Source organism: Salvelinus sp. IW2-2015, linkage group LG13, assembly GCF_002910315.2.
Source record: "Salvelinus sp. IW2-2015 linkage group LG13, ASM291031v2, whole genome shotgun sequence".
Classification (NCBI taxonomy): Eukaryota; Metazoa; Chordata; class Actinopteri; order Salmoniformes; family Salmonidae; genus Salvelinus; species Salvelinus sp. IW2-2015.
Genome location: NC_036853.1, coordinates 39,219,951 through 39,289,072, shown reverse-complemented (window position 1 = coordinate 39,289,072; position 69,122 = coordinate 39,219,951). Strand labels below are relative to the sequence as shown.

The following is a 69,122-nucleotide window of genomic DNA, read 5'->3' as shown; positions in this document are numbered from 1 at the left end:
ATTGTGTCAAGTTCTGTACCTGATCACATCCATGATCATGATTAGTTTATAATTGCACAACAATATTCACCTGAATGACCCCTGATTTCCTAGTAACCACAGAACAATCATGAGCTGTTAGTCTGTTAGAATGGATGGCCGGCCGACTGCCTGATTGGTTATATGGGTAGCTGTTTACTCCCAGAGGGTTTGGAAGATGCTCCTTTTCAGTCTGAAGTGCATTTTGAAGTCATCAATCGAATAGGTACACTTTTTTTCGCCATAGTCTGGAATCCGTGTGCGTGTACATTTCGGATTGGGTGTTAACATGTTAATATTCATGTCAGTGTTGGCATTGTCATACTCTTTAAAAAACCATGAGACTACTGTAGCAAGTTAGTTACTGTATCTGTCTAGAATAGCCTGCTATGTTAATAGTTAAGTAAGTTCCGTTATACTACTCTAGCTATTGCCATTCCAGCTGACAATCAGCTGATTGCACTTGCTAACGTTAGCTAGCTGGCTAGTTAGTTAGCTTGATGTTACTGTAGCTAAACAAGGTTAGTGACAGACGGTCACGCCAAATGCAAGTTGCAAGGCCAATGTGTTGATCTTACATTGGTTGACAGCGACAGTGATGAAGACAGTCTAAAAAATAGATGAAACTACATTGTTTATTACCCAAAAGAGAGCAGTCACGCGTTCTCTGTTTTCAGCAATCTTTATTTGGGAACCTTTCATCGTTCGTAAATCCGTCCTTATCAAGCTCTAGATGCTCGAACCAGAGCGCTCGCATTTCTGAGCAGAGCGTCCAGAGTGAATTTACGAAGGCGCCCAATATCATGCTGAAACACTCCACCCTTAGGATTGGATTGTTCAGCAACCACTTCAACAGTAACATCTGTTACCCCCAATATTTATTTTGCCATCTCCACAATAACCTTCAACCTGGCATTTCTGCTTTCCACAACCCGAGTCATATTGATAACCTTACCAATAAAAGCTATGAAGTCAACTTGATTAATTATCAAAGTGTCCTTTAACACCACACTTTCACGAGCACAAGATTTCTTAACAGTTATTGAAACCATGCCAGGACCATCAGAAGCACCAGCCCCAACAGTAGGTCCACTTACTACAGATACATCCATGTAAGCTATATCAGTCCGCACTGTTGTTCCACGGCCTCTGCATATGATGCATCATGACTGATCAAATCAAATGTATTAGTCACGTGTGCTGAATACAACAGATGTAGACCTTACAGTGAAATGTTTACTTACGAGCCCCTAACCAACAGTGCAGTTTTAAAAAAGATGGATAAGAATAAGAGATAAAAGTAACAAGTAATTAATGTGACTCAGCAAATAGTTGTGGTGCTCTCTCAACGCACGCACGCACACACACACACACACACCCCACTCACTTACTCACTCAGCAACAACCTGAAAGACAGTTGATTTGAAAACCAATAGAACATGATGGAAATAGGCTCCTGGTTTGAATGGCATATGGAATTTTGGCTAGGTTACTTTGAAGCTAGGTAAAACATGCCTTGATTTAAATTACACTGAACAAAAATATCAATGCAAAATGTAAAGTGTTGGTTTTATGTTTCATGAGATGAAATAAAAGATCCCAGAGATTTTCCATAAGGACAAAAAGCAAATTTCTTAAATATGTTGTGTAGAGATTTGTTTACATCCCTGTTAGTGAGCATTTCTCTGTTGTAAGATAATTCATCCACCTGTCAGGTGTGGCATATCAAGAAGCTGATTAAACAGCATGATCATTACACAGGTGCACCTTGTGCTGGGGGCAATAAAAGGCCACTCTAAAATGTGCAGTTTTGTCACACAACACAATTCCACAGATGTCTCAAGTTTTGAAGGAGTGTGCAATTGACATGCTGACTGCAGGAATGTCCACCAGAGCCAGTTAATTGAATGTTAATTTCTCTACCATACGGCGCCTCCAACGTCGTTTTGGAGAATTTGGCAGTACGTCCAACCAGCCTCCCAACCGCAGATCACCACGCCAGCCCAGGAAATCCACATCCAGCTTCTTCACCTGCGGAATCGTCAGAGACATCCACCCTGACAGCTGATGAAACTGAGGAGTATTTCTGTCTGTAATAAAGCCCTTTTCTGGGGGAAAAAACGAATTCTGATTGGCTGGGCCTGGCTCCCAAGTGGGTGGGCCTATGCCCCCCAGGCCCACCCATGACTGCACGCCTGCCCAATCATGTGAAATCTATAGATTAGGGCCCAATGAATTTATTTTAATTGACTGATTTCCTTATATGAACTGTAACTCATTGAAATTGTTGCATGTGGCGTTTTATATTTTTGTTCAGTATATTTAACAGTCTTATGGCTTGGGGGTAGAAGCTGTTCAGGGTCCTGTTGGTTCCATACTTGGTACATTGCTACCACTTGCTGTGCGGTAGCAGAGAGAACAGTCTATGACTTGGGTGGCTGGAGTCTTTGACAATTGTTAGGGCCTTCCTCTGACACCGCCTGACACCGCCTATAGACGTCCTGGATGWCAGGGAGCTCGGCTCCAGTGATGTAATGGGCCGTACGCACTACTTTCGGTAGCACCTTGTGGTCGGATTCCAAGCAGTTGCCATACCAAGCAGTGATGCATCCAGTCAAGATGCTCTCAAAGGTGCAGCTGTATAACTTGTTGAGGATCTGAGGGGCTATGCCAAATCCTTTCAGCCTCCTGAAGGGGGAAGAGGCATTGTCGTGCATTATTCACAACTGTGTTGATGTGTGTTCATCATGTTAATTCCTTAGTGATGTGGACACTGACGAACTTGAAGCTCTCAACCCGCTCCACTACAGATGTGGATGGGAGCGTGCTCGGCCCTCCGTTTCCTGTACTCCACGATCAGCTCCTTTCTTGCTGACGTTGAGGGAAACGTTGTTGCCCTGGCACCACACTGCAAGGCCACTGACCTCCCTATAGGCGGTCTCCTCGTCGGTGATCAGGCCTACTACCGTCGTCAGCAAACTTAATGATGGTGTTGTAGTTGAACACGGCCACAGAGTCGTGGGTGAAAGGGAGGGGACTAAGCATGCATCTCTGAGGGGCCCCCGTGTTGAGGGTCAGTGTGGCTGATGTGCCTACCCTCACCACCTGGGGGTGGCCCGTCAGGAAGTGCAGGATCCAGTTGCAGAGGGAGGTGTCAGTCCCAGGGTCCTGAGCTTGGTGATGAGCTTGGATGGTGACATTTGGACACATTTTTGCGTGACGACCGACGAGGCCTGGCCTAGGGTGACAAAGTATTGTGTGAAGGTTATTTCACTAGGCTTAGGAGCCAGTTTTATTTTCCTTCGTTTATCTTGTCTTCTTCCACCTCCTCTCCTGTCCTGGGCTAGGCAGAGAGAGAGCTCCTCTATGCGGGCCGGCACCAGTGTCTCACAGGGCCATGGCACTGGCTGACCTGCTCTCACTTGGGGCCAAAGCCAGACCACTAGTAATTTCCAGCCTGCATTTACATAACAATGGCTAAATATGAACCTTTACACCTCACAAAGTGACTGTTTTGATTATGCAGATTCTGCTCTTCACAAGTCCTCCCTGTCACCCCTAGCTATGGAAACACAATTTCCCTAGTATAACATAAGGGTGTATACACTGGTGTTATAGTCAAATAGCAGCATATATGATGTGAACATGAATGAAACTGCAGCATGAGTAGGGCCCAGAGTTTTCCTGGTGTGGTCATGTAGTCATGTAAAACCTGTGCACTTGAGCATGACTGGGCCAAGTTCAGTAGCCAAACGATGTTGAGCGTTGTAGATAGAAATGGCTGAAATAAACCTGACGTGATTCCTTATTCTAAATGTCAGAGAGGCATGTTCGTTCTACATAGCATGCTGAATGCACGCCAGGTGTTTGCAGCATGTCAACATGAACATAAACCCTACTTTTCTGTGAGCACGTCCACTAACCTGAAGAATAACGCAAACAACCATTTGGTGTGTGCTGCGTGCTGCTTAATATATAGTGCGTGACACACACGCACATTTGCTACCTAGTCTAATGCACAGGAAGAGCTCACTAGTGTTGAGAGCTCCCACAGGGTGCAGACAAAGCCTGTGCCTCACTAATGGCTGCATTAAGCTTGGTTGTTTACCTCTATCTATCTAGGCCTCTCTCTTCTCTAATCACTCTCTTTATTAATCTTGTTTATTCACCACCAGCCTTCCTCTCCAATCGGCTGCTTAGATTGACATCAGGTGATGAGTCTTGTTTTTTTCCCTATCCATAAGCCTAGGCTCCAAAATGTGAACCCTTGTATTTGGTCTAAACCCATGGGGTTCGCCATAATGAAGGGTTATTTAAAAACGATAGATCAGGGGCCCAGCCGAGTCTGCCTTAGTTGTTAATTTGATTTCCAGCCTACTTGTTTAGGTGGGCTTGCTAGCTTTATAAAAGGAACTTTTAAGTGAAGAGAATGCCAAGATTAACATGGTTGGTTTGGTTACCTGTCTCAATCAGGGGGCCAAGGTTCAGTTTTGGAAGCACGCTTTCCACTGTGCCCAGAGGGCACTTTCAGTATGATATATAGGACGGCCACCCTCTGCTTTTAACCACTGGTCGGCATGGTGTCTTTTGTCCCCAAGACTGCCCATAGGTTACTTCAGTGTTACTCCAGTGCTGTCCAGTAGATGTTCAATTTTCTTTTTAGATTGTTTGGTAACACTTTACATTAAGTTTCCCCTATTACTATGTAACTACACAGTAATAACTGTAGTAACAGGCATTACTGTAATTACATGGTAATAGGGTTTAGTAGTATCAGTTATTACACATTTGGAATAAGGACGGAAATTATACATCAATTTTCTGAAGTTTATTCCACATGTGTAATTACTCATGTTATTACATTTTGTTGTTCCACTATAACTTAATTATGTTTGAAAGTCACCTGTGAATTACCACATTAATAACGGGAAGCAAGATGTGACCTTGTTACATGTAACTGCATGGTACCACTACCGTCAAATCCACAGGTAATCCCAGGGTTGATACCATCTCAATCTAATTATGTAAATAGGCTAGGATCTGGTAACAACAATTGTAACAAGGCACACCTTGCTATTAACTACAGGTTGTTTTCAGTAGTTTATTTACATGTTATAACCCGGCCCAAAGAGTGTATATTGAATCAAATGTTATGGAACTACAATGTTCTGTATAATTTTAACATGGAAATAGTTGTTCGATCATTCAGCCTACAGTAGCAGCCAGTGTGTGGTGTTCAATGTAGGCCTACATTCCATGATACTTTTGAAAAAAAACATACAGGGCTTGACATTAACCTCCTTCAGACAAGGAGGTGGCTGAAAATGTTGTTGCGTTGTTTGATGCAAAAAAACATTATACAAAATAAAATGCATTATTATTCACATACCATTTATTGCAGAGAATCAGACAATTATGCTACCCTCTGCCTATTGTCTTCTTAGCTTATTCAAGCCTGTCTCAAAAAACACTGCCCCTTTAAGACAACAAAAACTCTTTACCTGACTCGCTATTCAAAGATGCCTAGAAATGTACACATTTTGTGCTCTTGTAGGAAGCAATCACTCCCCTATTGCTGACTACACATGATCTTTAACTGGGCTAATAACTCACTAACTAGCAAAGGATATGAACAAAATGTGCACGTGGCTACATGCAGCTCTCGCTTTGATCTCAAAACAAACGCATCTACTTACGACCGCTCATGCTGTAAATACAGTCCAGTTCAAAGTAAATGGCACAAATGCAATAGAATCCTACTTCGATGCGTTCTGCCTACAACAAAGTTTGTTTTGTTTCGGTATGTTGCATTGAAAGTGGCTAATATTGTGTTCACAATTGCCACAGTAGAAGGAAACGTTGATTGTGTTAACAGGAAAAACTCTACACATTCTGAGTCAAGATCACTTTTTCACATAAAAAAATGCAAGCCTATGCAACATTAACCAATTAAAAACAGTACTGTAGCAATGAGGTTTGTGTAGTTAGCTAAAGGCCCAATATATTATCACTGCGTATTGGCTTTGCTTGAAATGCCCTGCCAATGCATTGTTGTTCGGGCCATTTCAAAAAATTATATTTCAACATTTGTGAGGCACAGCTGAATGAGCATACATTTAAATAATTCACTTTTTATTTTATTTTTCTGGGCTGATGGTGCCTGCATCTGATGGTCAGTCTCAGCGGAGGGAGGAGGCAGCAGACTGGGGGTCCGCCTCTCAACATCCCTACTCTCTCCCTTTCCGCCACTGACATTGACCAAAAAGATGTTGTACATTCAGACAAATTAAATGGTTCAAAATGGCAACAGTTTGCCTACCCGGCGCGCAAGGCATCTGAATTGGATGCACCTACTGTCAACTGCCCGAGACTAAAAATTAGGAACACAAGGCATAATTCGTTGGGTTTTTTACAGAAATGTTTGGTGATCGACTAGTAATGCCGACTGGTTGGCATTAAAAACCTCAGTCTAAGCGGTTGTGGGTTCTTCTAAGCTAACATATGGAATTGTTTTAAGCTGGTCATACCATGGATGTAACGGCTGTTGGTGGAAGAAGGAGTGGACCAAAATGTATTTTAACTCAGACCACTAAAACAAAATAACAAACATAGACCAACAGGAAACAGTTCTGTCTGGTGCAGAGACAGAAAACAACTACCCACAAACACAGGTGGGAAAAGGATACCTAAGTATGGTTATCAATCAGAGACAACGATAGACAGCTGCCTCTGAATGGGAACCATACCAGGCCAAACACATAGAAATACAAAACAAGGACAACATAGAACACCAGACATAGAATGCCCCCCCAAACTCACGCCCTGACCAACCACAATAGAGACATAAAAAGGATCTCTAAGGTCAGGGCGTGATAATGGATCATTTAGCTATTTGATTTAGAATTTTAAGAACCCTTTAGGTATATATATAAAAAATTAAAACATTATTTGATAAAATATAGAATTTGGCCTTTACTACTATCGTCCATAGAAACGCATTGAGTAATATATTCATAAATGGCAAATAAGACAGTAAAAAAATGAATCACAAGGAATAAGGTTTTTAAGTGTCTGTCATATATCTAGGAGATATAAGCAAGCTCAGGACACATATTTAACCCCTGATTTTTGTTAGCACAAAACTACCTCCATACAGTACTTCCATTCATCTGTGTGGGTTACCTTCAGACGAGTCCCATGACACTTGTGGGGGTCGTAGAGCCAAACGGAGGACACAACTGTATAGGCCAAACCATTCAGATGCTAAGACGTTCTCGTGAGAAGACCGATTTTCGGGACGTCTGATGGTCTGACAAACACTGCTGTACCTCGACCACCTTCCACCGCAGATGCGAAGGCCGACATAGGCGGATGCTTAAATGTACAACTTTTGATGTGGATTTTTTTATTATGTAACTTAGATTGACACACAGGTGTATCAATAGACTCCCACGGATTTAAATAGCTTGCTCCTGAGTAGGWACATTATAGTTACAAGAAGTGATGCACCGATATGACATTTTTGGCCGATACCGATATCCAATATTTTCCTTGCCAAAACACCGATACCGATAACCGATATCGACATTTTTTGTGGCCTTTTAACATTCTAGTACAGTTAAATAGTTAAAACACACACACAGACGCAGCGGTCTTAGGCACTGCATCTCAGGGCAAGAGGCGTCACTACAGTCCCTGGTTCGAATCCAGGCTGTATCACATCCGGCCGTGATTGGGAGTCTCATAGAGCGGCACACAATTGGCCCAGCGTCGTCCGGACTGTCATTGTAAATAAGAATTTGTTCTTAACTGACTTGCCTAGTTAAATAAAGGTTACACACACACACACAAACACACACACACCACATTGACCAAAAAGTAATTTTGTTGGCATTTATGTATATCCCCATTACCAGCAAAACATCATCCAAACCTATTTCTTTCACTTACTTGCTGTGCTGTTTCATTGTTCATTTGTTCAGTCATTTCATTCTCAACCAGGATTTCTATGGAACGCCGTTTGGGTCTTTGAGTGTCAACAAAGATACACGTCAAATAACACTATTTGAAGGGTCAAATAACACAACATAATCTGTTTCAGTAGCTATAGTTAGTGTCATCTAAAATAACCCTAAAATAACCCATTTATAAGACAGTTCTTATTTAAACTGGTCAGAACCATCTATGTGACGCTAGCCACAATAAGGATTAGCCACAAAAGTGGACTTTGTGGTTAGCCTTCAAAATAAAAGTATGGCATAGTTCTACTATTTGTATTCATTTGCATCACTGTCAATGACATACTTTTATTTTGAAGGCAAACTGCAAATTCCACTATTGTGCCTAATCTTTATTGTGGCTAGCTTCACAACACATAACCAGGTCCGGTCGAGCCTCACTAGCCAGAGGAAGCTAGCTAGCTGCTTATAGCGTTAGCTTTGGGCAACAGGGTTACGTAGCTGGCTAGCTATTTATTTTCATGAACTGATGTTCAATTTCAATAGGCAAACAACAAGTGGCAACCTAGCTAATAATTACTCACAGAATATGAATAATTGCTAAGAAAAATGAAAATAACCAACGTTTCTACTGGTCATTGTTTTCAGGCTGGTTGTATTGGTACTAGCTAGGTACCAAGCTAAAGCTAGCTACCCCAGAAGTTGGGGTCGAACAAATTATGCTTTATTACCAACGCAGTATTGTAAACACATAGCCGTTCGTAGCCGGTGTTTGCTTGTTTGCAGCCTTTTGTACAGCTTTGACAGTGCTACTGTATCTTTTTTGACACGCAAAGACCCAAATGGCGTTCCATAGTATGTAACGTAAACTCACCCCATTCCGTACAAATGTGCGCAACCGCAACATTCAAACGAGGCTACAAAGAAAACTAATGGGACTGTGTGTTGACTTCAAAATCGGGGGTGTGAACTAGGTTTCTATTCAAGCGTTGATCGACATGGTAATGGCTCTATAGTATTGGAGATAAGTTGAAAAAACGGACCCTCCGTTACATCGTGACGTGTCATGTCGTATCGTACAGCACGCATAAAGCAACTATTTCTGTCTTACAATCTCTCTCCACCAGGTGTAGCACTTCTCTCATCGTTTAAAAACAAGAAATGGACAGTGACGGGGGTAAGGGGGGGATATCTAGTCATTTTCTCGTCATCATTGCATTGCATCGTCATCATTGCATTCTCAAAGCCGCTGTTTACTTCTAAGATCACTTTAGCACCGCCCTTATAAACCCGATTCAAATTCGACACAAACCTTCAAATAGGTATGTAATGACACATTATATAAACTCTTTATAGTGTTTTATTTATATTTTAGAGGCGATAAGGTGATAAGTTGGATAGATCGAGTGAAAAAAAGCAATTTCCCCACACAACCTCTCTCCTTCTCACTATCACGCATTAGTTTCGCTTCCCCACCCGCCATTTTTAAAAAGACCCGACGGGGCTCATTACCTGCTTGAATTATGCAGAAACGGGCAGCGTTTAGGTCATGTAATTGATAATGTTGGAAAGGGGAGAAATTGTGCTTTACAATGGTATTGACATTACAGTTGATCTGGAAGTATTACGTTTTTGGGGCGCTAAAATAAGGGCAATTGTACGGACCAAGGCGATGTACGGGTTTACGTTACATTAAGCTGACATTGACTAAAACCAACTAGGCTAGAGCTAACTGCTATAGCTAGCAAACTGTTAAACGCTATTTTTGTACAAATATTAACACTAACACATTGTTTTGTGACGTCACATATTTACATATATTACCTAAAGTAAACTGAGCCTTTGTTCATGGAAAATAAAACCAATTGAATCTAAAACGTTGAAAAAAAAGTACAGAAAGTTTGGACGCCATGTTAATCCCTTCTCGTTCATGTAAACCATTAGCAATCTAGGCTAACTCCATCAATTTACCTACAATGGGGAAAATACCAACCAGTTTTTCACTCAGTTAAAACTGTCTTCAAACATCTCCAAACTCAGGGCCTATGTAATTAACCATGTTGCCTCAATATTTTGAGTCATATTGCATTTTTGCACGTTACATACCTGAATTAGTAGGGTAAAATAATGAGACGGAGAAACGTTCGTTTTCATTACTAGTCATTCTCCATAATGAATAAGAAATGTTAAATACCTCACTAACTCACTTCATTGACTGCACAGCTCCCCTAGCGGCAATAATTATATATATACATTAAATGCAAATACCTGGGAGGCAAAATATAACATAAAAAATATGACCATACATATGTGTGTCACATACACATGGCATATGCTTGAATACCACCTTGACATCTCTGATCTGCTTGCCTCAATAAATTAATACTAGAACATTGGTAGCCAGGATTAGCTATTTCAAATCAAATCAAACTTTATTTGTCACACGCGCCGAATACAACAAGTATTACTGTGAAATGCTTACTTACAAGCCCTTAACCAACAGTGCAGTTCAAGAAGAGTTTAAGAAAATATTTACCAAATAAACTAAAGTAAAAACGAATAATAATAACAATAAAAAGTAACACAATAACAATAACGAGGCTATATACAGGGGGTACCGGTACCGAGTCAGTGTGGCGGGGTACAGTTTAGTTGAGGTAATTTGTCCATGTAAGTAGGGGTGAAGTGACTATGCATAGATAAACAGCGAGTAGCAGCAGTGTACAAAACAAATAGGGGGGTCAATATAGCAGCAATAGCAGCAGTGTATCTAGTCTCCTAATAATTGCAAGTTAGACACGTCATCTTTTGTTTGCATGCTTTTTTTATTTAACTTTTATTAACTAGGCAAGTCAGTTAAGAACAAATTCTTATTTACAATGACGACGTACCCCGGCCAAACCCTAACCTGGACGACGCTGGGCCAATTGTGCGCTGCGCTATGGGACTCCCAATCACGGCCAGTTGTGCTACCACCTGGAAACGAACCAGGGTCTGTAGTGATGCCTCTACCACTGAGATGCAGTGCCTTAGACCGCTGCGCCACTCTGGGAGTACCAAGCATGTCTTTTGTGTTGGTCCTGTCAATGTTGAGTGATCACACATGCCTCAGCACACATAGGTTCCTTTGCCTGCTTGCAAATTTGCGCTAAAACTGGGGATGAATGTCTGTGAATGTCTGTGTCGGCCGAGCTCTCAAATATCGTGCCAGTCTCTCACTCTATGAACGGTCACTGCAATCCGGGTTCCTTGTGACGTCCTTACCCTAAACCCTAAACTAACACAACATTTAACCAATTTACATGTATACTTGATAGAGGTAGGGACATCCCAAGGATTCCGAATGGCACCTATGAACTCCTCTGAAAGCCGTGGACACAACTCTTATTGGTTGTCTGGTGTGGAACTGGTAACAACACAGTCTGTGATTGGCTAACAACATTTAGATCTGTATACAGGTGCAGGAGAGCAGAGAGTTGTGATCAGGCGCACTCTTTATTTGGGCAGAAGCACAACAAACGGACGCAACAGCGTCAAACCTCCAGCCAAAAAGCAAAAGAGAAATGCGCAAAATAGCGTCACAAAACAACGTAATAATCCAACCTCCCATGGGTTACACAAGAATACCCATGGGGGGAAATAACCAGCCTGGCGCGGCACATTGAACATGTAACTAAAACAATTCCACACAAGGACATGGGGGGGAACAGAGGAATATATTAATACAATGTGATTAGGAAATTTAAACCAGGTGTGCGGGGAACAAGACAAAACAAATGGAACAATGACAAATGGAGCGGTGATGGCTAGAAGGCCGGTGACGTCGAATGCCGCCCGAACAAGGAGAGGAGCCGACTTCGGTGGATGTCGTGACACATACCATGCCATGAGGTGTTGAGGGAAAGACAGATTATCTATAGATTGGGCATCATCTTTTCTTGGCCATTTTCGATAAAAGGAAATATACAAGCCGTAGGCTACGCTATAGCTCAAGGTGGCTATATCGGAATGTCTGCTTGCACTGAAAAAGTTGTACGTTTCTAACATTTATGGTTGAGATTTAATGAATATAAATATAAACTATGCTCATTATGACTTTCATTAACACCCGATGCAGGCGTCACGTAGACATAAGTAACATGCTGACCAGACCGGACACGTCGCGTGTCCTATTTAGCTAGCTTGCTGTTGCTAGTTAATTTGTCCTGGGATATAAACAGTAGGTTGATATTTTACCTGAAATGCACAAGGTCCTCTACTCCGACAATTAATCCACACATAAAYCGGTCAATCGTTTCTAGTCATCTCTCCTTCCAGGCTTTTTCATCTTTGAATTTATATTGTGATTGGCATCTAAACTTTCATAGTATTAACACGACAACCGGCAACACAGTTCGTCTTTCAATCACCCACGTGGGTATAACCAATGAGGAGATGGCACGTGGGTACCTGCTTCTATAAACCAATGAGGAGATGGGAGAGGCAGGACTTGCAGCACGATCTGCGTCAGAAATAGAAAGGAGTTCTATTTTAGCACTTGGCATCGCAGACGCTCAGTGATGCGTGCGAGCATTGTGGGTGCAATAATTTAATAACATAGATTTTTAAATTTATTTTGCAACGCGAAGTGCACGTGGAGCGAGCAGTGTAGCCAGGGTATTTTACACTATGTTGGGATAAAAAAACAGAGTATAATGCTTATATGGATGTCATCCCCAATACATGTTCATGTCATCTTCACCAATCAACTGGTTTACACCTAACTTCCAACACCAATTTCAGGCTAGCTATGCTACCATCTTAACTGAATGGGAGTTAGCGGGTTAACAAAAATAAAATCTAAACCCGAAAAAGGACCACTTCTAAATATTATGCAGCAAAAACAGGCCAATCTATAAAATTCAGATTTTAGTAACCACATTGTGGGCTTGTTAGAACACATAAATTATGACCGATTAGACAAATATCCACTTTCTTAAACAAGGTTTTTTGAACGGGCGCCAATGACAGCGTCCTTGTGCTATTCCCCACGGTATGTGTTCTAATGATCTCTGCCCGCATGTATGCTCACCCTACAGAGTCACAGAGCACTTCTAACCAATAAACCAATGTGTCTAGACTAGAGACAATTATTGAACTGATTTGGCCAATATCATGTGCTTTGCAATCAGTAAAAATGTTCTCACTCTCTCTCCAATTTATCCTGGTCAGTTTTTTCCACTGTTAGATAATCCCATGTTTTTCTCCTCATAGAAAGATTGTCTGCATTGGACCTCTGCAACAGCATCACATAACCTAGGTGAGGAAAATTGACACACACACACACTTTGACCTTCACAGGTGAAACACTGGAATGATCACACACATAATGTAGATGTTCCATCTTTAATAGACAGAGAAACCCATCAACATGATCTCTATCTCATGGTCTTATTCCATACCCTCCACTGTCTCTATCTTTACTTCAGTCCTTATATAGCCTGTCAAGTGTCATCTAAATGGGACATCAAAGCCTTCAGCCCCCATACCCTCTTCCCCATCTCCCCATTATCTCTCCTCCTCGACATGGCAAATGTGTGGTCTCCAGGACATGTCTTATACTGGTTCGGATGCAGACTGTTAGTCTCTGTTTGCTTACCTTCACCATGCTGCCCTGTGATTGGTCAGTTGAGCCGATCCCTGTTTTTGTCTATGGATGCCAGGGAGAGGAGGAGGAGGGAAGGGACAGGGTAGTAAGTGATGAAGGAGGAATCAGGGGTGACAACAACAAGGAGGAAAAGAGAGTAAGAGGGAAGAGAGGAGATGGACAAGGAAGAAGGAAAAGAGATGGAGTAAAGAAGGAGTGGATAAGGATGTTACTGGTCCCTGAGAGTCAAATTAAAGGTGTCCTGCAGCTCCTCATCCAGGCTCCAGTGGGAGGTGGATTAGTGGAGTGCCAAGGTTGTTATGGTGACCGCTAATGACAGGCAGCCAGGCAGGGGCTTTTTTCACTGAAGTAAAAGTTAATAAAGCTTCAAGTTTTCCTTCATATTCGAGATTACAAAAGTGGGAGTTCTTGAATCCTTGTCAGAAGAAAAACTTAAAACAGAAACTTTTAAAGAAATGTGGGGAAACAGTAAATCACTAAACCCCAGAAGGAATTCTGATTAAATTGTATTGGTTCTGGAGTCATTAGGTTAAACGTTCAGACTACATAGGCAAGTTACCGCTGTCAATTATTGTTGGTAAAATAAAGGTAACATTTATTAATAGGTCTAGATCATATTAGCACTTTTATAAATCTTCTCTCTTTGCAGTGGAAGGCTCTGGTGTTTTCTTCAATGCCCGCACTATCCTTTTTAAAACCCCGGAAGGAGGAAGAGGAAGATGGTCAAGGTAATTGGGACTCAAACCAGCTTTCCATCCAACCTTTTTGTGCGAGTAAAGTACATGTCACGACAGGCCTGATGGAAACAGCTAATTTGTCTGTAAACTTACCAAATGTTGACAAAACAAAATACGCTAGACAAGGTCGGATCTTTTTGTCTTTAAAATTAATTATCAAACCAAACTATGTTGTGTGGTCCTCGCACTACGACTCGGGAAAGCATGCAGTTTATTAGGCTAGAGATGAAATATGATCATGAACTTCACAGGGTGGCGAAAGTACAAAGTAATGAGCTTGATACTCCTTTCCAATAAATATCGAGGGTCTTATTTATGGTGAAATGATGATCGATGCTTGGCTGCCGTTTGACAAGTAAAAAATACTTGCTCTTTTGACCAAAATAATCTCATCATGTAGTCTATATCCGCACTGTATCTGTGAGCTGTTGGCTGGAGCCCACGTGTCAATTTGAGAATGGGCACATTCGCTGTATAAAGTTAACATTTTTTGTGACAAAACAATCAGTAGAGTTGAATGCGATAGAAACCCATTTAACTTGTATTTTGTATTCGGTGCATGGGAATTTTATCGCAAAATTATGTTTATGTGCACAACTTTTATCACGCACAACTTTTATCCGCAAGAAATCAATTTGATGGAAAGACATCTCAGCTGTGAAAATGCGCATATTGCTTTTGTGCAGATTTTTTAATATTGAATGAAAATCTGTCGCCAATTGGATGGAAACCTAGCTAATGAGTCAGTTTTCTTTTCTACCTGCAAAGTGAGGAAAATACAAGCCACAGTTTGTGAGAGTGAGATAGAGAAGGTGTGTGTGTGACCAATGAGCAAGCAAGCAAGCCGACAGTCTCTAGAGGTGATAAGGAAGTGAAGATCGCGTCTCCAGGGAACCAGGCATCTACAGTATATTAGACCATTCCCATTAAACCTGGAACCTTCTAGTTGCCACAGGGCTAGTGTTGTTGTTTACTCCTTTTTGTTTGGAAGGACCTCCCATGAAATATTGCATGACAGTTACACGTTTAGTCATCATGTTTAGTTGATGAGTTGAAATGTTTTCTTTTTTTGTCCCTTAAAGGATCACTTTATTATTTCTTTATTATTTTTTATTTTTTATTTAACCTTTATTTAACCAGGTAGGCTAGTTGAGAACAAGTTCTCATTTGCAACTGCAACCTGGCCAAGATAAAGCATAGCAATTCGACACATACAACAACACAGAGTTACATATGGAATAAACAAAACATACAGTCAATAATACAGTAGAACAAAAGAAAACAAAAAGTCTATATACAGTGAGTGCAAATGAGGTAAGATAAGGGAGTTAAGGCAATAAATAAGCCATGGTGGCGAAGTAATTACAATATAGCAATTCAACACTGGAATGGTAGATGTGCAAAAGATGAATGTGCAAGTAGAGATACTGGGGTGCAAAGGAGCAAGATAAATAAATAAATACATTATGGGGATGAGGTAGGTAGATAGATGGGCTGTTTACAGATGGGCTATGTGCAGGTGCAGTGATCTGTGAGCTGCTCTGACAGCTAGTGAGGGAGATAAGAGTCTCCAGCTTCAGAGAGTTTTGTAGTTCGTTCCAGTCATTGGCAGCAGAGAACTGGAAGGAAAGACGACCAAAGGAGGAATTGGCTTTGGGGGTGACCAGTGAGATATACTTGCTGGAGCGCGTGCTACGAGTGGGTGCTGCTATGGTGACCAGTGAGCTGAGATAAGGCAGGGCTTTACCTAGCAGAGACTTGTAGATAACCTGTAGCCAGTGGGTTTGGTGACGAGTATGAAGCGAGGGCCAACCAACGAGAGCGTACAGGTCGCAATAGTGGGTAGTGTATGGGGCTTTGTACAAAACGGATGGCACTGTGATAGACTGCATCCAGTTTGTTGAGTAGAGTGTTGGAGGCTATTTTATAGATGACATCACCGAAGTCGAGGATCGGTAGGATGGTTAGTTTTACGAGGGTATGTTTGGCAGCATGAGTGAAGGATGCTTTGTTGCGATATAGGAAGCCGATTCTAGATTTAATTTTGGATTGGAGATGCTAATGTGAGTCTGGAAGGAGAGTTTACAGTCTAACCAGACACCTAGGTATTTGTAGTTGTCCACGTATTCTAAGTCAGAGCCGTCCAGAGTAGTGATGCTGGACGGGCGAGCAGGTGCGGGCAGTGATCGGTTGAATAGCATGCATTTAGTTTTACTTGCGTTTAAGAGCAGTTGGAGGCCACGGAAGGAGAGTTGTATGGCATTGAAGCTCGTCTGGAGGTTAGTTAACACAGTGTCCAAGGAGGGGCCAGAAGTATACAGAATGGTGTCGTCTGCGTAGAGGTGTATCAGAGAATCACCAGCAGCAAGAGCAACATCATTGATGTATATAGAGAAGAGAGTCGGCCCGAGGATTGAACCCTGTGTCACCCCCATAGAGACTGCCAGAGGTCCGGACAACAGGCCCTCCGATTTGACCCACTGAACTCTATCAGAGAAGTAGTTGGTAAACCAGGTTAGGCAGTCAATTGAGAAAACCAAATGATATTAAAGACTATATATTTTTTGTTTTGTTGTTTTCTTTATTAGTATTTGGCCTCGGTTGATATGGTCCTTAAAAGTGTGCATGTCAGCAGTTACATTTTCAAGATGGAGCACAAGTGTGATGATGTGTTTTGCATCACACTTTTTATATTTTTACTGAAAGTGCTACTTCTATTTGAGGTGAAAATGATGAATCATTCACCTTATTGATAACAACAGCTCATGGTCCTCCTGGAATCAGAAGCTTTTTTCACTCAATGGAGGAGGAACGTAGTCAGAGAAATGCTGATTGTCTTACTCGAGCTGTGTATGCAACTGGTTCACCTCTGATGCTCACAGGCAATGTGTATTGGAAGAGATTTATGAATGTTCTTCTCCCAGCATACACCCCTCCAACCTGACATGCTTTATCTACTAATTTGCTGGATGCCGAGTTCAACAGAGTTCAAATGAAGGTCAAGCAAATCATAGAGAAAGCAGACTGTGTTGCAATCATCTCTGATGGGTGGTCGAATGTTTGTGGGAAAGGAATAATTAACTACATCATCTCCACCCCTCAACCAGTATTCTACAAGAGCACAGACACAAGGGACAACAGACACACCGGTCTCTACATTGCAGATGAGCTGAAGGCAGTCGTCAATGACCTTGGACCACAGAAGGTATTTGCACTGGTGACAGACAATGCTGCGAACTTGAAGGCTGCTTTGTCTAAAGTGGAGGAGTCCTACCCTCACATCACATCCATTGGCTGTGCTGCTCATGCATTTAATCTGCTCATTAAGGACATCATGGCACTGAAAACAATGGATACACGACAAGCGAGCCAAGGCAATGGTTAGGTATGTGAAGGGTCATCAAGTTATAGCAGCAATCTACCTCACCAAGCAAAGTGAGAAGAATAAGAGCACCACATTGAAGCTGCCCAGCAACACCCATCGGGGTGGTGTTGTCATCGTGTTTGACAGTCTCCTGGAGGGGAAGGAATCTCTCCAATAAATGCCCATATCACAGTCTGCCAATATGGACAGCCCCATCAAGAGGATCCTCCTGGATGATGTATTTTGGGAGAGAGTGGTAAGCAGCCTGAAACTCCTGAAACCTATAGCAGTAGCCATTGCACGGATTGATGGAGTCAATGCCATCCTGTCTGATGTTCAGACTCTGCTTGCAGATGTAAGAGAAGAAATCCGTACTGCCCTGCCCACTTCACTATTGGTGCAAGCAGAGAAAACTGCAGTTCTGAATACATCAAAAAGCGTTAGTACTTTTACCTGAAGCCCATACACGCCGCAGCGTACATGTTGGACCCCAATTATGCTGGCAAGAGCATCCTGTCTGGTGCAGAGATCAACAAGGCCTATGGTGTCATCACTAACGTGTCTCGCCACCTTAGCCTGGATGAGGGCAAGGTTCTTAGCAGTCTGGCGAAGTACACTTCCAAGCAAGGGCTTTGGGATGGAGATTCAATATGGCAGTTGTGCCAACATATCTCATCAGCCACCTGGTGGAAGAGATTTTCCCCTGTTGCCTCCATCATCCTCCAAATCCCACCAACATCAGCCGCCTCAGAGCACAACTTGGGAACACACACATCAAAGCATGCAACAGGCTGACCAACACAAGGGTTGAAAATTGGTGGCCGTCCGGGCAAATCTGAGGCTTTTTGAGCCTGACAACGAGCCATCCTCAACAAGATTGGAAAGTGACACTGAAGATGAGGCCTCAGAGTCTGATGTTCAAGAGGTGAACATTGAGGAGGTCCAGGGCGAAGACATGGAAGCCTGAGAGGAAGAAAACCAAAGCTTTAGTTTCTAGACTATCATTTTACAGATGTATGTTGAAAACGTTTTTGGGAGATACGATGGATCATTGGGATCATTCAATATTTCCTTTCTTTTGTTGTTCAGAGAAATCATCCCATGTGAAGAGTCAACTCATTTATTTAAAGTTCAATTCGTAACTACATTATTTTTATTTCTATTGGAAGGATTTAATAATTTGCAATTATGTCTACTTATGATAAAGTAAAAGGTTTATGTTTCTGTCTCCATATGATTTGGTAAATATATCCAATGCAAAAAACATCTACATTTGAATGGTATTATTACTTTGCATATATTTCCGTTAATTCCCATATATTCCAATATATTTCCGTTAATTCCCACGAAAAGTTTCCACCTCTGAATATTCCCCAAAATGTGCAAGCCTACTCATGATGCAACACTGAGAGAAGTCCTTAGATGAGCACAAGTTAATATAATTTCTTCACATATTCAGTGCATTCGGAAAGTATTCAGACACCTTCCCTTTTTCCACAATTTGTTACGTTATATCCTTATGCTAAAATGTATTAAATAAATGTTTTCCTCATCAATCTACACACACAATACTCCATAATGACAAAGCGAAAACAGTTTTTTAGAAGAGAAAAAAAAGAAGAAAAAAAACAGATACTTTATTTACATGAGTATTCAGACCCTTCGCTATTAGATTAGAAATTGAGCTCAGGTACATCCTGTTTCCATTGATCATCCTTGAGATATTTCTAGGGTCCACTTGTGGTAAATTCAGTTGATTGGACATGATTTGGAAAGGCACACCTGTCTACATAAGATACCACAGTTGACAGTGCATGTCAGAGCAAAAACCAAGCCAGGAGGTCGAAAGAATGTCCCGTAGAGCTCCGAGAGGATTGTGTTGAGGCACAGAGCTAGGGAATGGTACCAAAACATTTATGCAGCATTGAAGGTCCCCAAGAACACAGTGACCTCCATCATTCTTAAATGGAAGAAGTTTGGAACCATCAAAACTCTCCTAGAGATGGCCACCCGGCCAAACAGAGTGATCTGGGGAGAAGAACGTTAATCAGGAAGGTGGTCTGAATTCTTTCCGAATGCACTGTATGCCTTCAGAATGAGGATGCACAAAAAACTTATTTAGCAAGTTTTACATCCTTGTTCGTGAGCATTTCTCCTTTGCCAAGATAATCCATCCACCTAACAGCATGATCATTACATAGGTGCACCTTGTGCTGGCCACTCTAAAATGTACAGTTTTGTCACACAACACAATGCCTCAGATGCCTCAAGTTGAAGGAGCATGCAATTGGCATGCTGACTGCAGGAATGTCCACCAGAGATGTTGCCAGAATTTAATGTTAATTTCTCTACGTCATTTTAGAGAATTTGGCAGTATTTCCAACCGGCCTCACAACCACAGACCACGTGTAACTACGCCAACCATTGAGCATGTTTGGAATGCTCTGGATATCCAGGAACTTTGCACAGCCATTGAAGGAGAGTGGGCCACAATCAACATTCCACAGGCCACAATCAACAGGCTGTTCAATTCTATGTGAAGGAGATGAGTCGCGCTAGGCAAATGGGGATCACACCAGATACTGAGTGGTTTTCTGATCCACGCTCCTACTTTTTTCTAAAGGTATCTGTGACCAACAGATTCATTTCTGCATTTCAAGTCATGTGAAATCCATAGATTAGGGCCTAATTAATTTATGTCAATTGACTGATGTCTTTTTATTAACTGTAACTCAGTGAAATCTTTGAAATTGTTTCATGTTGCATTTATATTTTGGTTCAGTATATATTTGTTTCAGTGTTATGTGTAACTCAGGCCTTTTCATTAGGTGAGCAATGTTTTTTTTTTTTTATTATACATTATTTGTTTCTAACTTTTTTGGACTTCAAAAACTGTGGAAATTATATTTTTTGCATTGGTAGTTGTAGAAATGTTGGTCAAATGCATAATATCTGATTAATATACTACATAATAATTATGAAATAGATACATGCAGATCCTAATCTTAGTGATCCAAGAGGAATTATGGTGGAAAATGTTTCTTTTTTGTCAAATGCCAGTTTCATGAGAATCACCCAGATGTTAAACTGCTCATCCTCAGTTGCAGCAGTCTGGTGGATGAGGGCTGAAGCTACACTGCTCATCCTCATTAGTAGCAGCCTGGTGGATAAGTGCCGAAGCTACACTGCTCAACCTCATTAGTAGCAGCCTGGTGGATAAGTGCTGAAGCTACACTGCCCATCCTCAGTAGCAGCAGTCTGGTGGGTGATGGCTGAAGCTACACTGCTCATCCTCAGTAGCAGCAGTCTAGCAGGTGAGGGTTGAGTCTACGTTGCTCATCCTCAGTAGCGGTAGTCATCTGAAGAGCAGCAGGACTCTGACTGACAGACGCCTGTGTTCTCATCTCCCCTCCTACTTGTTGATCTCTGCCTATTATCACACAGCCCACCCCAGCCCTGCCCCCGCTGGAAACAGAGGTGGAGGAGGGAGAGGGGAAGGGAAGAGAAGAGAAGAGAGAGCGAGAGAGATGTAGAAAAAACGAGAGAGAGAAAAAGAAACGGGCATGTGTGCTCTCTAGAATGTACTTAATCAAGAGTCGGGTGGGCATATAAAGCCATGTGTGTATCGGTCTCCGTGACTATAGTGCGAGCAGCAGCATCACCTCTACTCCTGCGAGACAGACCGACACTATGGAGCTAGAGGTTAACAAGGGGGTTGGTCGGGCCAGACCTGCCCGGAGTAGGGTCAATGTCTGGGGGCCCTCCTGGGGTCTGTCTGGCCGTCTGGGGGTCCGGGTGCTGATGCACAGAGACCACCTCACCTGTCACTTCCTGCAGGGTTCTCTGCCTCGCTTCTGGCTGCAGCGTTACTGGGGCAAGCAGCGCTTTTGCCATCTCTCATCCTTCTCTCGTCTTTTCCCAGCCCTGAGGGAGCGGGACAAGTCCTCGCTGGCTCCTGAGGGCCCCTCCGGCTCGCCGCAAGTCCCAGACATGACCCTCAGCCCACGGAGACCCAGTGCTCAGCCTGCTGCCTCCAGCAGCTCTTCCTCCAGCAACAGTCACACTGCTGCATCCAGCCTCAACCTCAACCACAACCACAACAGCAGCTCTGGGTTAGTACTAACAACAGCTAGCCACCTGACCAATCAGTCAGCAGGCTACATAAGCTAGCCGCTGGTCAATAGCAGTGTATTGACCGCCACTATGTAGGCTATACCATTGTCATAATAGACTGTAGTTATAGACTATACCACTGCCCTATATCGTCTGTATAGACTCTATACCACTGCTCTATATCATTTAATTTGTGAATTTAATGTTAGTTTTTAAGCAAATTAATTTGACCTTTCTGGTGGTTGTGGTGCATGTAAATCTAGGCTATTTATACATTATTTCCTTCCAGCTAAAAAGCTGGTTTTGGCTTTAACTTTTTCTACATGTCTGTGATGTGTTATTAATAGGTGACATGCTGCAGCTAACTGTCAAGTGAATTTTGCAGTTCTTTGATTTGAGTTGAGACAGAGCTTAAAACAGCCAGTGCTATCATAGTGCTGTCGTAGACAGGGCATCTTGCAGGCAGGCAGGCAGGTTGCGGGAGGTGTGTAGCTGTGTCTTTGCCATCTGTGGTAGTATAGTCTCTCTCAGCATATATGACAGTCTAGCTGTAGTGTAGCTGTGTCTTTGTCTCCTGTGGTTGAGTAGTGTCTGTGTAGTATCTCAGCATGTACAGTATGTATGTCATTTTAGTGTAGTGTAGCTGTATCTTTCTCCTATGCCAGGGGGGGGGGGTGTTGGTGTTAGTGTGTCTTGTTGTAGTTGTAACATCTCAGTCCAGCATGTCATTCAGGACGTCTGTATTGTAGCTGTGTCTGTAGTGTTAGTGTATAGTAGTCTTGTAGTCTCTCAGTATGTATGCCACTCTGGACCTGTGGCGCTCCTCTTTCAGATCCCTCCCAGGGGACATGGACGAGATGGACAGCCTCCGCTTCGGGATCAAGCGCTTCAACGAGTATGCGGTGTCCCTGACCCCTTCCACCACTGACTCCATCATCGTAGAGGGTGAGTGGGTTAGAGAGGGAGCTGCTCTTTAGAGCTTAGATACATGAGAGCGAGTACCGTACAGCCGCAGTGGACAATCACTACTGAGTGTGCAGGCTTTTGCTCCAACCCTGTTGTAACTAACACGATTCAGCTAATCAAAGTTCTATTGAGCAGCCAATTAGTAGAATCAGGTGTGCTAGATTAGGGTTGGAGAGAAAGCCTTCAGGAGGGTAGCTCTCCAGGAGGAAGGTTGTGCAACCCTATTTGTTATCCTAGGTTATGAGACGGGTTATGTGGCTGGCATATAGAGAGCGTGGGCTGTTGGGAGAGAGATGGGACCTCACCCAGTTTCATTAAGCTGGAGTGTGGCGAAGAGACTGCATGATTATCCCAGGTTGTCTAGCAGTGAAGTAGCTAGTGCTGCTACAGTAGCAAGACAGAAACAGTCATCCACCCCGACTACGGGAGATCAGTATGTGTTAGTGGTCATAGCGTAGGATTATTATTTTAGCATTTAGTTGCACATATTGCTAAATCATGTGATGTGACTTTAACGAACATCACCTATTGAATGCATTAGAAATACATTGGAGTTGTGCTACACAAGCATACAGTCACACTGCTGCAGCCAGCCTCAACCTGTTCCATGCCCCTCCCCTCCCCCAGACGCATACTACTCTGCGGTTCAAGCTGATCTGGAGTCAGATGCCCAGGACTTGGATGTGGAGTCATGGAGCCTGGCTGTGGACCAACAGTACCTGAAGAAACACACCAAGGAGATGGTCAAGAGACAAGACGTCATCTACGGTCAGTTTGTCATACACTATCTTTGTTGTCTTTTGATGTCTTATACATCTTGTTATATTTGTCGTGTTTTATGTAGGCTTTCAATGTGATTTTCTAGTTATATCTGTGGTTAAGTTGAGGATTAGAAGGTGAATTATGAGAAGCTCAACTCTTTTTGAATGTCAATTGTTCCATCTATCTCTGTCTGGCTCTACAATCAATAAAGGAGTCCGGTGGAGGAAAGCAAATTACTGTAAAAGGCTAATTAGATGTTGAACCCCCTCTTTCAGGTTCTGTCAGTCATTCTGTCTATTTATCCCAACAGAGTTGATGCAGACAGAGATGCATCACGTACGGACCCTGAAGATCATGTTGCGTGTGTACGTGAGGGAGCTGAAAGAGCACCTGCAGATGGATGAGCGGTGTCTGGACTGTCTGTTCCCGCGCCTGGAGAGCCTACTGGAGCTACACACACACTTCCTGTCCCACCTCAAAGAGCGGCGCCGAGACGCCACGCAGCCCGGCAGCGACAAGAACTACAACATACAGAGACTCGCTGACATCCTCACCGCACAGGTAGAGAGACACCACACACACAGTGTTACACACACTTTCTCTAATTCAGTCTATCTTACGTACACAATGACTTGTATTTTTCCCGTATTTGCAGGTAAAGAAAAATAAATGTAGATGCTGTATCCCAATTACCTTGACTGGAAATTCTAATCAAAAGGAAGAGAAAGACTAGATTATTCAAACAACAACTTTATTACAAGATTTGCTCATCTGGAGCAATTAACAATCCACCCAATGTTGCAGCGTTAAAAGCCCAACGAACAAGAGTTGGGTCTCATCTTTTATAACGTTTGTCTACGTGGCAGTTTAGCAGGTGTTTGAGAGCGTGATGGGAACATTACGCGCAGTTTTGTTACTCCTTTCTAGCTGATATCTAGGTGCTGCTGCTCAAGCTAGCCTCTGTTCTCTTAATATCTCCACACAGCTGTGCCCGTGAAAGACATGAAAAGAACAGGATGGACCAAGAACTGATCACTCTCAGATGGCCCTTTGTCTTTGTCCGCATGACCAAGTTACTCAGAAACAAGAGTGATTCATTTGACATGGGAGGATTGGACATAGTTTTAGAATTTAAGACAGACATTGCAGCGCCAGTTTCTACTAGAAATTCAATTGACTCACCATTGACGAAGAGACGAACCATTGGCTCCTTACGGGGGCTTGAAATAATCTTTAAATGCTGTCCAGGGGTGTCAACTGTAGAGGTCGACCGATTAATTGGCATGGCCGATTTAATTAGGGCCGATTTCAAGTTTTCATAACAATCGGTAAATCMGCATTTTTGGACACCGATTACATTGCACTCCACGAGGAGACTGTGTGGCAGGCTGACCACCTGTTACGCGAGTGCAGCAAGGAGCCAAGGTAAGTGGCTAGCTAGCATTAAACTTATAAAAACAATCTTAATATAATCACTAGTTAAACTAGTAATATCATCAACCAAGTGTAGTTATCTAGCTTGTCCTGCGTTGCATATAATCAATGCGGTGCCTGTTAATTTATCATCGAATCACAGCCTACTTCGCCAAACGGGTGATGATTTAACAAGCGCATTCGRGGAAAAAAAAGCAATGTGTACCTAACCATGAACATCAATGCCTTTCTTAAAATCAATACACAAGTATATTTTTTAGAACCTGCATATTTAGTTAATATTGCCTGCTAACATGCGTTCTGCGTTCTGTGCAAGCAGAGTCAGGATATATGCAGCAGTTTGGGCCGCCTGGCTCGTTGTAAACTGTATGAAGACCAATTCTTCCTAACAAGGGCCGTAATTAATTTGACAGAATTTTACATAATTATGACATAACATTGAAGGTTGTGCAATGTAACAGCAATACTTAAACTTAGGGATGCCACCCATTAGATAAAATACAGAACGGTTCCGTCTGTCACTGGAAGAATAAATGTTTTGTTTTCGAAATGATAGTTTCCGGATTTGACCATATTAATGACCTAATGCTCGTATTTCTGTGTGTTTTGTACTATAATTAAGTCTATGATTTGATAGAGCAGTCTGACTGAGCGGTGGTAGGCAGCAGCAGGCTCATAAGCATTCATTCAAACAGCACTTTCCTGCGTTTGCCAGCAGCTCTTTGCAATGCTTGAAGCTCAGCGCTGTTTATGACTTCAAGCCTATGAACTCCCGAGATTAGGCTGGCAATACTATAGTGCCTATGAGAACATCCAATAGTCAAAAGGTATATGAAATACAAATGGTATAGAGAGAAATAGTCCTATAATTCCTATAATAACTACAACCTAAAACTTCTTAACTGGGAATATTGAAGACTCATGTTAAAAGGAACCACCAGCTTTCATATGTTCTCATGTTCTGAGCAAGGAACTTAAACGTTAGCTTTCTTTTACATGGCACATATTGCACTTTTACTTTCTTCTCCAACACTGTGTTTTTGCATTATTTAAACCAAATTGAACAGGTTTCATTATTTATTTGAGACTAAATTGATTTTAATTATGTATTATATTAAGTTAAAATAAAAGTTAATTCAGTATTGTTGTAATAGTCATTATTATTAAAAATCGGTATCGTCTTTTTTGGTCCGCCAATAAATCGGTGTCAGCGTTGAAAAGTCATAATCGGTCGACCTCTAGTCAACTGTCTCATCCTCGCGTCAGTCTCTGTGTGGGTTGTAAAGGGTCGTTTTCGGTGGCGGTCCTGTTCTCCAGTTACCTCCCCCTCCCAATCCGTTCTTGCAGTCTTTTGCAAAATGTCCACTCTTTCCACAATTATAGCATTATGGTTGCATTATTGTCGTCCAGCCAGTCCGCACCGTCTCCCCCTCCTCTTCTACCTCTTCCTTTTCCTCTCTGTCAATCTTTTTGGAGGTTGTCCCTGAGCCTGTTGGCCCTATTTTTGAGAATGCCAGCTGTGCACTCCTCCTTTTCCATTCTCTGTATCGTCTTATCTTCTTGAGACAGTTGCTGCCTCTCAGCGTGTTTACAGTGTTCAATGACCGTCTGTAGGGTTGTAGTTTCCCAGCCAATGCAGGTCGTCTTATCCTGTTCACCAAGGGCTGGCAAAAGTCCATTCATTAGGGCTGCCTTCAAGAGGCTGTTGTAGTCATCGGTTGCTGTTCTGATGCCACTGTGTTTGCGGAAACAGTTCTCCAATCTATGCCTGTAGTCCTCTAGTGAAATGGGAGTCATTGTAGGTGGTGTGCAGAACAGGTTCCTACTGCTCTGGGGCTGCCTCGTAGGGGTCTGACAGTCCTTCAGTTGTATCAGGTCTTGTTTCGGGGTAGAGCTGCGGTGGGGGAGGCGGCTAAGCAGGCTGCTGTTGGACAACCAGGGTGGGTGCTGGTGCAGTGGATACAGAGGTATAATAGGGAGGTGGAAAGTCCTTGTTTCTCCTTTTATCATTCACCATTATTCCTTTAATTTTCTCGTCTGCCCTTCTCTGCTTCTCTTTCCCATTTCCTAAAATCTACCCAGTCTATTCTACTTGCCTTGCCTTTCTTGGTTTCTTCTAAGTCCTGTAACTTCTTTCTACATTGTGCTTGCAAAACTTCACTAAATGTACCTTTCAAGGGAAAGCCTGCTAGCTTGTGCCAGAGCGGTACCTGTTCCAGAATGTCCCTGCCCCACTTATCCACCATTACCTTCACCGGTCCGGTCAGCGTGTCAGGCAGACAAGTTTCTCCCCTGCTGCTCTTGGCTCCCATTGTGAAACTCTGTCTATACAAACACAAAACAAATCATATTTAGTTAGGAACTTCTTCCTTTCTTAAAATATATTATGGGTTAACTCAAAAGGGGGCATTTCTTCGCCATCAAAATATTTGTTTATGTCTTTATGTCATTTAGAATTCTGTACCCATATAGTATTTCCCCCTATACAAAATGGTGTATGTGTTTTATGCACATAAGCAATTATTTCCCCAAGTACACTACCGGTCAAAAGTTTTAGAACACCTACTCATTAAAGGGTTTTTCTTTATGTTTACTATTTTCTGCATTGTAGAATAATAGTGAAAACATCAAAACTATGAAAAAACACATATGGAATCATGTAGTAACAGAAGTGTTCAAATGTATTTTGATTTGTTTATATTTGAGATTCTTCCAAGTAGTCACCCTTTGCCTTGATGACAGCTTTGCACACTCTTGGTATTCTCTCAACCAGTTTCATGAGGTAGTCACCTGGAATGCAATTCAATTAACAGGTGTGCCTTCTTAAAAGTTAATTTGTGGAATTACTTTATTTCTTAATGCGTTTGAGCCAATCAGTTGTGTTGTGACAAGGTAGGTGGGGGTATACAGAAGATGGTCTTTTGCCAAATACGGCTAAGTTCATATTATGGCAAGAACATCTCAAATAAGCAAAGAGAAACAACAGTCCATCACTACTTTAAGACACGAAGGCCAATCAATCCAGTCGCAAAAACCATTCAGTGCTATGATGAAACAGGCTCTCATAAGGATCGCCACAGGAATGGAAGACCCAGAGTTACCTCTGCTGCAGAGGATAAGTTCATTGGAGTTACCATCCTCAGAAATTGCAGCCCAAATAAATTATTCAGAGTTCAAGTAACAGACACATCTCAACATCAACTGTTCAGAGGAGACTGTGTGAATCAGGCCTTCATGGTCAAATTGCTGCAAAGAAACCACTACCAAAGGACACCAATAAGAAGAAGAGACTTGCTTGGGCCAAGACATTAAACTGGCAATGGACATTATCTCCAAATTTGAGACTTTTGGTTCCAACCGCTGTGTCTTTGTGAGACTATCATTTGTTTTTCAACAGGACAATGACCCAACACACCTCCAGGCTGTGTAAAGGGCTATTTACCAAGGAGGAGAGTGATGGAGTGCTGCATCAGATGACCTGGCCTCCACAATCCCGACCTCAACCAAATTGAGATGGTTTGGGATGAGTCGGACCACAGAGTGAAGGAAAAGCAGCCAACAAGTGCTCAGCATATGTGGGATCTCCTTCAAGACTGTTGGAAAAGCATTCCCAGTGAAGATGGTTGAGAGAATGTCAAGAGTGTGCAAAGCTGTCATCAAGGCAAAGGGTGGCTACTTTCCCTGTCCTGGAACCACATAACTCATGCATTTACATCTGATGATTGCAAACCATGGCATATCAATTAATATTAATTAAGTACTTTGCCAACTAATGCTCATTTACCCAGGAATACCTCTTATAAAACAGGGCTTTCTCCACACACAGTAGAYCCATCCTTGTCATTAAGACAAGGTCTTCTTCACACACAGTGAAAACTCACCCATCATCCAGGTTATCCCTGCTCCTACAAGGATCCTAGTCAGAGATGTCCCTGCTCCAACAGGGAAACTCGTCCCAGAATTTCTCCTTTAATTAATGATATCTGTTCCAACAGAGTTCCTAATTAAATATTCTAGGACTTCCCCTATCAGAAATAACTCTACAACAAAGTTTACAGCTAGGGGTGTCTTTGCTCCAACAAAGACCTCATGTGCACAARCTGTTCCCAGAACAGGATTTTCTATGATGTTTGAAAGAAAATCTGTCTTACCCTTAAATGTATTTTGTCTGTTCGGGATGGCGTATCCATCCACTGACGCTCTCTGCCGGGTCCGAGGCGGGGTCCCTTCTGCTCCTTTGAGTGGAGTGTGAGCTCCCTGAGCCACATCTAACGTAGCCCCTATGCACAGTTAACCTCTGTGTCTCCGGGAACGATCAGCAAGCGGAGTTAGCCAGCCCATCCTTGTCATCAAGAATTGTCGTGGAAATTCTAACCAGAAAGGAAGAGACTGCAGATTCTTCAAAATAACAACTTTTTATAATACTATTTGCAAATCTGGAGCAGATAACAGTCCACTCAACAGTGCAGCGTTAAGAGCCCAAAGAAAAAGAGTTGTGTCTCAACTTCTATAACCTTTGTCTACGTGGCAGTTTAGCAGGTGTGAGAGAGCCTACAAACAAGTCATAACGCCAGTTTTGTTACTCCTTTCTGCTGATAGAATTGTCGCTGCTTCTCAAGCTAGCCTCTGTTCTCTTAATATCTCCACACAGCTGTGCCCTTGAAAGATACGAAAGGAACAGGATGGACCAAAAACAGGTCACTCTCACATAGCACTGTCTTTGGCTGCGTGACTAAGTTACTCAGAAACAAGAGGAAAAACTCTGGCTTCTTCTAATATGAGAAACAGACAGTGGAAATGTGCAGGTTTAAGGCTCATACAGCGTATGTGCAGAACAAAGTTTGTAATTTTCGCACATAACTGTCTTCCGCTCTCTGCCCCCTTCCCTTTTATAAGTGAAAATAAGATATACACTGAGTATACCAAACATTAAAAACACCTGCTCTTTAAATGACAGACTGACCAGGTGAATCCAGGTTAAAGCTATGATCCCTTATTGATATCACTTGATAAATCCACTTCAGTCAGTGTAGAAGAAGGGGGGGAGACAGGTTAAATAAGGATTTTTAAGCCTTGAGACAATTGAGACATGGATTGTGTATGTGTGCCATTTTTAGAGGGTGAATGGGCAACACAATAGAATTAAGTGCCTTTGAATGGGTTATGGTAGTAGGTGCCAGGCGCACCGGTTTGAGGGTATCAAGAACTGCAACAATGCTGTGTTTTTCATGCACAGTTACCTGTGTGTATCAATAATAGTCCACCGCCCTAAGGACATCCAGTCAACTTCACACAACTGTGGGAAGCATTGGAGTCAACATGGGCCACAATCCCTGTGGAACGCTTTCAATACCTCTAGTCTATGCCCCGACAAATTGAGGCTGTTCTAAGGGCAAAAGGGGGTGCAATTTAATATTAGGAAGGTGTTCCTAATGTTTTGTGCACTCAGTGAACCTGTCAGAAAGTGCCGGAGTCTGGTGTAGTGGTCAAAGGCTATGTTGACACAGGTACCCAATTCTGATCTTTTTCCCAATTATGTGCAAGTTGTCTGATCATTTGTCAAAGACCAATTGGTGGCAAAATATCCGAATTGGCTGCCTGTGTAAGCAAAGCCTGAGCTGCCAACTCCGGATCGCATTTGCTCCCCTGGCGATGGGGGTTCGAGCCCCGTCTCAGCCACTCAGTCTATGCCCCTACTATCTGTCTACCTCTTTATAAAAAATCCCTACAATTAAAAACTTGGCAGTGAAAGGTGATCAGAGGAGCCCTGGAAGACCAACAATACTGAGACTGTTCTCATCCTCCTCTCCAGTTTTCAGGTGAGATAGGGGAGCGGATGAAGGAGAGCTACGGTGATTTCTGTAGCCGCCACACAGAGGCTGTCAGCTACTACAAGGAGCAGCTGCACAACAAGAAGTTCCAAAACCTCATACGGGTAAGTTTTTGGTTCTACAATAATAGAGACATTGACAAATCCTGTCCAATCCACCATGTGCTAACTTAAAGGAACATTAATGACAGTGGGCCATTTAAGATGATATGAGACTTTTTCCACATTCAGCTATTGTTTGTAACCAGAAATATTTATAGATTACACTACATGGTCTATGAACTGTGTATAAAATATGTAGCTTTTTCTTCCAGAAAATCAACAATTTGTCAATTGTGAGAAGATTAGGAGTGACAGAGTGTATTCTCCTGGTGACACAGCGCATCACGAAGTACCCAGTGCTGGTGGAACGCATTGTGCAGAACACAGAAGGTAAGGAGACCCGATCCTAACTTAGGAATTTATGTCTTTCCTACCCACTTCTCAGTATTTGGTATTCAGACTTACCTTATTCAGTCGCGTAACGTGCTCTGCAGGTGTGGCTACCTTGCGCTCTGAATACATTTAATTAAACCGCTGAACCCCCCCTCCCACTTGCTGGCCAACAGATTTTCTTGTGGTTTTCAGTACATTTGTCTTAAGCCATCCCTTTAAATATGGTGTAGCTTGAATTAGAATTTTGTCGACAGACTCAATAGAATACAGCGAGAGAACTAGTTCAGAATATATGGGTCAATGAAAGAATGCCATCTCTTCGTCTCCGTTTCAGCACCAGCTTGTATATTTAAATAAAATAAATATAATACTCTGATCTTATATTATTTAGGCATATTTTAGGGTTAAGGAAAGTACAGTTGAAGTCGGAAGTTTACATACACTTAGGTTGGAGTCATTAAAATTTGTTTTTCAACCACTCCACAAATGTATTGTTAACAAACTATAGTTTTGGCAAGTCGGTTAGGACATCTACTTTGTGCATGGCAAGTAATTTTTCGAACAATTGTTTACAGACAGATTATTTTTGTGTATCACAATTCCAGTGGGTCAGAAGTTTACATACACTAAGTTGACTGTGCCTTTAAACAGCTTGGAAAATTCCAGAAAATTATGTCATGGCTTTAGATGCTTCTGATAGGCTAATTGACATCATTTGAGTAAATTGGAGGTGTACCTGTGGATGTATTTCAAGGCCTACCTTCAAAACAAGCAGCATCATGTTGTGGGGGTGCTTTGCTGCAGGAGGGACTGGTGAACTTCACAAAATAGATGGCATCATGAGGAAGGAAAATTATGTGGATATATTTAAGCAACATCTCAAGACATCAGTCAGGAAGTTTGTGGGCAGAACTGAAAAAGCGTGTGAGCAAGGAGGCCTACAAACCTGACTCAGTTACACCAGCTCTGTCAGGAGGAATGGGACAAAATGCACCCAACTTATTGTGGGAAACTTGTGGAAGGCTATCTGAAACGTTTGACCCAAGTCAAACAATTTAAAGGCAATGCTGCCAAATGCTTCATGAGTGTATGTAAACTTCTGACTCACTAGGAATGTGATGAAATAAATAAAGCTGAAATAAATCATTCTCTCTACTATTATTGTGACATTTCACATTCTTAAAATAAAGTGGTGATCCTAATGTCAGGAATTGTGAAAAACTGAGTCTAAATGTATTTGGCTAAGGTGTATGTAAACTTACGACTTCAACTGTATGTATGAATCATAAAATAGGTTTAGAGCCTTTACACACAAAATATTAGTAAATAAAAAAAGAGTGGTTTGGTACAACCTAAAAGTTGTCAATTTCAAGTTCAATCCATTCAAATATTGGAAGGTGGGGGAGGAAAGTGTACATTAGGGGTTGAACAATAGTCCTATAAATCTAACCTAATTCTCACTTATCATGGAACTGTATGACAACGGTACAGTCGTTGTGAACCATGCTCCAGGTTTGACCTGCTACGTGTGGTCTCAGTTCCATAATGATTAAAAAAGGCTACATGTCCCAAATTATTGCACAACGTTTCATTAGCCTAATATGATCCACTAATGCTAGCGACCCTCAGGAACAACTTACACGGATGTGACAGAGGAATGAAAGGTAAACGGCATGGAATTATGCAAAAATCTAAGCTTCAAATTGAAGAAAATGAACACTAAAGTGACAGTGATAAATGTATGTGGATATTACTGACGTTGGCTAATATTTAACATGATACAAATTGTAAAATAAAATGGAGAAAAGCCCAGGCATAGACTTTAATTGAACATTCTAAAGCCCATACAGAAGCCTATAGCTCGGGTGTCCAAATTTCATCCACGCAAATTAGGAGGGCTCACAATATAAATGTGTAATAACAGCACAGCTTTTTATAGCCTATTTCACWGTGGAAAAGGGGCCATAATACATGTCCTGTTGATATGATTTTCAGTTTGCTTCCATATGACTTGTTTCACATTCATCTCCGGGGATCATAAGGAAAACTAATCTTAAACAATTCCTATGTGTATTTACTATCCTTCTCCAAATGTATTACTCATTTACCTAGCGCCTATCAATAGCTCTTCTCCATTTATAAATTACAGTGCATGGCGAATGCTGTAATTTCTATTGGGGAAAAAATAAGAACTGGTAGGTTCGCTGAACCTTCTTCTTGGTTTCTTCACTTGTAAAGGTGGTGGAATGAAGTCACGGTCAGAATACAGCATATCTATAGACACCACCGCCACACCTTCATTCGATCTCTACCCAAAACGAATAGCAGGTGAATAAGCATGCTATTGTCATGCTTAAGTTCAAGGTCATAGAGAGAAAAGTGCATAAAGTTCCTTTTCCGTGCGCTTGACTCGGGTCGGAATCGGGGCCCCATGTCTTTCCCCTCTGCTAGCTCTTGAAGGTTGAGGCCCAACTTTTTGTTCAGGACTTTGTGACAGGAACTTGAAAGACTGTTGGAATAGAAAGAATAACATTATTTCTCCCTAACATTCAGAGATGGCCTATTGCAATGAACATTGGCCAGTGTACTAGTAAGGTAATCTCTCATTAAACCTTCAATTTAAAAAAAAATATCACCCGCACAGCTGATCTCAGTTGCAACCATCACGGGCCACTGATTTTCCACTCCATAACTCTTAGACTACGATTTCCACACCCCAGTGTGAATTTAATTTAAAAAACATTTATTTTTATTTTTGAAATCAATCCATTTAAACTACGTTTTTTTTATATGGGTTGCGTCTCAATCCACCGCATCTGCCGATGGTAGTGCTAGAGCGGTGTTTGTCAGACCATGAGACATCCCAAAAATCTGGTCTTCTCACAAAAACGCCTGTAGTGTCCAAACGGTTTGGCCTATAAAGTACAGGATGGCGTTCTCCGTTTTGCTCTAGGACGCCCACAAGCCTCGTCTGAAGGTCCCCGGTACCAGTAAAAAAAAAATGTTTTTAAGTGAATGGAAGTATATGGAGATAGTTTAGTGCCCAAAATAAGGGGATAAATACATGTACAAAAAATAACTATAGCTCTCAGATATGGGACTGTTGTTCCATGTAGTGAATCTGTTATTCAATGCGTTTCTATTGACTAATAGCATGATGCCAAATTCAATGTTTCATCCAATAATTTAATAAATTTTTTGATAACTTAAGGGGTCTTAAAATATCAAATAGCTAAATGGTTCTTGGTATGACCATCTTTAAAAAATAAAATGTCCATATGTTAGCTTAGGACCCTCTTCCCCGACAGACTCTAGAGGGTTAAAGTGGATGTCGAGGTTCTTTTAGACCTGAACCCTATACAACTTAAGTTGTTAGAGGAGTTAGCAAGGTAACTGGCCAACTCTGAGTTCAACTCTGGATAAATCGGTACCATGAAAGTGGCTCACCATTTAGCCAGGTACATTTATATGGCAACAAATCCTTCAGAACTAACCTGCTCCTGGGCAGGCTAACTCAGGGATAACTCCATTTATCCTGAATTAAGTGTCTGATCTGTGAGTTGAGGACCAATGAAGTCAGAATCCCTCCCTCATAAAGATTGCGTCATCATTTGAGGAAGACTGATTCAATATTTTATTAATTAAAGGTATTTAATATACAAAAAAAACTATCACAGTAATGACAGGATGCATTTGAAACCTTTACACACAGTAAAACTTTTATGACTTAATACAATTGTTTTATCGATAGTCAGTGGCGGTCGGTGCCGTTTAAGATGAGGGAGGATGCKATTTTTTTTTTATGAGCATGGCCTTATTTCCATTACAACATATTGGATGATTGTTATTCATATTCCATTCACACAGCTCAATGTAGCATTGATAGGTTTAGGCTACTACATGATACTCAAATTTATCCACATGAGGTTGCTACAACCTAGCCTATGAATTAAAGTTTACAATGTAGGTACACAGGTAGAGAAAAKAWTTTGTAATCAAGGTGACAGACATTGACACATTCAATACCATTAGTCCAACAGTTGCAAACGAGAGCTTCTATTGGACAAATTCAGGTATGTTTATCCCAGTTTCGTTCCCTTTGCTTCCGTTTAAGAAACCTTTCAACAGAATCGGTGGAATGAATACACCCCTGATCACATGCAAACACAGTTAACTTTCATAGCTGCCACAAACATACAGCACGATCCCTTTGATCGTTGTAGAATTCCTTCTAGCATCTTCGCACTCCTCCTCTCACCTTTTCCKTTCGCTTGTGGACTTCAGTGCACAACACAGCAACTGTCTGGCCAGGCAAAAAAATAAAAACTTAATATCATAACGATGTAGGCTGTGTGTAGCGGTTGTCACCATATAATGACATAGTCAACATATCTACTAGAACTAACGTGTTAGTAAACCCGCTATAATCATGCAGTACAGTCAGCAAGTAGRTACACCGGCGGGCCCCGGTGGCYATACATTTTTTTAAASCAAAAGCTTACATTAACTTGGAAAAGTTCCAGTGCTGGATGGCCATAGCCAGCTAGCTAACATAGCATCCATCTCTGTTTGAACCGGGTGTTTGAGTAGACTAAACTAGCTAACTGCGTTCGCTAGCTAGATAAGTGAAAAAAAATTGCTAGATTTCTCTCTCTGTCTCTTCTTCATTTTTGAAGAAATTAATTTGTTCAAAACTGTTCAACTATTGTCTTTCACTCTCTGAGTCAAGTACTCACCACATTTTATGCACTGCAGTGCTAGATAGCTGCAGCTTATGCTGTCAATACTAGATTCATTCTGATCCTTTTAATTGGGTGGACAACATGTCAGTTCATGCTGCAAAAGCTCTGATAGGTTGGAGGACATCCTCCATCCTGTCATAACTTCTTCAGGATCGGTGGGTCCCCAGGGGACGTTGAGCTAACGTAGGCTAATGCGATTAGCATTACAAGAAAATGTCCCAGGACAGACATATCTGATATTGGCAGAAAGCTTAAATTCTTGTTAATCTAACTGCACTGTCCCATTTACAGTAGCTATTACAGTGAAATAATACCATGCTATTGTTTGAGGAGAGTGCACAGTTTTGAACATGAAAAGTTATTAATAAACATATTAGGCACATTTGGGCAGTCTTGATACAACATTTTGAACAGAAATGCAATGGTTCAGTCTAAAACTTTACACATACACTGCCTCCATCTAGTGGCCAAAATCTAAATTGCAGCTGCACTGGAAAAAATACATGGACTTCCTCTTGCATTTCAAAGATGGTAGAAAAAAAAGAAAAAAAACTAACGGTTGTTTTTTTCTTGTATTATCTTTTACCAGGTCTATTGTGTTCTCCTACATTCCTTTCACATTTCCACAAACTTCAAAGTGTTTCCTTTCAAATGGTACCAAGAATATGCATATCCTTGCTTCAGGGCCTAAGTTACAGGCAGTTAGATTTGGGTATGTAATTTTAGGCTAAAATTGAAAACACGGGTCCGGTCCTGAAGAGGATAATTACTTTGTAAGTCTATAGAAGGGGCTGAGAACCACGAGCCTCTTAGGTTTTGTATTGAATGCAGTGTACCAAGAGGAGGACGGAAACTAGCTGTCCTCCGGCTATACCATGGTGCTTCCCTACAGAGTGCAGGTGAGACTACTCTAGACCTTCCTTGCAAAACAGTGCATTTTAATCAAWTATTTGGTGACGTGAATATATTTAGTATAGTTTTTTCCTAAAAAGGAGAACTTTTGAAACGTTTGACTTTTCATTTCTGAGATTCACTGAGGAGGATGGTCCTCCACTTCCTCCTCTGCGGATCCTCCGCGGATAGGAGTGGGTTAAAAGGTGCTTGGGCATTGATAATCACACCAAAGACAGTATTAACAATAAGTAATACAAATATAGCTGCGAGCAGCAATGAACGGTGATCACAGGATGACAGGACACAATATCAGTTGGATAACAAAGCAAGCATTTAGGAACTACAGTATCTTCCTTTATGTGCAGTCATAAGTCAAAATACAAAATCTGGAGTGAATCTGACGCATGGTTCATGAGGAGATGATTTTTAGCACTGAGTATACCAAACATTAGGAACACCTTCCTAATACAGTTGCCTCATCCCCCCCCCCCCCCCCCCAAAGAGCTTGTGTGTGGAAAACAGAGAAAGAGTATAGAAAAGAGAGAGAGAGAGAGAGAGCGGAGAGAAGAGCGAGCAAGACACACACACACTGACAGTAAAAAAAACATTAGGAGCACCTTCCTATTATTGAGTTGAACCGCCTTCTGCCCTCAGAACAACCTCAACCATGTTAAGTTTTGCCCGTTCTTTGCAATCGACCCAGTGTGTCTGAAGTTGACCTGGGTCTTTTCTTTCCTCCCTCCAGTGGGCACAGAGGAGCATGAGGAGCTGACGAGGTCTCTGGGTCTGATCAAAGACTGCATCGTCCAGGTTGATGCCCAGGTCAACCTCCATCAGAAGGCCTCGCGTCTCCGAGACATCGCCCACAAGATAGAGCCCAAATCTCTGGGCAAGATCAAAGATGGCCATGTGTTCCGCGGAGAGGACCTGGCCCTGGGCAGACGCAGGCTGCTGCACGATGGGACCGTCAACCACAAGGCTGCCTCTGGCAGACTCAAAGGTAACAGGATTACCTCTCCTCTGCATCTCCGTAGTCTGAAGTGACCTCTTCTCTCTTCTGTCTGCATTGATCTCACACAGGTCTAAAAATGAAACTCCTTTCATTTCAGATATTCTCGCTGTGCTGCTGTCAGATGTCCTGTTGTTACTCCAAGAGAAAGACCAGAGATATGTCTTCTCTACTGTGGTGAGTCAATCATTTTTGTCAGTTAATTCCACCATGTAACATAACTAACTTGAGCTTTGCCACTCTGGAAAACACTGACAAATCTGGCATACTAACTCAACAGAAAGTTATACTGAACAAAAATAAACGCAACAATTTCAAAGGTTTTACTGAGTTACAGTTCATATAAGGAAATCAGTCAATTGAAGTAAATTCATCAGGCCCTAATCTATGGATATCACATGACTTGGAATACAGATATGCATCTGTTGGTCACAGATCAGAAAACCAGTCAGTATCTGGTATGACCACCATTTGTCTCATMCATTGCGACACATCTCCTTCGCATAGAGCTGATTAGGCTGTTGATTGTGGTCTGTGGAAGGTCGTTCCACTCTTCTTCAATGGCTGTGCGAAGTTGCTGGATATTGGCTAGAACTGGAACACGCTGACGTATACATCAATCCAGAGCAGGAACTCAGGATCTCGTCATGGTTTCTCTGTGCATTCAAATTGTTGTTTTAGCTAGCTCTCCCAATCAAGACCTGCAATCACTTTATGCCTTATTGTATGTCTCTCTCAAATATCAATATGCCTTGCATACTGTTGTTCAGGCTAGTTTTCATTATCATTGTTTTGGTTTGCAATGATCCTGGTAGTTCCACTCTCCGTACCTCTGATACCCTTTGTCCCACCCCCACACATGCGGTGACTCACCCATTGGAGACCAGCATGTCAGAGATACAACTCTCTTATCATCACCCAGTGCCTGGGCTTGCCTCCGCTGTACCCGCCTCATACCCTGTCTGCACAATTATGCCAGATCTATTCTACCACGCCCATAAATCTGCTCCTTTTATTCTTTGTCCCCAACGCTCTAGGCGACCAGTTTGATAGCCTTTAGCCGCACCCTCATCCTACTACTCCTCTGTTCTCGGGTGATGTGGAGGTAAACCCAGGCCCTGCATGTCCCAGTCACCTCATTTGTTGACTTCTGCGATCGAAAAAGCCTTGGCCTCATGCATGTCAACATCAGAAGCCTCTCCTAAGTTTGCCTTACTCACCGCTTTAGCACACCTCTGCCAATCTGATGTCCTTGCCGTGTTCCGAATCCTGGCTTAGGAAGGCCACCAAAAATTCTGAGATTCCATACCCAACTATAACATTTCCGTCAAGATAGAACTGCCAAAGGGGGAGGAGTTGCAATCTACTGCAGAGATAGCTGCAAAGTTCTGTCATACTTTCCAGGTCTATGCCCAAACAGTTCGAACTTCTAATTTTAAAAATTAATCCTTCCAGAAATAAGTCTCTCACTGTTGCCGCCTGCTACCGACCCCCTCAGCTCCCAGCTGTGCCCTGGACACCATCTGTGAATTGATCGCTCCCCATCTAGCTTCAGAGTTTGTTCTGTTAGGTGACCTAAATGGGATATGCTTAACACCCCGGACAGTCTCTACAATCCAAGCTTGATGCCTCAATCTCACACAATCATCAAGGAACCCACCAGGTACAACCCTAAATCCGTAAACAGGGGCCCTAATAGACATTATCCTGACAACCTGCCCTCCAAATACACCTCTGCTGTCTTCAATAAGATCTCAGGATCACTGCCTCATTGCCTGTATCCGCCACGGGTCCGGTCAAACGACCACCCCTCATCACTGTCAAACGCTCCCTAAAACACTTCTGCGAGCAGCCTTCTTAATCGACCTGGCCCGGGTACCCTGGAAGGATATTGACCTCATCCGTCAGTTGAGGATGCTGGTCATTCTTTAAATGTTACTTCCTCACCATATTAGACAAGCATGCTCCGTTCAAAAAATGCAGAACCAAGACAGATATAGCCTTGGTTCACTCCAGACCTGACTGCCCTCGACAAGCACAAAAAGATCTGTGGCGAACTGCAATAGCATCGAAGAGCCCCGCGATATGCAACTGTTCAGGGAAGTCAGGAACCAATAACACGCAGTCAGTCAGGAAGCAAAGGCCAGCTTTTTCAAGCAGAAATTCGCTCCTGTAGCTCTAACTCCAAAAAGTTCTGGGATAGTGTAAAGTCCATGGAGAACAAGAGCACCTCCTCCCAGCTGCCCACTGCACTGAGGCTAGGTACACGGTCACCACCGATAAAATCCGTGATAATCGAAGACTTCAACAAGCATTTCTCAATGGCTGGCCATGCCTTCCTCCTGGCGACTCCAACCTTGGCCAACAGCCCCCGCCCCGCTGCTACTCGCCCAACCTCCCCAGCTTCTCTTTACCAAATCCAGATAGCAAGTATTTCTGAAAGAGCTGGAAAACCTGGACCCATACAAATCAGCTGGGCTTGACAATCTGGACCCCCTATTTCTGAAACTGTCCGCCGCCATTGTCGCACCCCCTATTACCCCGCTGTTCAACCTCTCCTTCGTATCATCTGAGATCCCAAGGATTGGAAGCTGCCGCGGTCATCCCCCTCTTCAAAGGGGGAGACACCCTGGACCCAATTGTTACAGACCTATATCCATCCTGCCCTGCCTATCTAAGGTCTTCGAAGCCAAGTCACCAAACAGATCACTGACCATCTCGAATCCACCGTACCTTCCTCCGCTGTGCAATCCGGTTTCCGAGCCGGTCACGGGTGCACCTCAGCACGCTCAAGGTACTAACACATCATAACCGCCATCGATAAAAGACATTACTGTGCAGCCGTCTTCATCGACCTGGCAAGGCTTTTCGACTCTGTCAATCACCATATTCTTATCGGCAGACTCAGTTGCTTCGGTTTTTTCTAATGACTGCTTGCCTGGTTCACCACACTACTAGTTTGCAAGACAGAGTTCAGTGTGTCAAAATCGGAGACGGATGTTTCCGGTCCTCTCTGGCAGTCTCTATGGGGGTACCACAGGGTTCAATTCTCGGGCCGACTCTTTCTCTGTATACATCAATGATGTTGCCTTTGCTGCGGGGCGATTCCCTGATCCACCTCTACGCAGACGACACCTTATCTATATACTTTCCGGCCCCTTCCTTGAACTGTGCAGTCTAATCTCCTATCAACCTCGCAGCGACTTCAGATGCCATACAACACTCGTCTTCCGTGGCCTCCAACTGCTCTTAACAGCTAGTAAAAACAAATGCATGCTTTTCAACCGTTCGCTGCCTGCCACCGACGCCCGCTAGCATCACCACCCCTGGACGGTTCCGACCTAGAATATGTGGACATCTATAAGTACCTAGGTGTCTGGCTAGGACTGCAAACTCTCCTTCCAGACTATATCAAACACTCCCAATCCAAAATCAAATCAAGAATCGGCTTTCTATTCCTCAACAAAGCCTCCTTCACTCACGCGCGCCAAACTTACCCTAGTAAACTGATATCCTACCCCGATCCTCGATTTCGGCGATGTCATCTACAAAATGCTTCCAACACTCTACTCAGCAAACTGGATGCAGTTTATCACAGTGCCATTCGTTTTGTTACTAAAGCACCTTATACGACCACCACTCGCGACCTGTATGCCCTAGTGGCTGGCCCTCGCTACATGTTTCGTCAAGCCCCTGGCTCCAGGTCATCTACAAGGCTATGCTAGGTAAAGTGCCGCCTTATTCAGTTACTGGTCACGATGGCTACACCACCGCGCAGCACGCGCTCCAGCATGTGGTATCTCTCACTGATCATCCCTAAAGCAAAACCTCATTTGGACGCCTTTCCTTCCAGTTCTCTGCTGCCTGCGACTGGAACGAATTGCAAAAATCTCTGAAGTTGGAGACTTTTATCCCCTCAACAACTTTAAAATCTGCTATCCGGAGCAGCTAACCGATCGCTGCAGCTGTACATAGTCCATCTGTAACTACCACCAATTTCTACCTCACCCCCATACTGCTTTTATTTATTTACTTTTTCTGCTCTTTTGCACAGCATCTCTTTCTTGCACATGATCATCTGATGATTTATTCACTCGGCCACCATTGTTACGCTAATTGAATTATTCGATTTATTGCCTACCTCATGCCTTTTGCACACATTGTATATAGATTCTCTTTTTTTCTACCATGTTATTGACTTGTTTATTGTTTACTCCATGTGTAACTCTGTGTTGTCTGTTCACACTGCTATGCTTTATCTTGGCCAGGTCGCAGTTGCAAATGAGAACTTGTTCTCAACTAGCCTACCTGGTTAAATAAAGGTGAAATAAAAAATAAATAAAATAAAAAATTGCCATTGATAAAATGCAACTGTGTTCCTTGTCCCTACTGCCACCATGGGGCACTCTGTTCACAGCGTTGACATCAGAAAACCGCTCACCCACATAACGCCATACACGCTGGCTGTCATCTGCCCGGTACAGTTGAAACCTGGATTCATCCATGAAGAGCACACTTCTCCAGCGTGCCAGTGGCCATCGAAGATGAGCATTTGCTCACTGAAGTCGGTTACGATACCAAACTGCAGTCAGGTCAAGACTCTGGTGAGGACGACGAGCACGCAGATGAGCTTCCCCAAGACAGTTTGTGCAGAATTTCTTTGGTTGTGCAAACCTACAGTTTCATTAGCAGTCCGGGTGGCTAGTCTCAAACGATCCCGCAGGTGAAGAAGCCGAATGTGGAGGTCCTGGGCTGGCGTGGATACATGTGGTCTGCGGTTCTGAGGCCAGTTGGACATACTGCCAAATTCTCTAAAATGACGGAGGCTGGTTATGGTAGAGAACTTCTTCAGGCTAGGGTCCTTTTTTTCTCTCAATGTCCACCTGACTGACGTGCCCAAAGTAAACCACCTGTTGCTCAGGCCCTGAAGCCAGGATATGCATATAATTGGTACCATTGGAAAACACTTTGAAGTTTGTAGAAATGTTAAAATAATGTAGGAGACTATAACACAATAGATATGGGAGGAGAAAATCCAAAGAAAAACCAACCAGAATTATTWTTTTTTGAGAGCCCATGCTCTTACAATGGAACGTATAGGGAAATTATTAGATCTATCTCCCAGTATGCAATTCCTATGGCTTCCACTGGGTGTCCGTAGTATTTGGTCAAGGTTTAAGGCTTGTTTCTTCCAAAACGAGTAAGAATAATGAGTTTTACTAAAGGAACACAGACTTGGAAATTTGTGTATGTGTGCGCGCGATGAAGAAGACACGCACCTGCTAATACCATTTTCCTATTGAACATACTTCATTCCGTATGAAATATTATAGTTTAATTACATTTTAGGGTATCTGAGTATTGATTAGAAACATATTTTGACTTGTTGAAACAAAGTTTAGGGGTAGATTTTCAGATTCCTATCTTGGCATGTTGAATGAGTGGATTACTCAAAATCGATGGCGCCAACTAAACAGACTTTTTGGGATATGAAGAAGGATTTTACCTAACAAAACGACACTACATGTTATAGCTGGGACCCTTTGGATGACAAATCAGAGGAAGATTTTCAAAAAGTAAGTGAATATTTAATCGCTATTTGTGAATTTATGAAACTTGTTTTGATGTGAGGCGCCATCCTCAAACAATCGCATGCTTTCGCTGTAAAGTCTACTGCAAATCGGACAGTGCAGGTAGATTATTAACAAGAATTTAAGCTTTCAACCGATAAGACACTTGTATGTACCAAAATGTTTAATATCCATAATTTATTTGAATTGCACGCCCTCCGGTTTCCCCCGGAAGTTGTTCAGTTAGCGGGACGCCTAGCCTTAAGAAGTTCAATCTCTGGCAACAGCTCTGGTGGACATTCRTGCAGTCAGCATGCTGATTGCACGCTCCCTCAACTTGAGACATCTGTGGCATTGTGTTGTATGACAAAACTGCACATTTTAGAGTGGCCTTCTATTGTCCCCAGCACAAGCTGCACCTGTGTAATGATCATGCTGTTTAGTCAGCTTCTTGATATGCCACAAATGTCAGGTGGATGGATTATCTTGGCAAAGGAGAAATGCTCACTAACATGGATGTAAACAAATGTGCAATTTCTTTAAATAAATAAGCTTTTTGTGCATATGAAACATTCCTAYGATATTTTATATCAGCTCATGAAACATGGGATCAACACTTTACATGTTGCGTTTATACTTTTGTTCAGTATAGATACAGTAGTCGTCTGCATATCTGTCTAGAAAGAGGGATGGGCAACTCCAGTCTTCGCGGGCTAGAGTGGTGTCATACTTCCCCCCCATCCCTAGCAAACACAGCTGATGAAACTAATTGCATTCTAAACTGAAGATCATGATTAGTTTATTATTGGAGTCAGGTGTGTTTGGATCAAATCCCCAAGCTGACAAGGTAAAAATCTGTCGTTCTGCCCCTGAGCAAGGCAGTTAACCCATTGTTCCCCGAAGACGTGGATGTCGATTAAGGCAGCCCCCYCACCTCTCTGAATGAGGGGTTGGGTTAAATGCATAGACACATTTCAGTTGAAGGCATTCAGTTGTACAACTGACTAGGTATCCCCCTTTCCCTTAGCTGGGTCAAAAGTGTGATACCAAATCAGTCCCCCGAGGACTGGAGATACCCATCCCTGGTCTAGAACTATGAATAGTGTCTCCATTTTGCTTTCTGTCATGAGAATTTTCGATCCCAATGATAATAACTAACAATCAATAAGCTTTGACCAATCCCCGAGGTTTGTAAAACCCTGGGTTTAATAATAATTAGGCAAAGACTCATCTTATGCAAAAGGTTTGTACAGTTTATTCACGAGAGCGCTCTGAAGTCCATAATACAAAGACATCCATTTTATAACTCCCTCCCTATTTACACACCTTCACACAAACAGTAGATATCCTACGCATATACATACACACGAACAGTAGGTGAGTTGTATCCACTGTTTATCACTACCAAGCCGACAGTTCCATTCCCCCGAGATTAGAGGAACCTTGAAAGGACTCTCTGTCCTATCGTAAGTTTCTCAGAGTTCTAGCCAGGTCGGGTCAAACACAGTTGAATTGTTGTCYGTATTTTCTTAGACACACACACACACACACACACACATTTCTCTCCCTCACATGTCTCTACTGAACCTCATTGGACTTAAGTTTAGTACTTTAATTATTCATTATACATGCTACATAAACTAATAATCACTAATAGTTACGTTTCAGGGTGGAATTCTTTAATCATTACCTTTAAGCATATAAATTCCCTTATCACTTTCTGGTGTCATTTTCTTTCAATTTGACTTCTAGCTGCCTTCCGTATCTCCCCCAGGACAACAAGCCGTCAGTGATCTCCCTCCAGAAGTTGATTGTGAGGGAGGTGGCCCACGAAGAGAAGGCCATGTTCCTAATCTGTGCCTCCCCCAATGAGCCTGAGATGTACGAGATCCACACCGCCTCCAAGGAGGAGCGCAAAACCTGGATGAAACACCTCCGCCAGGCAGTGGAGAGGTACACACACACAGGTTAAAGAAAAGGACTGGGGTGGACTGTATCTTAAGCTAGGTTGCGGAGTGATATTGGCACTAAGGTGCATCTATAAGAATGCAGGAATGATGGTCAAAGGTAAGGTTTCCCAGTTCTGGTTCTTTTATTACTAAACTAACAAGGCACAGCACAAGGACACAGGAGCGTGGGGGTGGGGTGGGGTGGGGTGGGGTGGGGGGGTAGGATAGAGCTATGGAATGGGTGATACAAGTGGTAGGTCTGAAATTAATACGAAAGGGGAGACTACATTACCATAAGTGACTGACCAGTGCTATGTGTTGTTATATACTAATAACATTAGTATATAAAGTAGGCTACACCAGCAATACACCAATACTCAAGTTAGGATTAACAAAGGCTATTACTTGCTATGCTACAGAAAACATACTAGGCCAGTGCAGACATTAGGTCAAACTATGAGTTTGCAAACAACATAAATATACATCGGTTCTACAGTACAATTACTGCTACACAATATTATGTACTTACTTTAGTCATCTCACTCCCAACAAAAGGCAAAGGAATTGTGCTGCCCCATCCCACCACAGACACAGAGGTAAAACAAGCTGGACAGAGAAATTGGAGAGGAAGGGTGATTAGTAGAATGAGTTCAGGTGTGGTGAGTTGGCAGGAGAGGGGATGTGTCCGCAGTGTTATTGGATGGTTGGTGAGATGGGTCATGTCTAGAAGGAATGCACTTAATGTCAATGTGATGTCAAAACTTGCATATTCGAGTCCCGTTGGGGAGAATTTTTCCTAACCTGCTATGATAATTCTCTTTATCTGCTGCGAAAGTCACTTCTGACATTAGCGGCATCCCATCTAGTCAAAACCGGTGAGATGGCATGATCCTTCAGAACACGCGTCACACACACACACACACACACACACACACACACACACACACACACACACACACACACACACACACACACACACACACACACACACACTCATAATGTCTTTGTCTGACACACACTGTATAATTTACTGTCTCCTTTTGTCCTTCTCCTTCACTGTTTCTCTGCAGTGTTAAACACTCAAAGGGCTTTTCTCACTGCTGAGAGTAACCAAGCTGAGCCAAGCTGTACTGAGCTGGACTGTTACGCATCCACCATAGTGGCTAGAACTGTGCTGAAAAGCACAATGTGTAAAAAAATATATATATATCTCAGTCAGTACGGTTTGGATCAGGTTGGCAGAGTTGTGTGGAAAGGGTATTATACTGAACAGAAATATAAATGCAACATGCAACAATTTCAAAGGTTTTACTGAGTTACAGTTCATAAAAGGAAATCAGCCAATTGAAATAAATTCATCAGAACCTAATCTATGGATTTCACATGACTGGGAATACAGATATGCATCTGTTGGTCACAGATCAGAAAACCAGTCAGTATCTGGTGTGACCACCATTTCTGCCTCATGCAGCGAGACACATCTCCTTTGCATAGACTTGATCAGGCTGTTGATTGTGGTCTGTGGAATGTTGTCCCACTCCTCTTCAATGGCTGTGCGAAGTTGCTGGATGTTGGCGGGAATTGAAAAACGCTGTCAAACACGTCAATCCAGAGCATCTCAAACATGCTCAATGGGTGAGATGTCTGGTGAGTATGCAGGCCTTGGAAGAACTGGGACATTTTCAGCTGCCAAAAATTGTGTACAGATCCTTGTGACATTGGGCTGTGCGTTACTAAGCTGAAACATGAGGTGATGGCAAGGGATGACTGGCATGATAATGGGCCTCAGGATCTCGTCACAGTATCTCTGTGCATTCAAATTGCCATCGATAAAATGCAATTGTGTTTGTTGTCCGTAGCTTATGCCTGCCCATACCATAACCCCACCATTGACATCAGCAAACCGTTCGAATACGACGCCATACATGCTGTCAGCCGTCTGCCCAGTACAGTTTAAACAGGGATTCAGCTGGTTAAGGACACACTTCTCCAGCGTGTCAGTGGCCATTGACATCGGGATKAAATTTTGTCACTTGCACCGAATAAAACAGCTTTAGACCTTACCGTGAAATGCTTACTTACAAGCCCTTAACCAACAATGCAGRTCCATTGTCTTGCTTACGTCGAGGGAGAGATTGTTGTCCTGACACCACACTGCCAATTCTCTGACCTCCTCCCTATAGGCTATCTCATCGTTGTCGGTAATCAGGCCTAGCTCTGTTGTGTCATCAGAAAACTTAATGATGGTGTTGGAGTAGTGCTTGGCTACGCAGTCGTGGGTAAACAGGGAGAACAGGAGGGGACTAAGCACACACCATTGATGGGCCCCCGTGTTGAGGATCAGCGTGGCAGAAGTGTTGTTGCCTACCTTTACCACCTGGAGGCAGCCTGTCAGGAAGTCCAGGATACAGTTGCAGAGGGCAGTGTTTAGTCTCAGGGTCCTTAGCTTAGTGACGAGATTTGTGGGCACTATGGCGTTGAATACTGAGCTMTAGTCAATGAACAGAATTCTCCCATCGGTGTTCCTTTTGTCCAGGTGGGAAAAAGCAGTGTGGAGTGCGATTCAGATTGCGTCATCTGTGTAGCTGTTGGGGTGGTATGCAAATTGGAGTGGGCCTAGGGTTTGCGGGATTATGGTGTTGATGTGAGCCATGACCAGCCTTTCAAAGCACTTCATGGCCAACGATATGAGTGCTACGGGGCAGTAGCCATTTAGGCAGGTCCCCTTCGCTTTCCTGGGCACAGGGATGGTGGTCTGCTTGAAACATGTACAGTTGAAGTCGAAAGTTTACATACACTTAGGTTGGAGTCATTAAAACTTGTTTTTCAACCACTCCACAAATTTCTTGTTAACAGACTATAGTTTTGGCAAGTCGGTTAGGACATCTACTTTGTGCATGACACAAGTAATTTTTCCAACAATTGTTTAAAGACAGATTATTTCACTTATAATTCACTGTATCACAATTCCAGTGGGTCAGACGTTTACATACACTAAGTTGACTGTGCCTTTAAACAGCTTGGAAAATTCCAGAAAATTATGTCATGGCTTTAGATGCTTCTGATAGGCTAATTGGCATAATTTGAGTCAATTAGAGGTGTACCTGTGGATGTATTTCAAGGCCTACCTTCAAACTCAGTGCCTCTTTGCTTGACATCATGGGAAAATCTAAATACATGAGCCAAAACCTCAGAAAGAAAATTGTAGACCTCCACAAGTCTGTTTCATCCTTGGGAGCAATTTCCAAACGCATGAAGGTACCACGTTCATCTGTACAAACAATAGTATGCAAGTATGAACACCATGGGACCACACAGCCGTCATACTGCTTAGGAAGGAGACGCGTTCTGTCTCCTAGAGATGAACGTTCTTTGGTGCGAAAAGTGCAAATCAATRCTGGAACAACAGCAAAGGACCTTGTGAAGATGCTGGAGGAAACAGGTACAAAAGTATCTATATCCAAAGTAAAATGAGTCCCATATCGACATAACCTGAAAGGCCGCTCAGCAAGGAAGAAGCCACTTCTCCAAAACTGCCATAAAAAAGCCAGACTACGGTTTGCAACTGCACATGGGGACAAAGATCGTACTTTTTGGAGAATTGTCCTCTGGTCTGATGAAAGAAAAATTGAACTGTTTGGCCATAATGACCATCATTATGTTTGGAGGAAAAAGGGGGAGGCTTGCAAGCCTAAGAACACCATCTCAACCGTGAGGCACCGGGATGGCAACATCATGTTGTGGGGGTGCTTTGCTGCATGAGGGACTGGTGCACTTCACAAAATAGATGGCATCATGAGGGAGGAAAAGTATGTGGATATATTGAAGCAGCATCTCAAGACATCAGTCAGGAAGTTAAAGCTTGGTCGCAAATGGGTCTTCCAAATGGACAACGACCCCAAGCATACTTCCAAAGTTGTGGCAAAATGGCTTAAGGACAACAAAGTCAAGGCATTGGAATGGCCATCACAAAGCCTTGACCTCAATCCTATAGAAAATTTGTGGGCAGAACTGAAAAAGTGTGTGCGAGCAAGGAGTTCTACAAACCTGACTCAGTTACACCAGCTCTGTCAGGAGGAATGGGCCAAAATTCAACCAACTTATTGTGGGAAGCTTGTGGGAAGCTACCCAAAACGTTTGACCCAAGTTAAACAATTTAAAGGCAATGCTACCAAATACTAATTGAGTGTGTGAACTTCTGACCCACTGGGAATGTGACGATAGAAATAAAGCTGAAATAAATCATTCTCTCTAATATTATTGTGACATTTTACATTCTTAAAATAAAGTGGTGATCCTAACTGACCAAAGACAGGGAATTTTTACTAGGATTAAATGTCAGGAACTGTGAAACTGAGTTTAAATGTATTTGGCTAAGGTGTATGTGAACTTCCGACTTCAACTGTAAATGCCTTTGAACGTTGTATGGTAGTAGGTGCCAGGCACACCGGTTTGTGTCAAGAACTGCAACGCTGCCGGGTTTTTCACACTCAACATTTTCCTGTGAGTWTCAAGAATGGTCCCCCACTCAAAGGACATCCAGCTAACTTGACACAACTGTGGGAGGCATTAGAGTCACCATGGGCCATCATCCATGTTGAACACTTTCATCACTTAGTAGTCCATGCCCCTGTGAATTGAGGCTGTTCTGTGGGCAAAGGGATACTCAATATTAGGAAGGTGTTCCTAATGTTTTTTACTCTCAGTGTATGTCTGTGTCTTGCTCTCTTTTTCATTCTCTCTCYCTCCCTCTTGCTCTCACTCTTACTCGCTCTTTCTTTTGCTAACTATCCTTTCCTCTCTCTATTCTCCTTTCTTCGCTCTTCTCTCTCTTCTCTCTCTCTCTTAGTTGTCAACACACAGAGAGGCTCTTCAGTGAGGAGGAGGACACTCGAGCCGGCAAATTCAAAGAGCTCCAAGGTAACTAAAGACGGAACGACAGACAGTCAGACAGACCACCTATCTTTGTAAAGTAGTGTAATGTCGATGCTAGGCCATAAGGGTTTGCTCATGCACCAGTCAACAACAATTACATTTGCTCAATGTTTCTCTTCCTTGTATTCCATTTATTTAGGAGAATCTGATCATTGAGAACTCTATTCTTCTGTCCCTCTCTCCTCTCCCAGATAGTCTGAGCCAGAAGGATGGCCAGAACGTGGCAGGTCTGACAGAGAAGCTGCAGCTGTTTGCAGACATGGCAGAGTCTGTGGCTGGTCTTGAGGATATGGCCTCACGCGCCCATCTGCTACTGCGTGGTGATGCCTCAGACCTCCACCAGGGGGAGACGCTGCTCAAGGGAGCCATCACGGAAGGTACAACAGACAACATGTGCAGTACAGAATACAATACACTGGCTTTTGTTATAGTGTATAGGTTTTTGATCCAACACAAGACAACAAATTATTAATGTAATTCACATTCAGACTGATTAGATTAGTTTGTGTTACATACAGACAGACACTCAACCAGGGGCGATTTTAGCATSTAAAACTTGGTGGGGCAAACAAAAAAATKTAAACTTTTGAGATGCATGCCCGCAAACCCACTACAAAACACAACACTAAACAATACATTAATTACACTATAACGGTGACAAACGGTGGCCACACACTGTTAGGACCTAGGTAAAGCTGTCCTAACACCTTACCACTGCTACACCTGGCTATCAGCAGAGCCTTGTCTGGCAGCAAAACAGTTAATTCWGCCTCATTTACTGCCTTTAAAAAAACTGCTGATATGGCTGACCTGCTTAAAGAAATGTGGTTTCTACTGACAATTGAGATTTACAAACTATGGCTTAAAGGTACGACGAGCAGATAAGAGGCAATCCGTAATTTCGATTAAGACATTAATGAGCGAGCTAGGACGGATGTAGTCAATATAACTATTTGTTCAGCACTTTTGAAATGTACAGCGACAGAATTCAAGAACATGGGCCGTTCTTACAGTATTCTCCCTGTACACCAAGCCAGAACCGTATGATAAATAAAGGGGGCATATAAGCAGACAATGAAAGCTCTTACAATATTCAATGATTACATTTCTCTAAAACAGGCTATAGGCTACATGTGCACCACCAAGTCAAAACAGTAGGTGAAATTAGGAGGGGAAACGGGACCAAATTATTAGGGTGGGGCACATGGGCTACTAACAGCTTACTACACAACATACACTTAGTATTACTTTCTTAGCTACAGTATACATATATCCCTGGCATATTACATAATTTATGCAGCAGCATACAAGACATTTTTGGACTCAGGAAGGTGGCGCGGCAGTCCTACGTGGGCAAATTTTGTCCTCAAAAGTCTGCCGTTCTCTGGATTTATGGTGCGTTCAAGACAACTGGGAACTCTGGGGGAAAAAAACAAGGTTGAATCAAGAATGACGTCAGTGAACTTCAGGTCAGAGCTCTAGAAAGAGGCCCTAGTTCCTGACTTGCAATTCCAAGTTGGATGACCGTTCAAAACGTATTTTCCCAGTCAGAGCTCGTTTTTTCCGAGTTCCCAGTTGTCTTGAACTCACTGAAATCAGATTTTCCAGTTCTGAGTTTCCATTTATTTTGAGCCTGACAGAAGTCATGCTGGATTGACACCATGGCCAATATTGAATGTTTATCCCTATAAGCTTGGAAAAGAGACCCTTAAACCAAGACTTGGGACCACACACCCACTCCACTGAATAGCAGGCTAGTGATTTCTTTGCAATGCTTGCAGTTAGCCACTGATTCCTTCCAAACCAATCATTGTTGAATTTGCAATTTCCAACTTGTTGTGTAATGTTTGTCCAGTGTCCGATGAGTACCGATACGTTTTATCTATAATTTCTCTTAATTATTTCTCTTCATATGATAAGGATTAAAAAGGATTTGCCAGTAGATTGTCGACCTGATTCATGATGACTGCTAGCTTGCTAGCTAAGATTTTGAAATATGTTGTTGACATGATCAGCCCAGTCAAAGCTGCTGTAGATATAATGTGATTTGACATCATTTTATGTGTGGCCAATGACCTTGAGCCTTCGTGGTTGGCCYCTTCTAATGTAACTCTATGGCAGCACCCAAGGTGCTTGAATTTTRGAGCTCTACCCTTAGATTTGTTGGTGACGTAGTGTCCCCATGAGTAACAGAAAACGGAGCCAATCACAGCGTAACTAGAGAACATTACCAACCTCTACGCTCTGTATTTTCCGCTGGCTTGCCCCATCACCACGGAAAGCACTGAGCTAGGCTGAAACACCTGCATTTTGGAGCATTTGTGCAGCTTTATTAACCCCCCCCCCCCTAAAATGTACGTTGTTTGCAAACTGATATGTGACACGTATTAATGCCAAAATAACATGCAAAACAGGCATCACCCCCCCCCCCCCAAAAAAAACTACTTTACCCAACTGTAAAAATAGTAAGGTTTGCTCCGTCCTCACTACTCTTGTTCTTTCTTAAAACATTATTATTAATATTTATTTATTTCTACCTGCCTTCATCTCCCTCGCGCTCTCCAGTGGAGAACCTTCAGAACCTGTTGTCTGGTGTGACAGAGCTAGCGCCACGTCCAGAGGAGGGGTTAGGGTCCGGGGCTATGCCCAGGAGGGCAGACACCTTCGAGGGCTACGACAGCAGCCCCACCATCCTCAACAAGAGTAAGTCCCCTCCACCTGCCTGCCCTGGTCTACATGTGCTCTATCACCATTGTATTCCCATTAGGGCTGATGCAATACCAGAAAACATTGTGTGTTATAGCTTAAATGTGACTTGGGATGTCATCATAAGGATGTTTGTTTCCAACATTAGGGCTGTTTTCCTAAAGAAGTTGAGTCCGCTTTGTGTTTTGTTTCCTAGCCACGATACTAACGAGTATTGCAATACTGGTATCGTCCCAGCCCTAATTCCCATAGTGTGTGTGTGTGTGTGTGTGTTTGTTAGAAGGCAGTGTGAAGAAGAAGAACTACAGTGGAGGTGACAAGGCCAGAGACAGGAGCCAGAGAGCCCGCTCTGACACCCAGCTTAAGGAGATTCAGGCCAGCCAGGCCCTGGAGCAGCCACCGGTGGGTCACACACACACACACTCACTCACGTTAACAAACACAGCAAAAATGGATGAGAAAATGTCTTGAAAGGACAGACTGAGCCACAACTTACGTTCCAGGGTGACCAGGGCAACACACTCCCTGTCCCCACAACAGGGCCAGCAGTGTAGCTTATATTGAGTAAACAGTGATAAGAGCATCACACCAGGTCGTTCAGAAATGTTCTTCAGGGCTACTCTCAACCTGAACTGTTAGTTAGGTAGCGAACTGTACCAGTATTTCCAGATAAATAGACCCAGTATTCCGAATGGGGACAGAACAAAAGCTACTTTACGCTGTCATTACTTAGTAATGAAAGAGTAATCCATCCACCTGACATGTGTGGCATATCAAGAAGCTGATTAAACAGCATGATCATTACACAGGTGCACCTTGTGCTGGGGACAATAAAATACCACTCTAAAATGTGCAGTTTGGTCACACAACACAATGTCACAGATGTCTCAAGTTTTGGGGGAGCGTGCAATTGGCATACTGACTCCAGGAATGTCCAGCAGAGCTGTTGCCAGTAAATTAAATGTTAATTTCTCACCATAACCTGCATCCGACGTCATTTTAGAGAATTTGGCAGTAAGTCCAACCAGTCTCACAACCGCAGACCACGTGTAACCACCTTAGCCCAGGATCTCCACATCCGGCTGCGGGATCATCTGAGACCAGCCACCCGGACAGCTGATGAAACTGTGGGTTTGCACAACCAACCAATTTCTGCACAAACTGTCAGAAAACGTTTAGCGTGCTCGGCGTGCGTGCTCGGCGTCCTCACCAGGGTCTTTACCTGACTGCAGTTTGGCGTTGGTGGCCACTGGCACGCTGGAGAAGTGTGCTCTTAACGGCCGAATCCCGGTTTAAACTGTACCGGGCAGATGGCGTGTATGGCGTCCTGTGGGCGAGTGGTTTGCTGATGTCATGGTGGGGTTATGGTATAAGCAGGCATAAGCTACGGACAACAAACACAATTGCATTTTATCGATGGCAATTTGAATGCACAGAGATACTGTGACGAGATCCCCTGGCCCTCCCATTGTCGTGCCATTCACCGCTGCCTTCACCTCATGTTTCAGCTTGATATTGCACGGCCCCATGTCGCAAGGATCTGTACAAAATTCCTTGAAGCTGGAAATGTCCCAGTTCTTCCATGACCTGCATACTCTCACAGGTGTACAATCCCATAGTGTCCAAACCTAGAGTTGTATTTTGATCTTCTCTTTCCGTTCCTGTCTCGGTCTCCCTAGTTCTTTGACCTGGTGTTGATGCTGTCTCAGAGACTCTACAGCCTGCAGGTGAACAAAACAACACTGCTCACTCGCGTTTCCCTAGATACCCTCAGTAACAACCTCTCCACATCCACTTCCATGCTCATTCCAGCATGTGGCTCTGCTCCAACCCTTTGTGTGTCTGTGCGTGACTGGGCCATGAACAATCAATCGGACTGCGGTCTTCCACACTTACCAATGCGAGACGCCAGACCCCGTCTGTCTGCATGTCAATGAAAATGATCAAATGACATCATATGGAGACTACTAGACTAGCCTTTTGGTTACTCATAGTCTGACCACAAGCCTCATGCTTTCCAGAATTTGACCCACGTATCTCCTCCTCCGGTCTCCCCTCCCCCTTTAGGCCATTATCACCCAGCAAGACAGCCACATCAAGCTGCAGCGCACCTCCCTCACTGAGCGTGCCTCCTTCCCCGGCCGTCACCGCGGCAATGTGCTCCTGAAGCAGGAGAAACAGAGGACGCTGGCCCTGCAGAGGGAGGAGCTGGCCAGCTTCCACAAGTTGAAATTACTGCACCGACAGGAGCAGGTGAGATTGTCGAAATTAGATTTATGGTCGCCCTCCAGGTCGTCTTCATTACAATTGCACTATGTAGATCATTAAATCTCATAGTACTAGTAAAAGGGAACCACATTAATACGATCATGATAATTCCCGATAAAACAAGACGACCTCAAACTCACCCTATGACTTTTACTTAATGCAGAATTATTCCAGTCTGCATTTAGTCAAGTTGAATCTTGTTTCTACCCAGGCTCGTTGGGAGAGGGAGCGGGAAAGCCACCGGTTGCAGGCAGAGGCCGCAGAGGACAGGCTGAGGCAGAGAGAGGAGGAGTGCAGGAGGCTGGAGGAGAAGAGAGAGGAGCTGGAGAGACAGAGGGAGATGTGCCAACAGGATCTGGAGAGACTGAGGGAGTCGACCCYCAACGTGAAGAAGGAACACCTGGAGCAAGACAATCGAGGTGGGTGACGATGTTTTTATTTTATTTAACCTGGCAAGTCAGTTAAGAATTCTTATTTACAATGCCAGCCTACCGGAGAACAGTGGGTTAACTGCCTTGTTCAGGGGCAGAACGACAGATTTTTACCTTGTCAGCTTGGGGATTCGATCCAGCAACTTTTTGGTTACTGGCCCAATGCTCTCACCTGCCGCTGATTGTTTGTAACTTATTTTGTACATAATGTTGATGCTACCGTCTCTTATGACCGAAAGAGCTTCTGGATATCAGAACAGCAATTACTCACCTCGAACTGGAAGAAGATTTTTTTCTATAATGAGGGATATAGGATATAATAATGCTTCCAGACAAGGCCCAAATCCCCATCATTCGCATGAAGAAAAGAAGGATAATACAGGGGGCGGAGATCAGGGTGCCTTGTGAGAATTCGTGGGCGAGTGGGTAACCCGCCTCTACCATCCGTTCTATTGGCCAATGTGCAATCACTGGAGAATAAACTGGATGAGCTTTGTTCGAGACTATCCTAACAACGGGACATTAAAAACTAATATCTTACGTTTCACCAAGTCGTTACTGAACAACAACACGGATAATATACAGTTGGCTGGGTTTTCTGTGCATCGGCTGGACAGAACAGCTACGTCCGGTAAGACGAGGGGTAGGGGTGTGTCTATTTGTCAACAACAGCTGGTGCGCGATGTCTAATATTAAGGTATTCTAGAGGTATTGCTCGCCTGAGGTAGAGTCACTCATGATAAGCAACCAAGTTACCATCTACCATGTTGTGCTGCTGCCATGTTATGTTGCTACCATGCTGTTGTAATGTTGTGTTGCTACCATGCTGTGTTATGTGGTGCTGCCATGCTATGTTGTTGTCTTAGTTCTCTCTTTATGTAGTGTTGTGTTGTCTCTTGTCGTGATGTGTGTTTTGTCCTAGATTTTTATTTTATTTATTTGTATTTTTAATCCCCCGTCCCCGCAGGAGGCCTTTTGCCTTTTGGTAGGCAGTCATTGTAAATAAGAATTTGTACTTAACTGAATTGCCTAGTTAAATAAATAAAATAASCTGTAGGCAACACTATCTACCAAGAGAGTTTTCATCTATATTTTTCGTAGCCATCTATTTACCACCACAAACCGATGCTGGCACTAAGACCACACTCAACGAGCTGTGTAAGACCAAAAGCAAACAAGAAAATGCTCATCCAGAAGCGGCACTCCTAGTGGCRGTGGACTTTAATGCAGGCAAACTTAAATCCGTTTTACCTCATTTCTACCAGCATGTCACAACCAGAGGAAAAGAAACTCTACACCAACTTTACTCCACACACAGAGACGTGTGCAAAGCTCTCCCTCGCAATCCAGTTGGATAATCTGACCATAATTCTATCCTCCTGATTCCTGTTTAAAAGCAAAAACTAAACTATGTTAATGAATTACCGTCATGTGTTTTGAAGGACTCTGTTGCTGTATATGACAAAACTGAAATGCTGAATTGTTTCAATGAGCACTTTGTATCATCTGGTAGGCTGTTTGATTCAGTGTCCTCTGTCTCTGTACAACCCTGTGTGGATGAACCAGTGAGAGCTGGTCAAACTTTTAGCTTTTTGCCATTCTCAGTGCAGGTGGTACATAAAGCCCTGAAATCCTTAGATCAGAGAAAGCCTGCAGGTCCTGATCTTTTGGATCCTCGCTTTTACCACTTTTAAAAGGGGGAGATCCAACTCTTTTAAATAATTATAGGCCAATCTCAAAGCTGTCACCCCTGGTGAAAATACTTGAAACCCTTGTGAGTGAACAGCTAAAATAGTTTTTATTTACTAACTCTATTTTATCAATGTACCAATCGGGCTTCAGGAAGAAGCATAGCACAATTACAGCAGCCATGAAGGTTTTAAATGATATCACTGAAGCCCTTGACAAAAAACAGCACTGTGTCTCACTTTCTATTGATCTCTCTAAGGCTAGTATCAGCTACATTTATGCCTTTACTAGACTATGGGGATATTTTATATATGAATGCTTCCGCTCAGTGTTTGAGATCAATTGACACCCTTTACCATGGCACTTTGAGATTTATTTTAAACTGCAAAACCCTTACGCACCACTGCACTTTGTATACCAGGGTTGTCTGGCCTTCTCTAGTCACTTGTAGGCTCAGTCACTGGTATACTTTTATTTACAAAGCCATTTTGGGTTTACTACCTTTTTATTTGGGCATTGTTATTGTTCAGAAATGTGGTGGGTACTCTCTTCGTTCACTGGACTTTATCCTGCTAACTGTWCCAAATGTCCYAAKTGAATTTGGTAYAAGGGCTTTTATGTACTCTGCGCCATCMTCTTGGAACGCCTTACAAAATACTTTTAAACTGGAAGAACTTGTCCCGATTGGTATTTTTAAATCACTGATGAATGATCTTGAGACTGATTCCCTGACATGTCAATGTTTTTAATTAGCTGTTTTTGATTTTGTTATACTGTTATACTTGTGAATTCTATGGTTTTTATTAGATTACTTGTAGTTTTTCATGTTGTTTGTCTTTAATTTTTGTAATGACTTGGTGCTGCCAATCTTGGCCAGGACGCTCTTGAAAAAGAGGTTTTAAATCTCAATGAGCCCTTCCTGGTTAAATAAACGGTTAAATAAATAAAATAATAATAATAAAGCAGGAAGTACCAGTGACTTGCTCAATACGTAAGTGGTCAGATGACGCGGATGCTACACTACAGGACTGTTTTGCTAGCACAGACTGAAATATATTCCGGGATTCATACAATGGCATTGAGGAGTATACCACCTCAGTCACCTGCTTCATCAGTAAGTGCATCGATGTCATCGTCCCCACAGTGACTGTACATATCCCAGCCAGAAGCCATGGATTACAGGCAACATCCGCTCTGAGCTAAAGGTTAGAGCTGCCGTTTCAAGGAGCGGGACACTAAAGAACGCTTATAAGAAATCCCGCTATGCCCTCAGACAAACCATCAACCATCAGGCAAAGCGTCAATACAGGGCTAAGATTGAATCCTACCACACCGGCTCTGACACTCGTCGGATGTGGCTGGAAACTATTGCAAACTATTACGGACTACAAAGGGGAAACCCAGCCGCGAGCTGCCCAGTGGCGTGAGCCTACCAGACGGGCTAAATGCCTTTTATGATCGCTTCGAGGCAAGCAACACTGAAGCATGCATGAGAGCACCAGCTGTTCCGGACGACTTTGTGATCACGCTCTCCATATCCAATGTGAGCAAGACCTTGAAACAGGTCAACATTCACAAGGCCGRGGGGGCCAAACAGATTACCAGGTCGTGTACTCAGAGCATGTCCTTTCTAATTGACCTGGCCCGGTTATCCTGGAAGGATATTGACCTCATCCCGTCAGTAGAGGATGCCTGGTTATTCTTTAAAAGTGCCTTCCTCACCATCTTAAATAAATTAATACATTTAGAACCAGGAACAGATATAGCCCTTGCTTCACTCCAGACTTGACTGCCCTTGACCAGCACAAAAACATCCTGTGGTGTACTGCATTAGCATCGAATAGCCCCCGTGATATGAAACTTTTCAGGGAAGTTAGGAACCAATATACACAGGCAGTTAGGAAAGCTAAGGCTAGCTTTTTCAAACAGAAATTTGCACCCTGTCGCACAAACTCAAAAAAGTTCTGGGACACTAAAGTCCATGGAGAATAAGAGGACCTSCTCCCAGCTGCCCACTGCACTGAGGCTAGGAAACACTGTCACCACCAATAAATCCACTATAATTGAGAATTTCAATAAGCATTTTTCTATGGCTGGCCATGCTTTGCTACCCCTACCCCGGTCAACTGCCCTGCACCCCCCACAGCAACTCGCCCAAGCCTCCCCCATTTCTCCTTCACCCAAATCCAGYMAGCTGATGTTCTGAAAGAGCTGCAAAATATGGACCCCTACAAATCAGCCAGGCAATCTGGATCCTCTCTTTCTAAAATTATCTGCCAAAATTGTTGCAACCCCTATTACTAGCCTGTTCAACCTCTTTCGTATCATCTGAGATTCCCAAAGATTGGAAAGCTGCCYCGATCATCCCCCTCTTCAAAGGGGGAGACACTCTAGACCCAATCTGCTACAGACCTATATCTATCTTACCCTGCCATTCTAAAGTCTTTGAAAGCCAAAATAACAAACAGATTACTGACCATTTTGAATCCTTCTCCGCTATGCAATCTGGTTTCAGAGCTGGTCATGYGTGCACCTCAGCCACGACCATGGTCCTAAACGATATCATAACCGCCATCGATAAGAGACATTACTGTGCAGCCGTATTCATCGACCTGGCCAGGGCTTTCGACTCTGTCAATCACCACATTCTTATCTGCAGACTCAACAGCCTTGGTTTCTCAAATGACTGCCTCGCCTGGTTCACCAACTACTTCTCTGATAGAGTTCAGTGTGTCAAATCGGAGGGCCTGTTGTCCGGACCTCTGGCAGTCTCTATGGGGGTGCCACAGGGTTCAATTCTCGGGCCAACTCTCTTCTCTGTGTACATCAATYATGTCGCTCTTGCTGCTGGTGATTCTCTGATCCACCTCTACGCAGACGACACCATTCTGTATACTTCTGGCCCTTCTTTGGACACTGTTGTAACTAACCTCCAGATGAGCTTCAATGCCATACAACTCTCCTTCCATGGCCTCCAACTGCTCTTAAATGCAAGTAAAACTAAATGTATGCTCTTCAACCAATCGCTGCCCGCACCTGCCCGCCTGTCCAGCATTCCTACTCTGGACGGTTCTGACTTTACCTAGTTGTCTGGTTAGACTGTAAACTCTCCTTCCAGACTTTAAGCATCTCCAATCCAAAATTAAATCTAGAATGGGCTTCCTATTTCGCAACAAAGCATACTTCACTTATGCTACCAAACATACCCTCGTAAAACTGACCATCCTACCATTCCTCGACTTCGGCGATGTCATTTACAAAATACCCTCCAACACTCTACTCAACAAATTGGATGCAGTCTATCACAGTGCCGTACATTTTGTCACCAAAGCCCCATATACTACCCACCACTGCGACCTGTACACTCCCGTTGGCTGGCCCTCGCTTCATACTAGTCGCCAAACCCACTGGCTCCAGGTCATCTACAAGTCTTTGCTAGGTAAAGCCCCGTCTTATCTCAGCTCACTGGTCACCATAGCAACACCCACACGTAGCACGCGCTCCAGCAGGTATATCTCACTGGTCACCCCCAAAGCCAATTCCTACTTTGGTCACCTTTCCTTCCAGTTCTCTGCTGCCGATGACTGGAACGAACTGCAAAAATCACTGAAGCTGGAGACTCATATGTCCCTCACTAGCTTTAAGCACCAGCTGTCAGAGCAGCTCACAGATCACTGCACCTGTACATAGCCCATCTGTAAATAGCCCATCCAACTACCTCATTCCCTTACTGTATTTATTTATTTATTTATCGTGCTCCTTTGCACCCCAGTATCTCTACTTGCACAATCACTCCAGTGTTTAATTGGTATATTGTAATTACTTCGCCACCATGGCCTATTTATTGCCTTACCTCCTTTATCTTGCCTCATTTGCACACATTGTATATAGACTTTTTTTTCTACTGTATTATTGACTGTATGTTTGTTTATTCCATGTGTAACTCTGTGTTGTATGTGTCGAACTGCTTTGCTTTATCTTGGCCAGGTCACAGTTGAGAACTTGTTCTCAACTAGCCTACCTGGTTAAATAAAGGTGAAATAAAAATGTGCGGACCAGCTGGCCGAGTCTGTAATACCTATATGTTTCAACCAGACCACCATAGTCCCTGTGCCCAAGAAAGCGAAGGTAACCTGCCTACCGCCCCGTAGCACTCGTGTCTGTAGCCATGAAGTGCTTTGAAAGGCTGGTCATGGCTCACTTCAACACCATTATCCCAGAAACCCTAGACCCACTCCAATTTGCATAACGCCCCAACAGATCCACAGATGACACAATCTCAATCGCACTCCACACTTCCCTTCCCACCTGGACAAAAGGAACACTTATGTGAGAATGGTATTCCTTGACTACAGCTCAGCGTTCAACACCATAGTGCCCACAAAGCTCATAACTAAGCTAAGGACCCTGGGACTAAACACCTCCCTTTGCAACTGGATCATGGAATTCCTGATGGGCCGCACCCAGGTAGTAAGGGTAGGCAACAACACATCTGCCACGCTGATCCTCAACACGGGGCCCCTCAGGGGTGTGTGCTCAGTCCCCTCCTGTACTCTCTGTTCACCCACGACTGCATGGCCAGGCACGAATCCAACACCATTAAGTTTTCTGACGATACAACGGTGGTAGGCCTGATCACCGACAACGATGAGACAGCTTAAAGGGAGGAGGTCAGAGAGACCTGGCAGTGTGGTGCCAGGACAACAACCTCTCACTCAAAATGAGCAAGACAAATGAGATGATCGTGGACTACAGGAAAAGGAGGGCCGAACACGCCACCATTCACATCGATGGGGCTGTAGTGGAGCAGGTCGAAAGTTTCAAATTCCTTGGTGTCCACATCACCAACAAACTATCATGGTCCAAACACACCAAGAAAGTKATGAAAAGGGCAGTACAACTCCCTTTCCCCATCAGGAGACTGAAAAGATTTGGAATGGGTCCCCAGATCCTCAAAAAGTTGACCGGTTGCATCACTGCCTGGTATTGCAACTGCTCGGCATCCGACCGTAAGGRGCTACAGAGGGTACTGCTTTACAAGCCCAGTACATCACTGGCGTGAAGATTCCTTCCATCCAGGACCTATATACTAGGCGGTGTCAGAGGAAGGCCTTGACTTGGTATCAGTACCCCCTGTATATAGCCTCATTATTGTTATTTTAATGTTACTTTAAAAAAAATGTTTTACTTTAGTTTATTTAGTAAATATTTTTGTTAACTGCATTGTTGGTTAAGGGCTTGTAAGTAAGCGGTAAGGTTTACATCAATTGTATTTGGCGCATGTGACAAATATGATTTGATTTTAGTCTTCCTGGGGTTCGACARGCAATTTAAATAACATTACAGACAAAATCATTGAAAGATGGGGATGCGAATTTCTGTCAATTTTGCTGCCGACTAACCGACCCTCATTAACTGTTTTTTTTTTCTTCCACAGAGTAAAATGACATGACCTATAGAAAATAAAAGATGGAGGCGCTTTCCGTTCATTCCATTCACCACGGAGCTCCGCTGACTATACCTGTTTCGGATTATCTTTGGCGCTGCATTTGAGGCGCTGTCGATTCCAAGGTGATGAATCCCGGCCCAGGTTCGGCATTGCATTCGCTGATGTTGGCATTCGAAACGGCTTTGTGAAGTGATAACCTATATTTAGAGGCTTCAATTGGGCCTACATATTATTAAGGCTATGGTTTTGATTCCTTTGATGCATTTGATTTATAAACATAGAATTTTGTTGTAATTGAGGGACAAMTTTCTTTGACGATTTGAATAAAATTGATCAGACATTTCGTAAATTGAAATGCACATTTTTACTCCTTTTTAGAACCCTGGCAGATTAACTTGACTAAATAAAATAATGGTTCCCCTGATAACCTACTCCTGTGTGAATTGCATGCGTACGAAGAACAGARATTTTCATTGAGAAGCAGCCAATTGTAAAACCTTTCATTTCATTTTCTAAATTAAAACATTTGCTATTTCAGTTCSCTATTAAAGGATTTTTGAAAAAAATATTATACAATTTTGCATATCCTATTCTTCAAAAAGATTTTTCATAAATATGCAAAAAATGAATGGTTTTGTTTATTCTAATACTCTCAATAAGACAATGACAGGAACAACATTTGGCTACTATTATCCTACAATATATGCTAATTTTAACAACACTGTATTAACCTACATACAATATAGCCTAATTTTAATATACATTAATACCTGCATGTGTTTTCCGAGGAACTGTCATCCTTTCCGCAGAGGAGATGTGTTTGCAGGAGCCTGAATGTGATGGGGTATATGTTGAAGATGGACACCTTTCAGATGACATGGTGGTGGTTGCTCATTTTAGGGTTGCCAAGACATACTTGATCTCTGTCATTATTTGCCAGTGGTTTTTTGGGAGCTCGAGAGTCCTGGTCTCATGCAGCTTGGTGGCGGTCCGGTTGGACAGCACGTCTGTCACTGCCCACCACTGCACCACCAACCTCTCAAACATGTCACAGACCGAGTTCCAGTGTGTCTTACACGACTGGATCAAATCAAATGTATTTGTCACATACACGTGTTTAGCAGATGTTATTGCGGGTGTAACGAAATGCTTGTGTTTCTAGCTCCAACAGTGCAGTAATATCTAACAAGTAATATCTAACAATTTCACAACAATACACACAAATCTAAAGTAAAGGAATTAAGAATATATAAATATTTGGACGAGCAATGTATCTTAGTCATAAACTAAGTAGAATAAGATACAGTAGAATAGGATAGAATATAGTAGATGAGATGAGTAATGCAAAATATGTATACATTATTAAAGTGGCCAGTGATTTCAAGTCTATGTATAAAGGGCAACCTCTAATGTGCTAGTGATGGCTTTTTAACAGTCTGATGACRTTGAGTTAGACGCTGTTTTTCAGTCTCTCTGTCCCAGCTTTGATGCGCCTGTACTGACCTTGCCTTCTGGATGATAGCGGGGTGAACAGGCAGTGGCTTGGGTGGTTGTTGTCCTTGATTATCTTTTTGGACTTCCTGTGACATCGGGTGCTGTATGTGTTATTTTCCAGGCACCACACTTCCTGGTCCCTCACCCTCCTCCTCCCTGTAGTCTGTCTTGTCATTGTTGGTAATCAGGCCTACTGCTATTGTGTCATCTCCAAACTTGATAATTGAGTTGGAGACGTGCGTTGCCACGCAGTCATGGGTGAACAGGGAGTACAGGAGGGGGCTGAGCACGCATCCTTGTGGGATCCCAGTGTTGAGGATTAGCGAAGTGGAGGTGTTGTTTCCTACCTTAATCACCTGGAAGCGGCCCGTCAGGAAGGACTCAGTTGCACAGGGCGGGGTTCAGACCCAGGGCCTTGAACTTAATATTGAGCTTGGAGGGTACTATGGTGTTGAATGCTGAGCTATAGTAATGAGCAGCATTCTTACAGTGGTTTGTCCTTTAAAAGTTGCAGTGTACTGCAGGACAGCTTGCATAGTGCCGCAGAATTCTATGGCACGTTATTTAAGTGTCTACGACTGTTACCATTAATGCTAGTTAGTGTGTGCCATTCAGAGGGTGAAAGGGCAAGACAAAAGATTTAAGTGCCTTTGAACGGGGTATGGTAGTAGATGCCAGGCACCGGTTGTAAGCCACCTGCATTTGGCTATAGCAGAACAGCATAATGGTCCGGACGGCCCTTGCTGTGCCTGTTGAGCAGTTGGTCAGGTTCTGTTGTCAGAAGAGGAATGGAAATGTCTGGGTGAACCGACGACCTGATGAACCAACCAGGTATGTTGACTCTGCCTGTCAGAGGTGGAGTTCCAGAGCTCACAGGTGTGACTGGCATGGATTGTGACTCCATCTTGTTCCTCGCCCTCTTCAAAGCGTCATTCTCCGCCTTACTCTCCGCCAATGCCGCCTGGCTCTGGACCAAAGCATCAGCTGTCACCCGTATCTCTGCCCTCAGATAATGTTTCTCTTTTTGCTGGTCTGCCTTCAATGACTCGATCTCGGTCTTCAAAGTTTGAATCTGATCTATTTGCACCTTCATCAGATGAGCAGAATGGTACCACCCTGAGCCCCCATTGATTACAGTGGCTTATGATCGAAACAGTAGGTCAATTAAGAAATACAATTTACTCCAACACACAAATGCTGCGTCACATTTTAAGAATCTAGTAAAACTAATCGCTTTCTTGGCAACCATGCCAAGGGAAGGAACTCCCGTGCTATAAGATGGAGATGGTGGGACCTCAGTCCACCCTGATGGTTGATGTAAGCCACCACTGTGGTGTTGTCCGTTCTCACCAGGACATGTCTTCCCTTCAGATGTGGAAGGAAAGACCGCAGGGCCAGCAATACAGCTTGGAGCTCTAGTGTATTGATGTGCCTGCCGCTCCAAAGGGTTAGCCAAAAGTCGCTGGCCGACGTGCCCTTGGTCACACCCCCCCAGCCGATCTGGGAGGCAACTGTGCTGACCAGCTCCCGGCAGCACATCCTCAGCATTTCCACCCCACCTGAGAGAAAGGAGCGCCAGTGCCACCTCAACAATGCCCTGAGGCACTGTGCGGTCACCGGCAGCTGGCGGTGATGGTGGCGCTTCAGGTGCAGCTGGTGGGAATTGAACCACCGTTGAAGTGGCCGGAGATGGAGGAGGCCCAGGGGAATCAGCAACGAGGCCACTGTCAGCAAGCCCAACAGGCGTTGGGCAGGTCAGGTCGGATACCACCAGCCCCTGCTGAAAGTGGTCGAAGCAAGATAAGATCTGGTGGGCAGGCYTGCTCTCACCCTCTGGGTGGGTGTTAGACAACTCTTCTTGTCGTTTACAGTAATYCCCAGCCCGCCAATATGGGTCAGGAGCATGTCTCTGTCTGACAGGACCTGGGTCCTGGTCAGGGCACAAATCAGCCAATTGTCCAGTTAATTGAGGATCAACAATCCTCGGGACGTGAGAGGTGCCAGGACAGCGTCCATGCACTTTGTGAAAGTGAGGGCTGCCAAGGAGAGGCCGAAGGGAAGAATCATGAATTCGTAAGCCATCCCTTCGAAAGCGAATCYGAGGTYCTGCCAATGAGCTGGGTGAACAGGAACATGGAAGTATGCATCCTTCATGTCCAGCGTAACAAACCACTGGTCCCTGGACACAGCCTGCAACACACCGGCTGGGGACAGCATGTGGAACCTSAGTACCTTCAAGTACTGCGCCCTCCGTTCAAGGTAGTCCCAGCGGTCCGACTCCTGCCCCCGTCCAGGACTGGCAGCAGATGGGCTCTGCCTGCGGTGGCTCCGACCACGCTTCCTGGGAGCGGTACTGGGCCCAATAGAGGGAATAACAGCTCGCTGATGCACCATTCCTGAGGGAGGGAGCTCGTTGCCAACCTGAGCCTGGCTGACCCACTCGCGCATGGCCTCCAATCCCGCCAGGCGCAAGCATTCTGAGAACACCACACAAAGCAGGCATCCAGTAGGGTGCTCCACCGCCCTCTCAGGTTGGCTCAAAGCCAGCCAATGCATACACGAGGTATGCGGATCCCCAGGGGGATGCCACCATCACACCTGTCACAAAGGGAAGCCATAAGCTCAGCCAAGCCAACAAGGCCACAAAGCAGGGGTCCGGCGCCCTGGGAAAGCTTATGTTGTGACCCACTTGAAGGAATAGGAACCCGGTGAGTAATAAATTACCCAGTACCTCTGCAAAAAATAGGGAAGACCTGTGTGGGAAAAGCAGGCAGACAAAAAAACAGCAACCAGGTAATGGATTAAATGTATTTATTTTTGTTTTACGGCAACTGCAATATTACCTAGCCGGTTGAATGTCCAAGAAGTAAAAACAGCACCATATGAGTTACCATATGAGTAACACCGTTAATTAAGGAACTCCAAAGTTAATGTCTCAACGTCGTGGAAAGCCCACCACTATACTCTTACACTCTGCAGGGGAAAGAACAAGAAGAAAACAAACCTGCATGGTAATTAGCAGAGAATGTTTAAGCAATTCACAACACACACATGCCAGTCGGCAAGTTGTGTAAGGTAAATTACAGTGTGTGGCAGCAAGAGCCACCATACTAATGGATGCACACGGAGTCGTAGTGTAATGCTAAGGAAACACAAGTACGACAAACCACGGGCGGAAGATACAGATCAACCGTGCGCAGCGAGTGGAGCACTCAAGAGGAGGGGCTGGCCATGTGGCCGGCTGGTCCAGGCTGCAAACAGCCAGTGAGTATACTTCTACGCAAGATATTACACTTACCAGTGAACTTCAGAAAGTTTGTACCTCAAACCATACGGAGGTCCGCTTAGAAAATGAAAGAAGATGCGTGTAGGTGTTCACAAGAGTAAATCTGTAAATCCTCTCCTCGGATGAATCCCTCCGCCGTGGAGTGATAACAATTTATTGGAGTGATCCAATATAGTGAAACATAACATTGTATTGCTAAGATGCTCAAACTTAACTTTATAGCTACACTAGCTACACAGGATAAACMTTATCCCTCATGCTGGCCCTGACCAAACCGGTAAATCGCCCCTCACTATAGCTGCACTTCTCCACATGGCCAGAAGTGGTCTTCTTCCCTTTTAATGTTCTTAGGCTCATTCTTGAAAAATATCATAAGGTCTAAAATAGACACCAATGTCGACATACGGTACAAACAATTATCTAGGCTAAGTAAACAAAGTGATTATTTGATCTACTGTTCTGCTAATTATCTCGCTAAAGTGTAGTCGTGGCTAGCTAAGAAAGAGAAAGAGGACGCAAATMAATGGATTGGGCACAGAAGTTCTCTGGGCACTAAGGTCTCTGATAACTCTAGTGAACGGTAGCTGACAGTGTCGGCTGAAGATGACGTGCAGGAATTTCCTGCAGGAATTTGTAGACTTGCTGAGATCTTCTCTGCTGAGGTTTTGCTGAGGTTTTGCTAGGTTTCATGGGTATTATGACGCGTCCACTGTGCCGGTCTATGTACACTGAACAAAAATATAAATGTAACATGTTAAGTATTCCATGTTTCATGAGCTGAAATAAAAGATCCCAGAAATGCTACATACTCACAAAAAGCTTATTTCTCTAAAATGTTGTGCACAAATTTGTTCACATCCCTGTTAGTGAGCATTTCTCCTTTACCAAGATAATCCATCCACCTGACAGGTGTGGCATATCAGGAAGCTGATTTAACAGCATGATCATTACACAGGTGCACCTTGTGCTAGGGACAATACAAGGCCACACTAAAATGCACAACACAATACCACAGAATCCTCAAGTTTTGAGGGAGTGTGCAATTGGCATGCTGACTACAGGAATGTCCACCAGAGCTGTTGCCAGATCATTTTATGTTAATTTCTCTACCATAAGCCGCCTCCAACGTRATTTTKGAGAATTTGGCAGTACGTTCAACTGGCCTCAGAACCGCAGACCATGTGTAACCACGCCAGCCCAGGACTTGCACATCCAGTTTCTTCACCTGTGGGATTGTCTGACACCAGCCATCCGGACATCTGATGTATTTCTGCACAAACTGTCAGAAACTGTCTTAGGGAAGCTCATCTGCATGCTCGTCGTCTTCACCAGGGTCTTGACCTGACTGCAGTTTGCRGTTGTAACTGTCTTCAGTGGGCAAATGCTCAACTTCAATGGCTACTCCCATGCTGGAGAAGTGTACTCATCACGGATGA

General features: G+C 43.4%; 1 protein-coding gene and 1 pseudogene across 1 annotated transcript; both read left to right on the top strand.

Annotated features, from left to right (window-relative positions):
- The first annotated feature begins 13,828 nt into the window (after nucleotides 1-13,828).
- Nucleotides 13,829-63,384, top strand: LOC111971243 (rho guanine nucleotide exchange factor 18-like). The gene is made up of 19 exons (XM_070446002.1): nucleotides 13,829-13,888; nucleotides 21,169-21,305; nucleotides 21,369-21,836; nucleotides 22,670-22,782; nucleotides 23,431-23,571; nucleotides 23,876-24,126; nucleotides 30,812-30,934; nucleotides 31,144-31,261; nucleotides 37,646-37,900; nucleotides 38,010-38,086; nucleotides 45,254-45,432; nucleotides 50,278-50,348; nucleotides 50,555-50,740; nucleotides 52,929-53,066; nucleotides 53,350-53,471; nucleotides 54,749-54,796; nucleotides 55,137-55,322; nucleotides 55,549-55,756; nucleotides 62,895-63,384. Exons 1-19 carry the CDS (start codon nucleotides 13,829-13,831, stop codon nucleotides 62,897-62,899), a joined length of 2,886 nt encoding a protein of 961 aa, XP_070302103.1. The 3' UTR covers nucleotides 62,900-63,384.
- Nucleotides 63,385-67,539: 4,155 nt separating this feature from the next.
- The window catches only part of LOC111971242 (lon protease homolog, mitochondrial-like), a 10,390-nt pseudogene continuing 8,807 nt past the window's right edge, over nucleotides 67,540-69,122 (top strand).